Raw genomic sequence first — 71840 nt, forward strand, 5'->3', positions numbered from 1 at the left:
AAAGGTGTGAAAAATATGAAGAGTTCAAATGGTGTCAAAATATGAGGAGCATGAAACTGTCTGAAAAATAGGAGGAGGATGAAGCGATGTTGAAAAACATGAAAAGTCTAAAAACGTGTGAAATATATGAAGAGCTTCAAAAGGTGTGAGAAATATGAGGAGCATGAAACGGTCTGAAAAATAGGAGAAGCATGAAACGCTGTTGAAAAACCTGAAGAACAGGAAAAGGTGAGAAATATATGAGGAGCTTCAAAAGGTGTGAAAATTATAGGAGCATGAAGCGGGGTTCAAAAACATGAAGAGCTTGAAAAGGTGTGAAATATATGAAGATCTTCAAAAGGTGTGAAAAATAGGAGGAGCATGAAGCGGTGTTCAAAAACATGAAGAGCCTGAAAAGGTGTGAAATATATGAAGAGCTTCAAAAGGTGTCAAAAATATGAGGAGCATGAAATAGTCTGAAAAATTGGAGGAGCATGAAACGGTGTTGAAAAGCATGAAGAGCCTGAAAATGTGTGAAAAATATGGAGAGCTTCAAAAGGTGTCAAAAATATAGCAGCATGAAACAGTCTGAAAATACGAGGAGCATGAAACGGTGTTGAAATGCATGAAGAGCCTGAATAGGTGTGAAAAATATGAAGAGCTTCAAAGGGGAAAAAATATGAGGAGCATGAAACGGTCTGAACAATAGGAGGAGCATGAAACGGTGTTGAAAAACATGAAGTGCCTGAAAATTTGTGAATAATATGAAGAGCTTCTAAAGGTGTCAAATATATGAAGAGCATGAAACGTTTTGAAAAATATGAGTAGCATGAAGCGGTGTTCAAAAACGTGAAGAGCCTGAGAAGGTGTGAAAAATATGAAGAGCTTCAATGGTGTCAAAAATATGAGGAGCATGAAACGGGCTGAAAAATAGGTGGAGCATGAAACGGTGTTGAAAAACATCAAGAGCCTGACAAGGTGTGAATATTATGAAGAGCTTCAAATGGTGTGAAAAATATGAGGAGCATGAAACGGTCTGCAAAATAGGAGGAGAATGAAAAGGTGTTCACAAACATGAAGAGCCTGGAAAGGTGTGAAAAATATGAAGACCTTCAAAATGTGTGAAAAATATGAGGAGCATGAAACGGTCTGAAATATAGCAGGAGCATGCAACGGTGTAGAAAAACATGAAAAGAATGAAAAGGTGTCAAAAATATGAAGAGTTTCAAAAGGAGTAAAAAATGTGAGGAGCAAGAAAAGGTCTGACAAATAGGAGGAGCATGAAACGGTGTTGAAAACATGAAGAGCATGAAAAGGTGTGAAATATAGGAGGAGCATGAAGCGGTGTTCAGAAACATGAAGAGCCTTAAACGGTGTGAAATATATCAAGAGCTTCTAAAGGTGTCAAAAATAAGAGGAGCATGAAACAGTCTCAAAATAGGAGGAGCATGACACGGTGTTGAAAAGCATGAAGAGCCTGAAAATATGTGAAAAATATGGAGAGCTTCAAAAGGTGTCAGAAATATGAGGAGCATGAAACGGTCTGAAAAATAGGAGGAGCATGAAACGGTGCTGAAAAACATGAAGAGCCTTAAAACTTGTGAAAAATATGAAGAGCTTCAATAGGTGTGAAAAATATGAAGAGCTTCAAAAGGTGTGAAAAATATGAGGAGCAAGAAATGGTCTGAAAAATAGGAGGTGCATGAAACGTTGTTCAAAAACCTGAAGAGCCTGAAAAGGTGTGAAAAATATGAAGAGCTTCAAAAGGTGTAAAAAATATGAGGAACATGAAACTGTCTGAAAAATAGGAGGAGCATGAAGCGGTGTTGAAAAACATCAAGAGCCTGAAAATGTTTGAAAAATATGAAGAGCTTCAAAAGGTGTCAAAAATATGAGGATCATGAAATGGTCTGAAAAATAGGAGGAATATGAAACGGTCTCAAAAATAGGAGGAGCAGGAAACGGTGTTGAAAATCATGAACAGTCTGAAAAGGTGTGAAAAATAGGAGGAGCTTCAAAATGTTTCACATATATGAGGAGCATGAAACGGTCTGAAAAATAGGAGGAGAATGAAGCAGTGTTCAAAAACATGAAGAGCCTGAATATGTGTGAATAATATGAAGAGGTTCAAAAGCTGTGAAAAATATGAAGAAATTCAAAAGGTGTAAAAAATGAGAAGAGCATGAAACGGTGTGGAAAAACATAAAGAGCGTGAAAAGGTGTGAAAATAGGAAGATCTTCAAAAGGTGTGAAAAATATGAGGAGCATGAAACGGTCTTAAAATAAGAGGAGCATGAAGCGGTGTTGAAAAACATGAAGAGCCTGAAAACGTGTGAAAATTATGAAGAGCTTCAAAAGGTGTGAAAATTATGAAGAGCTTCAAAATGTGTCAAAAGTGAGATGAGCATGAAACGGTCTGAAAAAAAGGAGGAGCATGAAGTGGTGGTGAAAAACATGAAGAGCCTGAAAAGAAGTGACAAATATAAAGAGCTTCAAAAGGTGTCAGTAATATGAGGAGCATGAAACGGTCTGCAAAAATGGAGGAGCATGAAGTGGTGTTGATAAACTTGAAGAGCCTGAAAAGGTGTGAAAAATATGAAAAGGTTAAAAAGGTGTCAAAAATGAGATGAGCATGACACGATCTGAAAAATAGGAGGAGCATGAAGTGGTGTTGAAAAAAGTGAAGAGCCTGAATAGGTGTGAAATATATGAAGAGCTTCAAAAGGTGTCTAAAATATGAGGAGAACGAGACGGTCTGAAAAATAGGAGGAGCATGAAGTGGTGTTGAAAAAATGAAGAGCCTGAAAAGGTGTGAAAAATATTAAGAGCATCAATAGGTGTCAAAAACATGAGGAGCATGAAACGGTCTGAAAAATAGGAGGAGCATGAAGCGGTGTTGAAAAACATGAAGAGCCTGAAAACGTGTGAAAAATATGAAGAGCTTCAAAAGGTGTCAGAAATATGAGGAGCATGAAACGATCTGAAAAATAGGAGGAGCATGAAGCGGTGTTGAAAAACACGAAGAGCCTGAAAAGATGTTAGAAATATGAAGAGCTTCAAAAGGTGTCAAAAATGAGATGAGCATGACACGATCTGAAAAATAGGAGGAGCATGAAGTGGTGTTGAAAAAAATGAAGAGCCTGAATAGGTGTGAAATATATGAAGAGCTTCAAAAGGTGTCTAAAATATGAGGAGAACGAGACGGTCTGAAAAATAGGAGGAGCATGAAGCGGTGTTGAAAAACATGAAGAGCCTGAAAAGATGTTATAAATATGAAGAGCTTCAAAAGGTGTCAAAAATATGAGCAGCATGAAACGTTCTGAAAAATAGGAGGAGCATTAAACGGTGTTCAAAAACATGAAGAGCCTGAAAATGTGTGAAAAATATTAAGAGCTTCAAAAGGTGTGAAAAATATGAGGAGCATGAAGCGGTGTTCAAAAACATGAAGAGCTTGAAAAGGTTTGAAATTTTTGAAGATCTTCAAAAGGTTTGAAAAATAGGAGGAGCATGAATCGGTGTTCAAAAACATGAAGAGCCTGAAAAGGTGTGAAATATATGAAGAGCTTCAAAAGGTGTCAGAAATATGAGGAGCATGAAACAGACTGAAAAATGGGAGGACCTTGAAATGGTGTTGAAAAACAAGAAGAGCCTGAAGTGGTATGAAAAATATGAAGAGCTTCAACAGGTGTGTAAAATATGAGGAGCATGAAACGTTCTGAAAAATAGGAGGAGCATGAAGCTTTGTTGACAAAAATGGAGAACCTGAAAAGGTGTGAAAAATATGAAGAGCTTCAAAAGGTGTCAAAAATTTGAGAAGCATGAAACGGTCTGAAAAATACGAGGAGCATGAAGCGGTGTTGAAGAACATGAAGAGGCTGAAAAGGTGTGAAATAAATGAAGAGCTTCAAAACGTGTCAAAAATATGAGGAGCATGAAACGGTCTGAATAAAAGGAGGAGCATGAAGCGGTGTTCAAAAACGTGAAGAGCTTGAAAAGGTGTGAAAAATATGAAGAGCTTCAGAAGCTGTCAAATATATGACGAGCATGAAACGGTCTGAATGATCGGAGGAGCAGGAAACGGTGTTGAAAAACATGAAGATCCTGAAAAGGGGTGAAAAATAGGAGGAGCTTCAAAATGTTTCACATATATGAGGAGCAAGAAACGGTCTGAAAAATAGGAGGAGAATGAAGCAGTGTTCAAAAACATGAAGAGCCTGAATATGTGTGAATAATATGAAGAGCTTCAAAAGCTGTGAAAAATATGAAGAAATTCAAAAGGTGTAAAAAATGAGAAGAGCATGAAACGGTGTGAAAAATAGGAGGAGCATGAAGCGGTGTTGAAAATCATGAAGAGCCTGAAAAGTTGTGAATAATATGAAGAGCTTCAAAAGGTGTGAAAAATATGAAGAGGTTCAAAATGTGTCGAAAATGAGATGAGCATGAAACGGTCTGAAAAATAGGAGGAGCATGAAGCGGTGTTGAAAAACATGAAGAGCCTGAAAAGTTGTGAATAATATGAAGAGCTTCAAAAGGTGTGAAAATTATGAAGAGCTTCAAAATGTGTCAAAAATGAGATGAGCATGAAACGGTCTGAAAAAAAGGAGGAGCATGAAGTGGTGGTGAAAAACATGAAGAGCCTGAAAAGAAGTGACAAATATAAAGAGCTTCAAAAGGTGTCAGTAATATGAGGAGTAAGAAACGGTCTGCAAAAAAGGAGGAGCATGAAGTGGTGTTGATAAAATTGAAGAGCCTGAAAAGGTGTGAAAAATATGAAAAGCTTAAAAAGGTGTCAAATATGAGATGAGCATGAAACGGTCTGAAAAATAGGAGGAGCATGAAGTGGTGTTGAAAAAATGAAGAGCCTGAAAAGGTGTGAAAAATATTAAGAGCATCAATAGGTGTCAAAAATATGAGGAGCATGAAACGGTCTGCAAAAAAGGAGGAGCATGAAGTGGTGTTGATAAACTTGAAGAGACTGAAAAGGTGTGAAAAATATGAAAAGCTTCAAAAGGTGTCAAAAATATGAGGAGCATGAAACGGTCTGAAAAATAGGAGGAGCATGAAGCGGTGTTGAAAAACATGAAGAGCCTGAAAAGGTGTGAAAAATATGAAGAGCTTCAAAAGGTGTCAGAAATATGAGGAGCATGAAACGATCTGAAAAATAGGAGGAGCATGAAGCGGTGTTGAAAAACATGAAGAGCCTGAAAAGGTGTGAAAAATATGAAGAGCTTCAAAAAATGTGAAAAATATGAAGAGCTTCAAAAGGTGTGAAATATATGAGGAGCATGAAACGGTCTGAAAAATAGCAGGATCATGAAGCGGTGTTGAAAAACATGAAGAATCTGAAAACGTGTGAAAATATGAAAAGCTTCAAAAATATGAAAAATATGAAGAGCTTCAAAAGGTGTGAAATATATGAAGAGCTTCAAAAGGTGTCAAAAATATGAGGAGAATGAAACGGTCTGCAAAATAGGAGGAGCCTGAAATGGTGTTCAAAAACATCAAGAGCCTGAAATCGTGTGAAAAATATGAAGAGCTTCAAAAGGTGTGAAATACATGAGGAGCAAGAAACGGTCTGAAAAATAGGAAGAGGATGAAGCGGTGTTCAAAAATATGAAGAGCCTGAAAAGGTGTGAAAAATATGAAGAGCTTCAAAAGGTGTGAAAAATATGAGGAGCATGATACGGTCTGCAAAATAGGAGGAGCACGAAGCGGTGTTCAAAAACATGAAGAGCCGTAAAAGTTGTGAAAAATATGAAAAGCCTCCAAAGGTGTCAAAAATGAGATGAGCATGAAACGGTCTGAAAAAGAGGAGGAGCATGAAGCGGTGTTGAAAAAATGAAGAGCCTGAAAAGGTGTGAAAAATATGAAGAGCATCAAAAGCTGTCAAAAATATGAGGAGATTGAAACGGTCTGAAAAATAGGAGGAGCATGAAGCGGTGGTGCAAAACATGAGGAGCCTGAAAAGGTGTGAAAAATATGAAGAGCTTCAAAAGGTGTGAAATACATGAGGAGCATGAAACTCTCTGAAAAATAGTAGGAGCATGAAGTGGTGTTCAAAAATATGAACAGCCTGAAAAGGTGTGAAAAATATGAAGAGCTTCAAAAGGTGTCAAAAATTGAGGAGCATGATGCGGTCGGAAAAATAGTAGGAGCATGAAGCGTTGTCCTAAAACATGAAGAGCCTGAAAAGGTGTGAAATACATGAAGAGCTTCAATAGGTCTCAAAAAGATGAGGAGTATGAAACGATCTGAAAAATAGGAGGAGCATGAAGCGGTGTTCAAAAACATGAAGAGACTGAAAAGTTGTGAAAAATATGAAGAGCTTCAAAAATATTAAAAATATGAAAAGCTTCAAAAGGTGTGAAATATATAAAGAGTTTCAAAATATGTCAAAAATTAGATGAGCATGAAACGGTCTGAAAAATAGGAGGAGCATGAAGTGGTATTGAAAAACATGAAGAGCCTGAAAAGGTGTGAAATATATGAAGAACTTCACAAGGTGTGAAAAATACGAAGAGCTTCAAAAGGTGTCAAAAAAGATATGAGCATGAAACGGTCTGAAAAATAGAAGGAGCATGAAACGGTATTCAGAAACATGAAGAGGCTGAAATTGTGTCAAAAAAATGAAGAGTTTCAAAAGGTGTGAAATACATGAAGAACATGAAACGGTCTGAAAAATAGGAGGAGCATGAAGCGGTGTTCAAAAATCTGAGGAGCCTGAAAAGGTGTAAAAAATATGAAGAAGTTCAAAAGGTGTGAAAAATAGGAGTAGCATGAAGCGGTGTTCAAAAAAATGAAAAGCCTGAAAAGGTGTGAAAAATATGAAGAGCTTCAAAAGGTGTCAAAAATATGAGGAGCATGAAACGGTCTGAAAAATAGGAGGAGCATGAAGCGGTGTTGAAAAACATGAAGAGCCTGAAAAGGTGTGAAAAATATGAAGAGCTTTAAAAGGTGTCAAAAATATGAGGAGCATGAAAAGTTCTGAAAAATAGGACGAGCCTGAAGCGGTGTTGAAACACATGAAGAGCCTGAAAAGGTGTGAAAAATATGAAGAGCTTCAAAAGGTGTGAAATACATGAGGAGCATGAAACTCTCTGAAAAATAGTAGGAGCATGAAGTGGTGTTCAAAAATATGAACAGCCTGAAAATGTGTGAAAAATATGAAGAGCTTCAAAAGGTGTGAAAAATATGAGGAGCATGATATGGTCCAAAAAAGAGTAGGAGCATGAAGCGTTGTCCTAAAACCTGAAGAGCCTGAAAAGGTGTGAAATACATGAAGAGCTTCAAAAGGTCTCAAAAATATGAGGAGTATGAAACGATCTGAAAAATAGGAGGAGCATGAAGCGTTGTCCTAAAACCTGAAGAGCCTGAAAAGGTTTGAAATATATGAAGAGCTTCAAAAGATGTCAAAAATTAGATGAGCATGAAACGGTCTGAAAAATAGGAGGAGAATGAAACGGTGTTGAAAAACATGAAGAGCCTGAAAAGGTGTGAAAAATATGAAGAGTTTTAAAAGGTGTCAAAAATATGAGGAGCATGAAAAGTTCTGAAAAATAGGACGAGCCTGAAGCGGTGTTGAAACACATGAAGAGCCTGAAAAGGTGTGAAAAATATGAAGAGCTTCACAAGGTGTGAAATACATGAGGAGCATGAAACGGTCTGAAAAATAGGAGGAGCATGAAGCGGTGTTCAACAACATGAAGAGCCTGAAAAGGTGTGAAAAATATGCAGAGCTTCAAAATGTGTGAAATACATGAGGACCATGTAACGGTCTGAAAAATAAAAGGAGCATGAAGCGGTGTTGAAAAACATGAAGAGCCTGAAAAGGTGTGAAAAATATGAAGAGCTTCAATAGTTGTGAAAAATAGGAGGAGCATGAAGCATTGTTCAGGAACATGAAAAGCGTGAAAATGCGTGAAAAATCTGAACAGCTTCAAAAGGTGTGAAAAATATGAGGAGCATGAAATGGTCTGAAAAATAGGAGGAGCATGAATTGCTGTTGAAAAACATGAAGAGCCTGAAAAGGTGTGAAAAATACGAAGAGCTTCAAAAGTTGTCAAAAATATGAGGAGCATGAAACGGTCTGAAAAATAGGAGGAGCATGAAGCGGTGTTCAAAAACATGAAGAGCCTGAAAAGGTGTGAAAATTATGAAAAGCTTCAAAAGCTGTGAAATACATGAGGAGCATGTAAAGTTCTGAAAAATAGAAGGAGCATGAGGCGGTGTTGAAAAATATGAAGAGCCTGAAAAGGTGTGAAAAATATGAAGAGCTTCAAAAGGTGCCAAAAATATGAGGAGCATGAAACGGTCTGAAAAATAGGAGGAGCATGAAACGGTGTTAAAAAACATAAAGAGCCTGAAATTGTGTCAAAAATATGAAGAGCTTCAAAAGGTGTGAAAAATAGGAGGAGCTTGAAGCGGTGTTGAAAATCATGAAAAGCCTGAAAAGGTGTGAAAAATATGAAGAGCTTCAAAAGATGTGACAAATATGAGGAGCATGAAGTGGTGTTCAAAAACATGAAAAGCCTGAGAAGGTGTGAAAAATATGAAGAGCTTCAAAAGGTGTCAAAAAAGAGATGAGCATGAAACGGTCTGAAAAATAGGAGGAGCATGAAACGGTGTTCAGAAACATGAAGAGGCTGAAATTGTGTCAAAAAAATGAAGAGTTTCAAAAGGTGTGAAATACATGAGGAGCATGAAACGGTCTGAAAAATAGGAGGAGCATGAAGCGGTGTTCAAAAAACTGAAGAGCCTGAAAAGGTGTTTAAAATATGAAGGGCTTCAAAAGGTTTCAAATTTATGACGAGCATGAAACGGCCTGAAAAATATGAGGAGCATGAAATGGTCTGAAAAATACAAGGAACATGAAACGGTGTTGAAAAACATCAAGAGCCTGACAAGGTGTGAAAAATATGAAGAGCTACAAAAGGTGTCAAAAATATGAGAAGCATGAAACAATCTGAAATATAGGAGGAGCATGAAATGGTGTTGAAAAACATGAAGAGCATGAAAAGGTGTGAAAAATATTAAGATTTTCAAAAGGTGTCAAAAACATAAGGAGCATGAAATGGTCTGAAAAATAGGAGTAGCAGAAAACGGTCTGAAAAATAGGAGGAGCATGAAACGGTCTGAAAATTAGGAGGAGCATGAAGCGGTGTTGAAAAACATGAAGAGCCTGAAAAGGTGTGAAAAATATGAAGAGCTTCAAAATGTGTCAAAAATATGAGAGGCATGAAACGGTCTGAAAAATACGAGGAGCATGAAGTGTTGTTGAAAAACATGAAGAGCCTGAAAATTTGTGAATAATATGAAGAGCTTCAAAAGGTGTCAAATATATGAGGAGCATGAAACGGTATGAAAAATAAGAGGAGTATGAAGCGATGTTGAAAAACATGAAGAGTCTGAAAGTTGTGAAATATATGAAGAGCTTCAAAAGGTGTGAAATATAGGAGGAGCATGAAGCGGTGTTCAGAAACATGAAGAGCCTTAAAATGTGTGAAATATATGAAGAGCTTCTAAAGGTGTCAAAAATAAGAGGAGCATGAAACAGTTTGAAAATAGGAGGAGCATGAAACGGTGTTGAAAAACATGAAGAGCCTAAAAACTTGTGAAAAATATGAAGAGCTTCAAAAGGTGTGAAAAATATGAAGAGTTCAAATGGTGTCAAAATATGAGGAGCATGAAACGGTCTGAAAAATAGGAGGAGGATGAAGCGATGTTGAAAAACATGAAGAGTCTAAAAAGGTGTGAAATATATGAAGAGCTTCAAAAGGTGTGAGAAATATGAGGACCATGAAACGGTCTGCAAAATAGGAGGAGCATGAAACGGTGTTGAAAAACATCAAGAGCCTGACAAGGTGTGAATATTATGAAGAGCTTCAAATGGTGTGAAAAATATGAGGAGCATGAAACGGTCTGCAAAATAGGAGGAGAATGAAGAGGTGTTCAAAAACATGAAGAGCCTGGAAAGGTGTGAAAAATATGAAGACCTTCAAAATGTGTGAAAAATATGAGGAGCATGAAACGGTCTGAAATATAGCAGGAGCATGCAACGGTGTAGAAAAACATGAAAAGAATGAAAAGGTGTCAAAAATATGAAGAGTTTCAAAAGGAGTAAAAAATGTGAGGAGCAAGAAAAGGTCTGACAAATAGGAGGAGCATGAAACGGTGTTGAAAACATGAAGAGCATGAAAAGGTGTGAAATATAGGAGGAGCATGAAGCGGTGTTCAGAAACATGAAGAGCCTTAAACGGTGTGAAATATATGAAGAGCTTCTAAAGGTGTCAAAAATAAGAGGAGCATGAAACAGTCTCAAAATAGGAGGAGCATGAAACGGTGTTGAAAAGCATGAAGAGCCTGAAAATATGTGAAAAATATGGAGAGCTTCAAAAGGTGTCAGAAATATGAGGAGCATGAAACGGTCTGAAAAATAGGAGGAGCATGAAACGGTGCTGTAAATCATGAAGAGCCTTAAAACTTGTGAAAAATATGAAGAGCTTCAAAAGGTGTGAAAAATATGAAGAGCTTCAAAAGGTGTCAAAAATATGAGGAGCATGAAATGGTCTGAAAAATAGGAGGAATATGAAACGGTCTCAAAAATAGGAGGAGCAGGAAACGGTGTTGAAAATCATGAACAGTCTGAAAAGGTGTGAAAAATAGGAGGAGCTTCAAAATGTTTCACATATATGAGGAGCATGAAACGGTCTGAAAAATAGGAGGAGAATGAAGCAGTGTGCAAAAACATGAAGAGCCTGAATATGTGTGAATAATATGAAGAGCTTCAAAAGCTGTGAAAAATATGAAGAACTTCAAAAGGTGTAAAAAATGAGAAGAGCATGAAACGGTGTGAAAAATAGGAGGAGCATGAAGCGGTGTTGAAAATCATGAAGAGCCTGAAAAGTTGTGAATAATATGAAGAGCTTCAAAAGGTGTGAAAAATATGAAGAGGTTCAAAAGGTGTCGAAAATGAGATGAGCATGAAACGGTCTGAAAAACAGGAGGAGCATGAAGCGGTGTTGAAAAACATGAAGAGCCTGAAAAGTTGTGAATAATATGAAGAGCTTCAAAAGGTGTCAAAAATATGAGAAACATGAAACGGTCTGGAAATAGGAGGAGCATGAAACGGTGTGGAAAAAAATAAAGAGCGTGAAAAGGTGTGAAAATAGGAAGATCTTCAAAAGGTGTGAAAAATATGAGGAGCATGAAACGGTCTAAAAAATAAGAGGAGCATGAAGCAGTGTTGAAAAACATGAAGAGCCTGAAAACGTGTGAAAATTATGAAGAGCTTCAAAAGGTGTGAAAATTATGAAGAGCTTCAAAATGTGTCAAAAGTGAGATGAGCATGAAACGGTCTGAAAAAAAGGAGGAGCATGAAGTGGTGGTGAAAAACATGAAGAGCCTGAAAAGAAGTGACAAATATAAAGAGCTTCAAAAGGTGTCAGTAATATGAGGAGCATGAAACGGTCTGCAAAAAAGGAGGAGCATGAAGTGGTGTTGATAAACTTGAAGAGCCTGAAAAGGTGTGAAAAATATGAAAAGCTTAAAAAGGTGTCAAAAATGAGATGAGCATGAAACGGTCTGAAAAATAGAAGGAGCATGAAGTGGTGTTGAAAAAATGAAGAGCCTGAAAAGGTGTGAAAAATATTAAGAGCATCAATAGGTGTCAAAAATATGAGGAGCATGAAACGGTCTGCAAAAAAGGAGGAGCATGACGTGATGTTGATAAACTTGAAGAGCCTGAAAAGGTGTGAAAAATATGAAGAGCTTCAAAAGGTGTCAGAAATATGAGGAGCATGAAACGATCTGAAAAATAGGAGGAGCATGAAGCGGTGTTGAAAAACATGAAGAGCCTGAAAATGTGTGAAAAATATGAAGAGCTTAAAAAAATGTGAAAAATATGAAGAGCTTCAAAAGATGTGAAAAATATGAAGAGCTTCAAAAGGTGTGAAATATATGAGGAGCATGAAACGGTCTGAAAAATAGCAGGATCATGAAGCGGTGTTGAAAAACATGAAGAATCTGAAAACGTGTAAAATATGAAGAGCTTCAAAAATATGAAAAATATGAAGAGCTTCAAAAGGTGAGAAAAATATGAAGAGCTTCAAAAGGTGTCAAAAATATGAGGAGCATGAAACGGTCTGAAAAATAGGAGGAGGATGACGCGGTGTTGAAAAAAATGAAGAGCCTGAAAAGATGTTAGAAATATGAAGAGCTTCAAAAGGTGTCAAAAATGAGATGAGCATGACACGATCTGAAAAATAGGAGGAGCATGAAGTGGTGTTGAAAAAAATGAAGAGCCTGAATAGGTGTGAAATATATGAAGAGCTTCAAAAGGTGTCTAAAATATGAGGAGAACGAGACGGTCTGAAAAATAGGAGGAGCATGAAGCGGTGTTGAAAAACATGAAGAGCCTGAAAAGATGTTAGAAATATGAAGAGCTTCAAAAGGTGTCAAAAATATGAGGAGCATGAAACGGTCTGAAAAATAGGAGGAGCATTAAACGGTGTTCAAAAACATGAAGAGCCTGAAAATGTGTGAAAAATATTAAGAGCTTAAAAAGGTGTGAAAAATATGAGGAGCATGAAGCGGTGTTCAAAAACATGAAGAGCTTGAAAAGGTTTGAAATTTTTGAAGATCTTCAAAAGGTTTGAAAAATAGGAGGAGCATGAATCGGTGTTCAAAAACATGAAGAGCCTGAAAAGGTGTGAAATATATGAAGAGCTTCAAAAGGTGTCAGAAATATGAGGAGCATGAAACGGTCTGAAAAATAGGAGGAGTATGAAGCGATGTTGAAAAACATGAAGAGTCTGAAAGTTGTGAAATATATGAAGAGCTTCAAAAGGTGTGAAATATAGGAGGAGCATGAAGCGGTGTTCAGAAACATGAAGAGCCTTAAAATGTGTGAAATATATGAAGAGCTTCTAAAGGTGTCAAAAATAAGAGGAGCATGAAACAGTTTGAAAATAGGAGGAGCATGAAACGGTGTTGAAAAACATGAAGAGCCTAAAAACTTGTGAAAAATATGAAGAGCTTCAAAAGGTGTGAAAAATATGAAGAGTTCAAATGGTGTCAAAATATGAGGAGCATGAAACTGTCTGAAAAATAGGAGGAGGATGAAGCGATGTTGAAAAACATGAAAAGTCTAAAAACGTGTGAAATATATGAAGAGCTTCAAAAGGTGTGAGAAATATGAGGAGCATGAAACGGTCTGAAAAATAGGAGAAGCATGAAACGCTGTTGGAAAACCTGAAGAACAGGAAAAGGTGAGAAATATATGAGGAGCTTCAAAAGGTGTGAAAATTATAGGAGCATGAAGCGGGGTTCAAAAACATGAAGAGCTTGAAAAGGTGTGAAATATATGAAGATCTTCAAAAGGTGTGAAAAATAGGAGGAGCATGAAGCGGTGTTCAAAAACATGAAGAGCCTGAAAAGGTGTGAAATATATGAAGAGCTTCAAAAGGTGTCAAAAATATGAGGAGCATGAAATAGTCTGAAAAATTGGAGGAGCATGAAACGGTGTTGAAAAGCATGAAGAGCCTGAAAATGTGTGAAAAATATGGAGAGCTTCAAAAGGTGTCAAAAATATAGCAGCATGAAACAGTCTGAAAATACGAGGAGCATGAAACGGTGTTGAAATGCATGAAGAGCCTGAATAGGTGTGAAAAATATGAAGAGCTTCAAAGGGGAAAAAATATGAGGAGCATGAAACGGTCTGAACAATAGGAGGAGCATGAAACGGTGTTGAAAAACATGAAGTGCCTGAAAATTTGTGAATAATATGAAGAGCTTCTAAAGGTGTCAAATATATGAAGAGCATGAAACGTTTTGAAAAATATGAGTAGCATGAAGCGGTGTTCAAAAACGTGAAGAGCCTGAGAAGGTGTGAAAAATATGAAGAGCTTCAATGGTGTCAAAAATATGAAGAGCATGAAACGGGCTGAAAAATATGTGGAGCATGAAACGGTGTTGAAAAACATCAAGAGCCTGACAAGGTGTGAATATTATGAAGAGCTTCAAATGGTGTGAAAAATATGAGGAGCATGAAACGGTCTGCAAAATAGGAGGAGAATGAAAAGGTGTTCAAAAACATGAAGAGCCTGGAAAGGTGTGAAAAATATGAAGACCTTCAAAATGTGTGAAAAATATGAGGAGCATGAAACGGTCTGAAATATAGCAGGAGCATGCAACGGTGTAGAAAAACATGAAAAGAATGAAAAGGTGTCAAAAATATGAAGAGTTTCAAAAGGAGTAAAAAATGTGAGGAGCAAGAAAAGGTCTGACAAATAGGAGGAGCATGAAACGGTGTTGAAAACATGAAGAGCATGAAAAGGTGTGAAATATAGGAGGAGCATGAAGCAGTGTTCAGAAACATGAAGAGCCTTAAACGGTGTGAAATATATCAAGAGCTTCTAAAGGTGTCAAAAATAAGAGGAGCATGAAACAGTCTCAAAATAGGAGGAGCATGACACGGTGTTGAAAAGCATGAAGAGCCTGAAAATATGTGAAAAATATGGAGAGCTTCAAAAGGTGTCAGAAATATGAGGAGCATGAAACGGTCTGAAAAATAGGAGGAGCATGAAACGGTGCTGAAAAACATGAAGAGCCTTAAAACTTGTGAAAAATATGAAGAGCTTCAATAGGTGTGAAAAATATGAAGAGCTTCAAAAGGTGTGAAAAATATGAGGAGCAAGAAATGGTCTGAAAAATAGGAGGTGCATGAAACGTTGTTCAAAAACCTGAAGAGCCTGAAAAGGTGTGAAAAATATGAAGAGCTTCAAAAGGTGTAAAAAATATGAGGAACATGAAACTGTCTGAAAAATAGGAGGAGCATGAAGCGGTGTTGAAAAACATCAAGAGCCTGAAAATGTTTGAAAAATATGAAGAGCTTCAAAAGGTGTCAAAAATATGAGGATCATGAAATGGTCTGAAAAATAGGAGGAATATGAAACGGTCTCAAAAATAGGAGGAGCAGGAAACGGTGTTGAAAATCATGAACAGTCTGAAAAGGTGTGAAAAATAGGAGGAGCTTCAAAATGTTTCACATATATGAGGAGCATGAAACGGTCTGAAAAATAGGAGGAGAATGAAGCAGTGTTCAAAAACATGAAGAGCCTGAATATGTGTGAATAATATGAAGAGGTTCAAAAGCTGTGAAAAATATGAAGAAATTCAAAAGGTGTAAAAAATGAGAAGAGCATGAAACGGTGTGGAAAAACATAAAGAGCGTGAAAAGGTGTGAAAATAGGAAGATCTTCAAAAGGTGTGAAAAATATGAGGAGCATGAAACGGTCTTAAAATAAGAGGAGCATGAAGCGGTGTTGAAAAACATGAAGAGCCTGAAAACGTGTGAAAATTATGAAGAGCTTCAAAAGGTGTGAAAATTATGAAGAGCTTCAAAATGTGTCAAAAGTGAGATGAGCATGAAACGGTCTGAAAAAAAGGAGGAGCATGAAGTGGTGGTGAAAAACATGAAGAGCCTGAAAAGAAGTGACAAATATAAAGAGCTTCAAAAGGTGTCAGTAATATGAGGAGCATGAAACGGTCTGCAAAAATGGAGGAGCATGAAGTGGTGTTGATAAACTTGAAGAGCCTGAAAAGGTGTGAAAAATATGAAAAGGTTAAAAAGGTGTCAAAAATGAGATGAGCATGACACGATCTGAAAAATAGGAGGAGCATGAAGTGGTGTTGAAAAAAGTGAAGAGCCTGAATAGGTGTGAAATATATGAAGAGCTTCAAAAGGTGTCTAAAATATGAGGAGAACGAGACGGTCTGAAAAATAGGAGGAGCATGAAGTGGTGTTGAAAAAATGAAGAGCCTGAAAAGGTGTGAAAAATATTAAGAGCATCAATAGGTGTCAAAAACATGAGGAGCATGAAACGGTCTGAAAAATAGGAGGAGCATGAAGCGGTGTTGAAAAACATGAAGAGCCTGAAAACGTGTGAAAAATATGAAGAGCTTCAAAAGGTGTCAGAAATATGAGGAGCATGAAACGATCTGAAAAATAGGAGGAGCATGAAGCGGTGTTGAAAAACACGAAGAGCCTGAAAAGATGTTAGAAATATGAAGAGCTTCAAAAGGTGTCAAAAATGAGATGAGCATGACACGATCTGAAAAATAGGAGGAGCATGAAGTGGTGTTGAAAAAAATGAAGAGCCTGAATAGGTGTGAAATATATGAAGAGCTTCAAAAGGTGTCTAAAATATGAGGAGAACGAGACGGTCTGAAAAATAGGAGGAGCATGAAGCGGTGTTGAAAAACATGAAGAGCCTGAAAAGATGTTATAAATATGAAGAGCTTCAAAAGGTGTCAAAAATATGAGCAGCATGAAACGTTCTGAAAAATAGGAGGAGCATTAAACGGTGTTCAAAAACATGAAGAGCCTGAAAATGTGTGAAAAATATTAAGAGCTTCAAAAGGTGTGAAAAATATGAGGAGCATGAAGCGGTGTTCAAAAACATGAAGAGCTTGAAAAGGTTTGAAATTTTTGAAGATCTTCAAAAGGTTTGAAAAATAGGAGGAGCATGAATCGGTGTTCAAAAACATGAAGAGCCTGAAAAGGTGTGAAATATATGAAGAGCTTCAAAAGGTGTCAGAAATATGAGGAGCATGAAACAGACTGAAAAATGGGAGGACCTTGAAATGGTGTTGAAAAACAAGAAGAGCCTGAAGTGGTTTGAAAAATATGAAGAGCTTCAACAGGTGTGTAAAATATGAGGAGCATGAAACGTTCTGAAAAATAGGAGGAGCATGAAGCTTTGTTGACAAAAATGGAGAACCTGAAAAGGTGTGAAAAATATGAAGAGCTTCAAAAGGTGTCAAAAATTTGAGAAGCATGAAACGGTCTGAAAAATACGAGGAGCATGAAGCGGTGTTGAAGAACATGAAGAGGCTGAAAAGGTGTGAAATAAATGAAGAGCTTCAAAACGTGTCAAAAATATGAGGAGCATGAAACGGTCTGAATAAAAGGAGGAGCATGAAGCGGTGTTCAAAAACGTGAAGAGCTTGAAAAGGTGTGAAAAATATGAAGAGCTTCAGAAGCTGTCAAATATATGACGAGCATGAAACGGTCTGAATGATCGGAGGAGCATGAAACGGTGTTGAAAAACATGAAGATCCTGAAAAGGGGTGAAAAATAGGAGGAGCTTCAAAATGTTTCACATATATGAGGAGCAAGAAACGGTCTGAAAAATAGGAGGAGAATGAAGCAGTGTTCAAAAACATGAAGAGCCTGAATATGTGTGAATAATATGAAGAGCTTCAAAAGCTGTGAAAAATATGAAGAAATTCAAAAGGTGTAAAAAATGAGAAGAGCATGAAACGGTGTGAAAAATAGGAGGAGCATGAAGCGGTGTTGAAAATCATGAAGAGCCTGAAAAGTTGTGAATAATATGAAGAGCTTCAAAAGGTGTGAAAAATATGAAGAGGTTCAAAATGTGTCGAAAATGAGATGAGCATGAAACGGTCTGAAAAATAGGAGGAGCATGAAGCGGTGTTGAAAAACATGAAGAGCCTGAAAAGTTGTGAATAATATGAAGAGCTTCAAAAGGTGTGAAAATTATGAAGAGCTTCAAAATGTGTCAAAAATGAGATGAGCATGAAACGGTCTGAAAAAAAGGAGGAGCATGAAGTGGTGGTGAAAAACATGAAGAGCCTGAAAAGAAGTGACAAATATAAAGAGCTTCAAAAGGTGTCAGTAATATGAGGAGAAAGAAACGGTCTGCAAAAAAGGAGGAGCATGAAGTGGTGTTGATAAACTTGAAGAGCCTGAAAAGGTGTGAAAAATATGAAAAGCTTAAAAAGGTGTCAAATATGAGATGAGCATGAAACGGTCTGAAAAATAGGAGGAGCATGAAGTGGTGTTGAAAAAATGAAGAGCCTGAAAAGGTGTGAAAAATATTAACAGCATCAATAGGTGTCAAAAATATGAGGAGCATGAAACGGTCTGCAAAAAAGGAGGAGCATGAAGTGGTGTTGATAAACTTGAAGAGACTGAAAAGGTGTGAAAAATATGAAAAGCTTCAAAAGGTGTCAAAAATATGAGGAGCATGAAACGGTCTGAAAAATAGGAGGAGCATGAAGCGGTGTTGAAAAACATGAAGAGCCTGAAAAGGTGTGAAAAATATGAAGAGCTTCAAAAGGTGTCAGAAATATGAGGAGCATGAAACGATCTGAAAAATAGGAGGAGCATGAAGCGGTGTTGAAAAACATGAAGAGCCTGAAAAGGTGTGAAAAATATGAAGAGCTTCAAAAAATGTGAAAAATATGAAGAGCTTCAAAAGGTGTGAAATATATGAGGAGCATGAAACGGTCTGAAAAATAGCAGGATCATGAAGCGGTGTTGAAAAACATGAAGAATCTGAAAACGTGTGAAAATATGAAAAGCTTCAAAAATATGAAAAATATGAAGAGCTTCAAAAGGTGTGAAATATATGAAGAGCTTCAAAAGGTGTCAAAAATATGAGGAGAATGAAACGGTCTGCAAAATAGGAGGAGCCTGAAATGGTGTTCAAAAACATCAAGAGCCTGAAATCGTGTGAAAAATATGAAGAGCTTCAAAAGGTGTGAAATACATGAGGAGCAAGAAACGGTCTGAAAAATAGGAAGAGGATGAAGCGGTGTTCAAAAATATGAAGAGCCTGAAAAGGTGTGAAAAATATGAAGAGCTTCAAAAGGTGTGAAAAATATGAGGAGCATGATACGGTCTGCAAAATAGGAGGAGCACGAAGCGGTGTTCAAAAACATGAAGAGCCGTAAAAGTTGTGAAAAATATGAAAAGCCTCCAAAGGTGTCAAAAATGAGATGAGCATGAAACGGTCTGAAAAAGAGGAGGAGCATGAAGCGGTGTTGAAAAAATGAAGAGCCTGAAAAGGTGTGAAAAATATGAAGAGCATCAAAAGCTGTCAAAAATATGAGGAGATTGAAACGGTCTGAAAAATAGGAGGAGCATGAAGCGGTGGTGCAAAACATGAGGAGCCTGAAAAGGTGTGAAAAATATGAAGAGCTTCAAAAGGTGTGAAATACATGAGGAGCATGAAACTCTCTGAAAAATAGTAGGAGCATGAAGTGGTGTTCAAAAATATGAACAGCCTGAAAAGGTGTGAAAAATATGAAGAGCTTCAAAAGGTGTCAAAAATTGAGGAGCATGATGCGGTCGGAAAAATAGTAGGAGCATGAAGCGTTGTCCTAAAACATGAAGAGCCTGAAAAGGTGTGAAATACATGAAGAGCTTCAATAGGTCTCAAAAAGATGAGGAGTATGAAACGATCTGAAAAATAGGAGGAGCATGAAGCGGTGTTCAAAAACATGAAGAGACTGAAAAGTTGTGAAAAATATGAAGAGCTTCAAAAATATTAAAAATATGAAAAGCTTCAAAAGGTGTGAAATATATAAAGAGTTTCAAAATATGTCAAAAATTAGATGAGCATGAAACGGTCTGAAAAATAGGAGGAGCATGAAGTGGTATTGAAAAACATGAAGAGCCTGAAAAGGTGTGAAATATATGAAGAACTTCACAAGGTGTGAAAAATACGAAGAGCTTCAAAAGGTGTCAAAAAAGATATGAGCATGAAACGGTCTGAAAAATAGAAGGAGCATGAAACGGTATTCAGAAACATGAAGAGGCTGAAATTGTGTCAAAAAAATGAAGAGTTTCAAAAGGTGTGAAATACATGAGGAACATGAAACGGTCTGAAAAATAGGAGGAGCATGAAGCGGTGTTCAAAAATCTGAGGAGCCTGAAAAGGTGTAAAAAATATGAAGAAGTTCAAAAGGTGTGAAAAATAGGAGTAGCATGAAGCGGTGTTCAAAAAAATGAAAAGCCTGAAAAGGTGTGAAAAATATGAAGAGCTTCAAAAGGTGTCAAAAATATGAGGAGCATGAAACGGTCTGAAAAATAGGAGGAGCATGAAGCGGTGTTGAAAAACATGAAGAGCCTGAAAAGGTGTGAAAAATATGAAGAGCTTTAAAAGGTGTCAAAAATATGAGGAGCATGAAAAGTTCTGAAAAATAGGACGAGCCTGAAGCGGTGTTGAAACACATGAAGAGCCTGAAAAGGTGTGAAAAATATGAAGAGCTTCAAAAGGTGTGAAATACATGAGGAGCATGAAACTCTCTGAAAAATAGTAGGAGCATGAAGTGGTGTTCAAAAATATGAACAGCCTGAAAATGTGTGAAAAATATGAAGAGCTTCAAAAGGTGTGAAAAATATGAGGAGCATGATATGGTCCAAAAAAGAGTAGGAGCATGAAGCGTTGTCCTAAAACCTGAAGAGCCTGAAAAGGTGTGAAATACATGAAGAGCTTCAAAAGGTCTCAAAAATATGAGGAGTATGAAACGATCTGAAAAATAGGAGGAGCATGAAGCGTTGTCCTAAAACCTGAAGAGCCTGAAAAGGTTTGAAATATATGAAGAGCTTCAAAAGATGTCAAAAATTAGATGAGCATGAAACGGTCTGAAAAATAGGAGGAGAATGAAACGGTGTTGAAAAACATGAAGAGCCTGAAAAGGTGTGAAAAATATGAAGAGTTTTAAAAGGTGTCAAAAATATGAGGAGCATGAAAAGTTCTGAAAAATAGGACGAGCCTGAAGCGGTGTTGAAACACATGAAGAGCCTGAAAAGGTGTGAAAAATATGAAGAGCTTCACAAGGTGTGAAATACATGAGGAGCATGAAACGGTCTGAAAAATAGGAGGAGCATGAAGCGGTGTTCAACAACATGAAGAGCCTGAAAAGGTGTGAAAAATATGCAGAGCTTCAAAATGTGTGAAATACATGAGGACCATGTAACGGTCTGAAAAATAAAAGGAGCATGAAGCGGTGTTGAAAAACATGAAGAGCCTGAAAAGGTGTGAAAAATATGAAGAGCTTCAATAGTTGTGAAAAATAGGAGGAGCATGAAGCATTGTTCAGGAACATGAAAAGCGTGAAAATGCGTGAAAAATCTGAACAGCTTCAAAAGGTGTGAAAAATATGAGGAGCATGAAATGGTCTGAAAAATAGGAGGAGCATGAATTGCTGTTGAAAAACATGAAGAGCCTGAAAAGGTGTGAAAAATATGAAGAGCTTCAAAAGTTGTCAAAAATATGAGGAGCATGAAACGGTCTGAAAAATAGGAGGAGCATGAAGCGGTGTTCAAAAACATGAAGAGCCTGAAAAGGTGTGAAAATTATGAAAAGCTTCAAAAGCTGTGAAATACATGAGGAGCATGTAAAGTTCTGAAAAATAGAAGGAGCATGAGGCGGTGTTGAAAAATATGAAGAGCCTGAAAAGGTGTGAAAAATATGAAGAGCTTCAAAAGGTGCCAAAAATATGAGGAGCATGAAACGGTCTGAAAAATAGGAGGAGCATGAAACGGTGTTAAAAAACATAAAGAGCCTGAAATTGTGTCAAAAATATGAAGAGCTTCAAAAGGTGTGAAAAATAGGAGGAGCTTGAAGCGGTGTTGAAAATCATGAAAAGCCTGAAAAGGTGTGAAAAATATGAAGAGCTTCAAAAGATGTGACAAATATGAGGAGCATGAAGTGGTGTTCAAAAACATGAAAAGCCTGAGAAGGTGTGAAAAATATGAAGAGCTTCAAAAGGTGTCAAAAAAGAGATGAGCATGAAACGGTCTGAAAAATAGGAGGAGCATGAAACGGTGTTCAGAAACATGAAGAGGCTGAAATTGTGTCAAAAAAATGAAGAGTTTCAAAAGGTGTGAAATACATGAGGAGCATGAAACGGTCTGAAAAATAGGAGGAGCATGAAGCGGTGTTCAAAAAACTGAAGAGCCTGAAAAGGTGTGAAAAATATGAAGAGGTTCAAAAGGTGTGAAAAATAGGAGGAGCATGAAGCGGTGTTCAAAAACATGAAAAGCCTGAAAAGGTGTGAAAAATATGAAGAGCTTCAAAAGGTGTCAAAAATATGAGGAGCATGAAACGGTCTGAAAAATAGGAGGAGCATGAAAGGGTGTTCAAAAATATGAAGAGCCTGAAAAGGTGTGAAAAATATGAAGAGCTTCAAAACGTATCAAAAATATGAGAAGCATTAAACGGTCTGAACAATAGGAGGAGTAAGAAGCGGTGTTGAAAAACATAAAGAGCATGAAAACGTATGAAGAATATGAAGAGCTTCAAAAGGTGTGAAAAATATGAAGAGCTTCAAAAGGTGTCCAAAATGAGATGACCATGAAACGGTCTGAAAAATAGGAGGAGCAGGAAGTGGTTTGAAAAACATGAAGAGCCTGAAAAGGTGTGAAATATATGAAGAGCTTCAAAAGGTGTCAGAAATATGAGGAGCATGAAACGGTCTGAAAAAGAGGAGGAGCATAAAGTGGTGTTGAAAAACATGAAGAGCCTGAAAAGGTGTGAAGAATATGAAGAGCTTCAAAAGGTGCCAAAAATATGAGGAGCATGAAACGGTCTGAAAAATAGGAGGAGCATGAAATGGTGTTGAAAAACATGAAGAGGCTGAAAAGGTGTGAAAAATATGAAGAGCTTCAAAATGTGTCAAAAATATGAAGAGCATGAAACGGTCTGAAAAATAGGAAGAACATCAAGCGGTGTTCAAAAACATGAAGAGCCTGAAAAGGTGTGAAAAATATGAAGACCTTCAAAACGTGTCAAAAACATGAGGAGCATGAAACGGTCTGAAAAATACGAGGAGCATGAAACGGTGTTCAAAATATAAAGGCCTGAAAAGGTGTGAATTATATGAAGAGCCTCAAAACGTGTCAAAAATATGAGGAGCATGAAACTGTCTGAAAAATAGGAGGAGCATGAAGCGGTGTTGAAAAACATGAAGAGACTGAAAACGTGTGAATAATATGAAGAGCTTCTAAAGGTTTGAAAAATATGAAGAGATTCAAAAGGTGTGAAAAATATGAAGAGCTTCAGAAGGTGTCAAAAATGAGATGAGCATGAAACGGTTTGAAAAATAGGAGGAGCATGAAACGATCTGAAAAATAGGAGGAGCATGAAACGTTGTTCAAAAACATGAAGAGCCTAAAAATGTGTGAAAAATATGAGGAGCTTCAAAAGGTGTGAAATACATGAGGAACATGAAACGGTCTGAAAAATAGGAGGAGCATGAAGCGGTGTTGAAAAACATGAAGAGCCTTAAAAGGTGTGAAAAATATGAGGATCTTCACAAGTTGTCAAAAATATGAGGAGCATGAAATGGTCTGAAAAATAGGAGGAACATTAACTGGTTTTGAAAAACATGAAGAGCCTGAAAAGGTGTGAAAAATATGAAGAGCATCAACAGGTGTCAAAAATATGAGGAGCATGAAACGTTCTGAAAAAAAGGAGGAGCATGAAACGGTATTCAAAACATGAACAGCTTGAAAAGGTGTGAAAAATATGAAGAGCTTCAAAACCTGTCAAAAGTATGAGGAGCATGAAATGGTCTGAAAAGTAGGAGGAGCATGAATCAGTGTTGAAAAACATGAAGAGCCTGAAAAGTTGTGAAATATATGAAGAGCTTCAAAAGGTGTCAAAAATATCAGGAGAGAGAAACGGTGTTCAAAAACGTGAAGAGCCTGAAAAGGTGTGAAAAATATGAAGAGATTCAAAAGATGTCAAAAATAGGAGGAGCCTGAAACGGTGTTGAAAAACATGAAGAGCATGAAAAGGAGTGAAAAATATGAAGAGCTTCAAAAGGTGTCAAAAATATGAGGAGCATGAAACGGTCTGAAATATAGGAGACGCATGAAGCGGTGTTGAAAAACATGAAGAGCCTGAAAAGTTGTGAAATATATGAACAGCTTCAAAAGGTGTCAAAAATATCAGGAGAGAGAAACAGTGTTCAAAAACGTGAAGAGCCTGAAAAGGTGTGAAAAATATGAAGAGATTTAAAAGATGTCAAAAATAGGAGGAGCCTGAAACGGTGTTGAAAAACATGAAGAGCATGAAAAGGTGTGAAAAATATGAAGAGCTTCAAAAGGTGTCAAAAATATGAGGAGCATGAAACGGTCTGAAATATAGGAGACGCATGAAGCGGTGTTGAAAAACATGAAGAGCCTGAAAAGGTGTGAAAAATATGAAGAGCTTCAAAAGGTGTCAAAAATATGAGGAGTATGAAAAGGTCAGAAAAATAGGAGGAGCATGAAGCGGTGTTGAAAATCATGAAAAGCCTGAAAAGGTGTGAAAAATATGAAGAGCTTCAAAAGGTGTGAAAATTATGAAGAGCTTCAAAAGGGTGAAAAATATGAGGAGCATGAAACGGTCTGAAAAATAGGACGAGCCTGAAGCGGTGTTGAAACACATGAAGAGCCTGAAAAGGTGTGAAAAATATGAAGAGCTTCAAAAGGTGTGAAATACATGAGGAGCATGAAACTCTCTGAAAAATAGTAGGAGCATGAAGTGGTGTTCAAAAATATGAACAGCCGGAAAAGGTGTGAAAAATATGAAGAGCTTCAAAAGGTGTCAAAAATATGAGAAGTATGAAAAGGTCAGAAAAATAGGAGGAGCATGAAGCGGTGTTGAAAAACATGAAGAGACTGAAAACATGTGAATAATATGAAGAGCTTCTAAAGGTTTGAAAAATATGAAGAGATTCAAAAGGTGTGAAAAATATGAAGAGCTTCAAAAGGTGTCAAAAATGAGATGAGCATGAAACGGTTTGAAAAATAGGAGGAGCATGAAACGATCTGAAAAATAGGAGGAGCATGAAACGGTGTTGAAAACATAAAGAGTATGAAAAGGTGTGAAAAATACGAAGAGCTTCAAAAGGTGTCAAAAATATGAGGCGCATGAAACGGTCTGAAAAATAGGAGGAGCATGAAGCGGTGTTGAAAAACATGAAGAGCCTTAAAAGGTGTGAAAAATATGAAGAGCTTCAAAAGGTGTCAAAAATATGAGGAGCATGAGACGGTCTGAAAAATAGGAGGAGCATGACGGGTTTCAAAAACATGAAGAGCCTGAAAAGGTGTGAAAAATATGAGAGCTTCAAAAGGTGTGAAAATTATGAAGAGCTTCAAAAGGGTGAAAAATATGAGGAGCATGAAACGGTCTGAAAAATAGGAGAAGCATGAAGCGGTGTTGAAAAACATGAACAGGCTGAAAAGGTGTGAAAAATATGAAGAGCTTCAAAAGGTGTGAAAAATATGAGGTGCATAAAACGGTCTGAAAAATAGGAGGAGCATGATGCTTTGTTGAAAAACTTGAAGAGCCTGAAAAGGTGGGAAATATATGAAGAGCTTCAAAAGGTGTCAAAAATATGAGGAGCATGAAACGGTCTGAAAAATAGGAGGAGCATGAAGCGGTGTTGAAAAACATGAAGAGCCTGAAAACGTGTGAAAAATATGAAGAGCTTCAAAAGGTGTCAAAAATATGAGGAGTATGAAAAGGTCAGAAAAATAGGAGGAGCATGAAGCGGTGTTGAAAATCATGAAAAGCCTGAAAAGGTGTGAAAAATATGAAGAGCTTCAAAAGGTGTGAAAATTATGAAGAGCTTCAAAAGGGTGAAAAATATGAGGAGCATGAAACGGTTTGAAAAATAGGACGAGCCTGAAGCGGTGTTGAAACACATGAAGAGCCTGAAAAGGTGTGAAAAATATGAAGAGCTTCAAAAGGTGTGAAATACATGAGGAGCATGAAACTCTCTGAAAAATAGTAGGAGCATGAAGTGGTGTTCAAAAATATGAACAGCCGGAAAAGGTGTGAAAAATATGAAGAGCTTCAAAAGGTGTCAAAAATATGAGAAGTATGAACAGGTCAGAAAAATAGGAGGAGAATGAAGCAGTGTTGAAAAACATGAAGAGACTGAAAACGTGTGAATAATATGAAGAGCTTCTAAAGGTTTGAAAAATATGAAGAGATTCAAAAGGTGTGAAAAATATGAAGAGCTTCAGAAGGTGTCAAAAATGAGATGAGCATGAAACGGTTTGAAAAATAGGAGGAGCATGAAACGATCTGAAAAATAGGAGGAGCATGAAACGGTGTTGAAAACATAAAGAGTATGAAAAGGTGTGAAAAATACGAAGAGCTTCAAAAGGTGTCAAAAATATGAGGCGCATGAAACGGTCTGAAAAATAGGAGGAGCATGAAGCGGTGTTGAAAAACATGAAGAGCCTTAAAAGGTGTGAAAAATATGAAGAGCTTCAAAAGGTGTCAAAAATATGAGGAGCATGAGACGGTCTGAAAAATAGGAGGAGCATGACGGGTTTCAAAAACATGAAGAGCCTGAAAAGGTGTGAAAAATATGAGAGCTTCAAAAGGTGTGAAAATTATGAAGAGCTTCAAAAGGGTGAAAAATATGAGGAGCATTAAACGGTCTGAAAAATAGGAGAAGCATGAAGTGGTGTTGTAAACATGAACAGGCTGAAAAGGTGTGAAAAATATGAAGAGCTTCAAAAGGTGTGAAAAATATGAGGTGCATAAAACGGTCTGAAAAATAGGAGGAGCATGATTCTTTGTTGAAAAACTTGAAGAGCCTGAAAAGGTGGGAAATATATGAAGAGCTTCAAAAGGTGTCAAAAATATGAGGAGCATGAAACGGTCTGAAAAATAGGAGGAGCATGAAGCGGTGTTGAAAAACATGAAGAGCCTGAAAAGGTGTGAAAAATATGAAGAGCTTTAAAAGGTGTCAAAAATATGAGGAGCATGAAAAGTTCTGAAAAATAGGACGAGCCTGAAGTGGTGTTGAAACACATGAAGAGCCTGAAAAGGTGTGAAAAATATGAAGAGCTTCAAAAGGTGTGAAATACATGAGGAGCATGAAACTCTCTGAAAAATAGTAGGAGCATGAAGTGGTGTTTAAAATATGAACAGCTTGAAAAGTTGTGAAAAATATGAAGAGCTTCAAAAGGTTTGAAAAATATGAGGAGCATGATATGGTCGGAAAAATAGTAGGAGAATGAAGCGTTGTCCAAAAAACCTGAAGAGCCTGAAAAGGTGTGAAATACATGAAGAGCTTCAAAAGGTCTCAAAAATATGAGGAGTATGAAACGATCTGAAAAATAGGAGGAGCATGAAGCGGTGTTGAAAAACATGAAGAGCCTGAAAAGGTGTGAAAAATATGAAGAGCTTCAAAAGGTGTCAAAAATATGAGGAGTATGAAAAGGTCAGAAAAATAGGAGGAGCATAAAGCGGTGTTGAAAAACATGAAAAGCCTGAAAAGGTGTGAAAAATATGAAGAGATTCAAAAGGTGTGAAAATTATGAAGAGCTTCAAAAGGGTGAAAAGTATGAGGAGCATGAAACGGTCTGAGAAATAGGAGAAGCATGAAGCGGTGTTGAAAAACATGAACAGCCTGAAAAGGTGTGAAAAATATGAAGAGCTTCAAAAGGTGTGAAAAATATGAGGTGCATAAAACGGTCTGAAAAATAGGAGGAGCATGAACCGGTGTTGAAAAACATGAAGAGCCTGAAATCGTGTGAAAAATATGAAGAGCTTCAAAAGTTGTCAAAAATATGAGGAGCATTAAAGGTTCTGAAAAATAGGAGGAGCATGAAACAGTGTTCAAAACATGAAGAGCCTGAAAAGGTGGGAAATATATGAAGAGCTTCAAAAGGTGTCAAAAATATGAGGAGCATGAAACGGTCTGAAAAATAGGAGGAGCCTGAAGTGGTGTTGAAAAACATGAAGAGCCAGAGAGGTGTGAAATATATGAAGAGCTTCAAAAGTTGTCAAAAATATGAGGAGCATTAAAGGGTCTGAAAAATAGGAGGAGCATGAAACAGTGTTCAAAACATGAAGAGCCTGAAAAGGTGTGAAAAATATGAGGAGCTTCAAAAGGTTTAAAAAATATGAAGAGCTTCAAAAGCTGTGAAATAGATGCGGAGCATGAAACGGTCTGAAAAATAGGAGGAGCATGAAGCGGTGTTCCAAAACATGAAGAGCCTGAAAAGGTGTGAAATATATGAAGAGATTCAAAAGTTGTCAAAAATATGAGGAGCATGAAACGCTGTGAAAAATAGGAGGGTCATGAAGCAGTGTTGAAAAACATGAAAAGCCTGAAAAGGTGTGAAAAATATGAAGTGTTTCAAAAGGTGTCAAAAATATGAGGAGCATGAAACTTTCTGAAAAACAGGAAGAGCATGAAACCGTGTTCAAAAACATGAAGAGCTTGAAAAGGTGTGAAAAATATGAAGAGCTTTAAAATGTGTGAAACACATGAGGAGCATGAAACGGTCTGAAAAATAGGAGGAGCATGAAGTGGTGTTGAAAAACATGAAGAGCCTGAAAAGGTGTGAAAAATATGAAGAGCTTCAAAAGGTGTGAAAATTATGAGGAGCATGAAGCGGTCTGCAAAATAGGAGGAGCATGAAGCGGTGTTGAGAAACATGGAGAGCTTGAAAATGTGTGAAAAATATGAAGAGCTTCAAAAGGTGTGAAATACATGAGGAGCGTGAAACGGTCTGAAAAATAGCAGGAGCATGAAGCGGTGTTGAGAAACATGGAGAGCCTGAAAAGGTGTGAAAAATATGAAGAGCTTCAAAAGGTGTGAAATACATGAGGAGCATGAAACGGTCTGAAAAAGAGGAGGAGCATGAAACGGTGTTCAAAAACCTGAAGAGAATGAAAAGGTGTGAAAAATATGAAGAGCTTCAAAAGTTGTCAAAAAGATGAGGAGGATTAAACGGTCTGAAAAATAGGAGGAGCATGAAGCGGTCTTGAGAAACATGAAAAGCCTGAAAAGGTGTGAAGTACATGAAAAGCTTCAAAAGTTGTCAAAAATATGAGGAGTATGAAAATATATGAAAAATAGGAGGAGCATGAAGCGTTTTTGAAAAACATGAAGAGCCTGAAAAGGTGTGAAAAATATGAAGAGCTTCAAAAGATGTGACAAATATGAGGAGCATGAAGTGGTGTTCAAAAACATGAAAAGCCTGAAAAGGTGTGAAAAATATGAAGAGCATCAACAGGTGTCAAAAATATGAGGAGCATGAAACGGTCTGAAATATAGGAGACGCATGAAGCGGTGTTGAAAAACATGAAGAGCCTGAAAAGGTGTGAAAAATATGAAGAGCATCAACAGGTGTCAAAAATATGAGGAGCATGAAACGTTCTGAAAAAAAGGAGGAGCATGAAACGGTATTCAAAACATGAACAGCTTGAAAAGGTGTGAAAAATATGAAGAGCTTCAAAACCTGTCAAAAGTATGAGGAGCATGAAATGGTCTGAAAAGTAGGAGGAGCATGAATCAGTGTTGAAAAACATGAAGAGCCTGAAAAGTTGTGAAATATATGAAGAGCTTCAAAAGGTGTCAAAAATATCAGGAGAGAGAAACGGTGTTCAAAAACGTGAAGAGCCTGAAAAGGTGTGAAAAATATGAAGAGATTCAAAAGATGTCAAAAATAGGAGGAGCCTGAAACGGTGATGAAAAACATGAAGAGCATGAAAAGGAGTGAAAAATATGAAGAGCTTCAAAAGGTGTCAAAAATATGAGGAGCATGAAACGGTCTGAAATATAGGAGACGCATGAAGCGGTGTTGAAAAACATGAAGAGCCTGAAAAGTTGTGAAATATATGAACAGCTTCAAAAGGTGTCAAAAATATCAGGAGAGAGAAACAGTGTTCAAAAACGTGAAGAGCCTGAAAAGGTGTGAAAAATATGAAGAGATTTAAAAGATGTCAAAAATAGGAGGAGCCTGAAACGGTGTTGAAAAACATGAAGAGCATGAAAAGGTGTGAAAAATATGAAGAGCTTCAAAAGGTGTCAAAAATATGAGGAGCATGAAACGGTCTGAAATATAGGAGACGCATGAAGCGGTGTTGAAAAACATGAAGAGCCTGAAAAGGTGTGAAAAATATGAAGAGCTTCAAAAGGTGTCAAAAATATGAGGAGTATGAAAAGGTCAGAAAAATAGGAGGAGCATGAAGCGGTGTTGAAAATCATGAAAAGCCTGAAAAGGTGTGAAAAATATGAAGAGCTTCAAAAGGTGTGAAAATTATGAAGAGCTTCAAAAGGGTGAAAAATATGAGGAGCATGAAACGGTCTGAAAAATAGGACGAGCCTGAAGCGGTGTTGAAACACATGAAGAGCCTGAAAAGGTGTGAAAAATATGAAGAGCTTCAAAAGGTGTGAAATACATGAGGAGCATGAAACTCTCTGAAAAATAGTAGGAGCATGAAGTGGTGTTCAAAAATATGAACAGCCGGAAAAGGTGTGAAAAATATGAAGAGCTTCAAAAGGTGTCAAAAATATGAGAAGTATGAAAAGGTCAGAAAAATAGGAGGAGCATGAAGCGGTGTTGAAAAACATGAAGAGACTGAAAACATGTGAATAATATGAAGAGCTTCTAAAGGTTTGAAAAATATGAAGAGATTCAAAAGGTGTGAAAAATATGAAGAGCTTCAAAAGGTGTCAAAAATGAGATGAGCATGAAACGGTTTGAAAAATAGGAGGAGCATGAAACGATCTGAAAAATAGGAGGAGCATGAAACGGTGTTGAAAACATAAAGAGTATGAAAAGGTGTGAAAAATACGAAGAGCTTCAAAAGGTGTCAAAAATATGAGGCGCATGAAACGGTCTGAAAAATAGGAGGAGCATGAAGCGGTGTTGAAAAACATGAAGAGCCTTAAAAGGTGTGAAAAATATGAAGAGCTTCCAAAGGTGTCAAAAATATGAGGAGCATGAGACGGTCTGAAAAATAGGAGGAGCATGACGGGTTTCAAAAACATGAAGAGCCTGAAAAGGTGTGAAAAATATGAGAGCTTCAAAAGGTGTGAAAATTATGAAGAGCTTCAAAAGGGTGAAAAATATGAGGAGCATGAAACGGTCTGAAAAATAGGAGAAGCATGAAGCGGTGTTGAAAAACATGAACAGGCTGAAAAGGTGTGAAAAATATGAAGAGCTTCAAAAGGTGTGAAAAATATGAGGTGCATAAAACGGTCTGAAAAATAGGAGGAGCATGATGCTTTGTTGAAAAACTTGAAGAGCCTGAAAAGGTGGGAAATATATGAAGAGCTTCAAAAGGTGTCAAAAATATGAGGAGCATGAAACGGTCTGAAAAATAGGAGGAGCATGAAGCGGTGTTGAAAAACATGAAGAGCCTGAAAACGTGTGAAAAATATGAAGAGCTTCAAAAGGTGTCAAAAATATGAGGAGTATGAAAAGGTCAGAAAAATAGGAGGAGCATGAAGCGGTGTTGAAAATCATGAAAAGCCTGAAAAGGTGTGAAAAATATGAAGAGCTTCAAAAGGTGTGAAAATTATGAAGAGCTTCAAAAGGGTGAAAAATATGAGGAGCATGAAACGGTCTGAAAAATAGGACGAGCCTGAAGCGGTGTTGAAACACATGAAGAGCCTGAAAAGGTGTGAAAAATATGAAGAGCTTCAAAAGGTGTGAAATACATGAGGAGCATGAAACTCTCTGAAAAATAGTAGGAGCATGAAGTGGTGTTCAAAAATATGAACAGCCGGAAAAGGTGTGAAAAATATGAAGAGCTTCAAAAGGTGTCAAAAATATGAGAAGTATGAACAGGTCAGAAAAATAGGAGGAGAATGAAGCAGTGTTGAAAAACATGAAGAGACTGAAAACGTGTGAATAATATGAAGAGCTTCTAAAGGTTTGAAAAATATGAAGAGATTCAAAAGGTGTGAAAAATATGAAGAGCTTCAGAAGGTGTCAAAAATGAGATGAGCATGAAACGGTTTGAAAAATAGGAGGAGCATGAAACGATCTGAAAAATAGGAGGAGCATGAAACGGTGTTGAAAACATAAAGAGTATGAAAAGGTGTGAAAAATACGAAGAGCTTCAAAAGGTGTCAAAAATATGAGGCGCATGAAACGGTCTGAAAAATAGGAGGAGCATGAAGCGGTGTTGAAAAACATGAAGAGCCTTAAAAGGTGTGAAAAATATGAAGAGCTTCAAAAGGTGTCAAAAATATGAGGAGCATGAGACGGTCTGAAAAATGGGAGGAGCATGACGGGTTTCAAAAACATGAAGAGCCTGAAAAGGTGTGAAAAATATGAGAGCCTCAAAAGGTGTGAAAATTATGAAGAGCTTCAAAAGGGTGAAAAATATGAGGAGCATTAAACGGTCTGAAAAATAGGAGAAGCATGAAGGGGTGTTGTAAACATGAACAGGCTGAAAAGGTGTGAAAAATATGAAGAGCTTCAAAAGGTGTGAAAAATATGAGGTGCATAAAACGGTCTGAAAAATAGGAGGAGCATGATTCTTTGTTGAAAAACTTGAAGAGCCTGAAAAGGTGGGAAATATATGAAGAGCTTCAAAAGGTGTCAACAATATGAGGAGCATGAAACGGTCTGAAAAATAGGAGGAGCATGAAGCGGTGTTGAAAAACATGAAGAGCCTGAAAAGGTGTGAAAAATATGAAGAGCTTTAAAAGGTGTCAAAAATATGAGGAGCATGAAAAGTTCTGAAAAATAGGACGAGCCTGAAGTGGTGTTGAAACACATGAAGAGCCTGAAAAGGTGTGAAAAATATGAAGAGCTTCAAAAGGTGTGAAATACATGAGGAGCATGAAACTCTCTGAAAAATAGTAGGAGCATGAAGTGGTGTTTAAAAATATGAACAGCTTGAAAAGTTGTGAAAAATATGAAGAGCTTCAAAAGGTTTGAAAAATATGAGGAGCATGATATGGTCGGAAAAATAGTAGGAGAATGAAGCGTTGTCCAAAAAACCTGAAGAGCCTGAAAAGGTGTGAAATACATGAAGAGCTTCAAAAGGTCTCAAAAATATGAGGAGTATGAAACGATCTGAAAAATAGGAGGAGCATGAAGCGGTGTTGAAAAACATGAAGAGCCTGAAAAGGTGTGAAAAATATGAAGAGCTTCAAAAGGTGTCAAAAATATGAGGAGCATGAAACGGTCTGAAATATAGGAGACGCATGAAGCGGTGTTGAAAAACAAGAAGAGCCTGAAAAGGTGTGAAAAATATGCAGAGCTTCAAAAGGTGTCAAAAATATGAGGAGTATGAAAAGGTCAGAAAAATAGGAGGAGCATAAAGCGGTGTTGAAAAACATGAAAAGCCTGAAAAGGTGTGAAAAATATGAAGAGATTCAAAAGGTGTGAAAATTATGAAGAGCTTCAAAAGGGTGAAAAGTATGAGGAGCATGAAACGGTCTGAGAAATAGGAGAAGCATGAAGCGGTGTTGAAAAACATGAACAGCCTGAAAAGGTGTGAAAAATATGAAGAGCTTCAAAAGGTGTGAAAAATATGAGGTGCATAAAACGGTCTGAAAAATAGGAGGAGCATGAACCGGTGTTGAAAAACATGAAGAGCCTGAAATCGTGTGAAAAATATGAAGAGCTTCAAAAGTTGTCAAAAATATGAGGAGCATTAAAGGTTCTGAAAAATAGGAGGAGCATGAAACAGTGTTCAAAACATGAAGAGCCTGAAAAGGTGGGAAATATATGAAGAGCTTCAAAAGGTGTCAAAAATATGAGGAGCATGAAACGGTCTGAAAAATAGGAGGAGCCTGAAGTGGTGTTGAAAAACATGAAGAGCCAGAAAAGGTGTGAAATATATGAAGAGCTTCAAAAGTTGTCAAAAATATGAGGAGCATTAAAGGGTCTGAAAAATAGGAGGAGCATGAAACAGTGTTCAAAACATGAAGAGCCTGAAAAGGTGTGAAAAATATGAAGAGCTTCAAAAGGTTTAAAAAATATGAAGAGCTTCAAAAGCTGTGAAATAGATGCGGAGCATGAAACGGTCTGAAAAATAGGAGGAGCATGAAGCGGTGTTCCAAAACATGAAGAGCCTGAAAAGGTGTGAAATATATGAAGAGATTCAAAAGTTGTCAAAAATATGAGGAGCATGAAACGCTGTGAAAAATAGGAGGGTCATGAAGCAGTGTTGAAAAACATGAAAAGCCTGAAAAGGTGTGAAAAATATGAAGTGTTTCAAAAGGTGTCAAAAATATGAGGAGCATGAAACTTTCTGAAAAACAGGAAGAGCATGAAACCGTGTTCAAAAACATGAAGAGCTTGAAAAGGTGTGAAAAATATGAAGAGCTTTAAAATGTGTGAAACACATGAGGAGCATGAAACGGTCTGAAAAATAGGAGGAGCATGAAGTGGTGTTGAAAAACATGAAGAGCCTGAAAAGGTGTGAAAAATATGAAGAGCTTCAAAAGGTGTGAAAATTATGAGGAGCATGAAGCGGTCTGCAAAATAGGAGGAGCATGAAGCGGTGTTGAGAAACATGGAGAGCTTGAAAATGTGTGAAAAATATGAAGAGCTTCAAAAGGTGTGAAATACATGAGGAGCGTGAAACGGTCTGAAAAATAGCAGGAGCATGAAGCGGTGTTGAGAAACATGGAGAGCCTGAAAAGGTGTGAAAAATATGAAGAGCTTCAAAAGGTGTGAAATACATGAGGAGCATGAAACGGTCTGAAAAAGAGGAGGAGCATGAAACGGTGTTCAAAAACCTGAAGAGAATGAAAAGGTGTGAAAAATATGAAGAGCTTCAAAAGTTGTCAAAAAGATGAGGAGGATTAAACGGTCTGAAAAATAGGAGGAGCATGAAGCGGTCTTGAGAAACATGAAAAGCCTGAAAAGGTGTGAAGTACATGAAAAGCTTCAAAAGTTGTCAAAAATATGAGGAGTATGAAAATATATGAAAAATAGGAGGAGCATGAAGCGTTTTTGAAAAACATGAAGAGCCTGAAAAGGTGTGAAAAATATGAAGAGCTTCAAAAGATGTGACAAATATGAGGAGCATGAAGTGGTGTTCAAAAACATGAAAAGCCTGAGAAGGTGTGAAAAATATGAAGAGCTTCAAAAGGTGTCAAAAAAGAGATGAGCATGAAACGGTCTGAAAAATAGGAGGAGCATGAAACGGTGTTCAGAAACATGAAGAGGCTGAAATTGTGTCAAAAAAATGAAGAGTTTCAAAAGGTGTGAAATACATGAGGAGCATGAAACGGTCTGAAAAATAGGAGGAGCATGAAGCGGTGTTCAAAAAACTGAAGAGCCTGAAAAGGTGTGAAAAATATGAAGAGGTTCAAAAGGTGTGAAAAATAGGAGGAGCATGAAGCGGTGTTCAAAAACATGAAAAGCCTGAAAAGGTGTGAAAAATATGAAGAGCTTCAAAAGGTGTCAAAAATATGAGGAGCATGAAACGGTCTGAAAAATAGGAGGAGCATGAAAGGGTGTTCAAAAATATGAAGAGCCTGAAAAGGTGTGAAAAATATGAAGAGCTTCAAAACGTATCAAAAATATGAGAAGCATTAAACGGTCTGAACAATAGGAGGAGTAAGAAGCGGTGTTGAAAAACATAAAGAGCATGAAAACGTATGAAGAATATGAAGAGCTTCAAAAGGTGTGAAAAATATGAAGAGCTTCAAAAGGTGTCCAAAATGAGATGACCATGAAACGGTCTGAAAAATAGGAGGAGCAGGAAGTGGTTTGAAAAACATGAAGAGCCTGAAAAGGTGTGAAATATATGAAGAGCTTCAAAAGGTGTCAGAAATATGAGGAGCATGAAACGGTCTGAAAAAGAGGAGGAGCATAAAGTGGTGTTGAAAAACATGAAGAGCCTGAAAAGGTGTGAAGAATATGAAGAGCTTCAAAAGGTGCCAAAAATATGAGGAGCATGAAACGGTCTGAAAAATAGGAGGAGCATGAAATGGTGTTGAAAAACATGAAGAGGCTGAAAAGGTGTGAAAAATATGAAGAGCTTCAAAATGTGTCAAAAATATGAAGAGCATGAAACGGTCTGAAAAATAGGAAGAACATCAAGCGGTGTTCAAAAACATGAAGAGCCTGAAAAGGTGTGAAAAATATGAAGACCTTCAAAACGTGTCAAAAACATGAGGAGCATGAAACGGTCTGAAAAATACGAGGAGCATGAAACGGTGTTCAAAATATAAAGGCCTGAAAAGGTGTGAATTATATGAAGAGCCTCAAAACGTGTCAAAAATATGAGGAGCATGAAACTGTCTGAAAAATAGGAGGAGCATGAAGCGGTGTTGAAAAACATGAAGAGACTGAAAACGTGTGAATAATATGAAGAGCTTCTAAAGGTTTGAAAAATATGAAGAGATTCAAAAGGTGTGAAAAATATGAAGAGCTTCAGAAGGTGTCAAAAATGAGATGAGCATGAAACGGTTTGAAAAATAGGAGGAGCATGAAACGATCTGAAAAATAGGAGGAGCATGAAACGTTGTTCAAAAACATGAAGAGCCTAAAAATGTGTGAAAAATATGAGGAGCTTCAAAAGGTGTGAAATACATGAGGAACATGAAACGGTCTGAAAAATAGGAGGAGCATGAAACGGTATTCAAAACATGAAGAGCTTGAAAAGGTGTGAAAAATATGAAGAGCTTCAAAAGGTGTGAAAAATATGAGGATCTTCACAAGTTGTCAAAAATATGAGGAGCATGAAACGGTCTGAAAAATAAGAGGAACATTAACTGGTTTTGAAAAACATGAAGAGCCTGAAAAGGTGTGAAAAATATGAAGAGCATCAACAGGTGTCAAAAATATGAGGAGCATGAAACGTTCTGAAAAAAAGGAGGAGCATGAAACGGTATTCAAAACATGAACAGCTTGAAAAGGTGTGAAAAATATGAAGAGCTTCAAAACCTGTCAAAAGTATGAGGAGCATGAAATGGTCTGAAAAGTAGGAGGAGCATGAATCAGTGTTGAAAAACATGAAGAGCCTGAAAAGTTGTGAAATATATGAAGAGCTTCAAAAGGTGTCAAAAATATCAGGAGAGAGAAACGGTGTTCAAAAACGTGAAGAGCCTGAAAAGGTGTGAAAAATATGAAGAGATTCAAAAGATGCAAAAATAGGAGGAGCCTGAAACGGTGTTGAAAAACATGAAGAGCATGAAAAGGAGTGAAAAATATGAAGAGCTTCAAAAGGTGTCAAAAATATGAGGAGCATGAAACGGTCTGAAATATAGGAGACGCATGAAGCGGTGTTGAAAAACATGAAGAGCCTGAAAAGTTGTGAAATATATGAACAGCTTCAAAAGGTGTCAAAAATATCAGGAGAGAGAAACGGTGTTCAAAAACGTGAAGAGCCTGAAAAGGTGTGAAAAATATGAAGAGATTTAAAAGATGTCAAAAATAGGAGGAGCCTGAAACGGTGTTGAAAAACATGAAGAGCATGAAAAGGTGTGAAAAATATGAAGAGCTTCAAAAGGTGTCAAAAATATGAGGAGCATGAAACGGTCTGAAAAATAGGAGGAGCATGATGCTTTGTTGAAAAACTTGAAGAGCCTGAAAAGGTGGGAAATATATGAAGAGCTTCAAAAGGTGTCAAAAATATGAGGAGCATGAAACGGTCTGAAAAATAGGAGGAGCATGAAGCGGTGTTGAAAAACATGAAGAGCCTGAAAAGGTGTGAAAAATATGAAGAGCTTCAAAAGGTGTCAAAAATATGAGGAGTATGAAAAGGTCAGAAAAATAGGAGGAGCATGAAGCGGTGTTGAAAATCATGAAAAGCCTGAAAAGGTGTGAAAAATATGAAGAGCTTCAAAAGGTGTGAAAATTATGAAGAGCTTCAAAAGGGTGAAAAATATGAGGAGCATGAAACGGTCTGAAAAATAGGACGAGCCTGAAGCGGTGTTGAAACACATGAAGAGCCTGAAAAGGTGTGAAAAATATGAAGAGCTTCAAAAGGTGTGAAATACATGAGGAGCATGAAACTCTCTGAAAAATAGTAGGAGCATGAAGTGGTGTTCAAAAATATGAACAGCCGGAAAAGGTGTGAAAAATATGAAGAGCTTCAAAAGGTGTCAAAAATATGAGAAGTATGAACAGGTCAGAAAAATAGGAGGAGAATGAAGCAGTGTTGAAAAACATGAAGAGACTGAAAACGTGTGAATAATATGAAGAGCTTCTAAAGGTTTGAAAAATATGAAGAGATTCAAAAGGTGTGAAAAATATGAAGAGCTTCAGAAGGTGTCAAAAATGAGATGAGCATGAAACGGTTTGAAAAATAGGAGGAGCATGAAACGATCTGAAAAATAGGAGGAGCATGAAACGGTGTTGAAAACATAAAGAGTATGAAAAGGTGTGAAAAATACGAAGAGCTTCAAAAGGTGTCAAAAATATGAGGCGCATGAAACTGTCTGAAAAATAGGAGGAGCATGAAGCGGTGTTGAAAAACATGAAGAGCCTTAAAAGGTGTGAAAAATATGAAGAGCTTCAAAAGGTGTCAAAAATATGAGGAGCATGAGACGGTCTGAAAAATAGGAGGAGCATGACGGGTTTCAAAAACATGAAGAGCCTGAAAAGGTGTGAAAAATATGAGAGCTTCAAAAGGTGTGAAAATTATGAAGAGCTTCAAAAGGGTGAAAAATATGAGGAGCATTAAACGGTCTGAAAAATAGGAGAAGCATGAAATGGTGTTGTAAACATGAACAGGCTGAAAAGGTGTGAAAAATATGAAGGGCTTCAAAAGGTGTGAAAAATATGAGGTGCATAAAACGGTCTGAAAAATAGGAGGAGCATGATGCTTTGTTGAAAAACTTGAAGAGCCTGAAAAGGTGGGAAATATATGAAGAGCTTCAAAAGGTGTCAAAAATATGAGGAGCATGAAACGGTCTGAAAAATAGGAGGAGCATGAAGCGGTGTTGAAAAACATGAAGAGCCTGAAAAGGTGTGAAAAATATGAAGAGCTTTAAAAGGTGTCAAAAATATGAGGAGCATGAAAAGTTCTGAAAAATAGGACGAGCCTGAAGTGGTGTTGAAACACATGAAGAGCCTGAAAAGGTGTGAAAAATATGAAGAGCTTCAAAAGGTGTGAAATACATGAGGAGCATGAAACTCTCTGAAAAATAGTAGGAGCATGAAGTGGTGTTTAAAAATATGAACAGCTTGAAAAGTTGTGAAAAATATGAAGAGCTTCAAAAGGTTTGAAAAATATGAGGAGCATGATATGCTCGGAAAAATAGTAGGAGCATGAAGCGTTGTCCAAAAAACCTGAAGAGCCTGAAAAGGTGTGAAATACATGAAGAGCTTCAAAAGGTCTCAAAAATATGAGGAGTATGAAACGATCTGAAAAATAGGAGGAGCATCAAGCGGTGTTGAAAAACATGAAGAGCCTGAAAAGGTGTGAAAAATATGAAGAGCTTCAAAAGGTGTCAAAAATATGAGGAGCATGAAACGGTCTGAAATATAGGAGACGCATGAAGCAGTGTTGAAAAACATGAAGAGCCTGAAAAGGTGTGAAAAATATGCAGAGCTTCAAAAGGTGTCAAAAATATGAGGAGTATGAAAAGGTCAGAAAAATAGGAGGAGCATAAAGCGGTGTTGAAAAACATGAAAAGCCTGAAAAGGTGTGAAAAATATGAAGAGATTCAAAAGGTGTGAAAATTATGAAGAGCTTCAAAAGGGTGAAAAGTATGAGGAGCATGAAACGGTCTGAGAAATAGGAGAAGCATGAAGCGGTGTTGAAAAACATGAACAGCCTGAAAAGGTGTGAAAAATATGAAGAGCTTCAAAAGGTGTGAAAAATATGAGGTGCATAAAACGGTCTGAAAAATAGGAGGAGCATGAACCGGTGTTGAAAAACATGAAGAGCCTGAAATCGTGTGAAAAATATGAAGAGCTTCAAAAGTTGTCAAAAATATGAGGAGCATTAAAGGTTCTGAAAAATAGGAGGAGCATGAAACAGTGTTCAAAACATGAAGAGCCTGAAAAGGTGGGAAATATATGAAGAGCTTCAAAAGGTGTCAAAAATATGAGGAGCATGAAACGGTCTGAAAAATAGGAGGAGCCTGAAGTGGTGTTGAAAAACATGAAGAGCCAGAAAAGGTGTGAAATATATGAAGAGCTTCAAAAGTTGTCAAAAATATGAGGAGCATTAAAGGGTCTGAAAAATAGGAGGAGCATGAAACAGTGTTCAAAACATGAAGAGCCTGAAAAGGTGTGAAAAATATGAAGAGCTTCAAAAGGTTTAAAAAATATGAAGAGCTTCAAAAGCTGTGAAATAGATGCGGAGCATGAAACGGTCTGAAAAATAGGAGGAGCATGAAGCGGTGTTCCAAAACATGAAGAGCCTGAAAAGGTGTGAAATATATGAAGAGATTCAAAAGTTGTCAAAAATATGAGGAGCATGAAACGCTGTGAAAAATAGGAGGGTCATGAAGCAGTGTTGAAAAACATGAAAAGCCTGAAAAGGTGTGAAAAATATGAAGTGTTTCAAAAGGTGTCAAAAATATGAGGAGCATGAAACTTTCTGAAAAACAGGAAGAGCATGAAACCGTGTTGAAAAACATGAAGAGCCTGAAAAGGTGTGAAAAATATGAAGAGCTTTAAAATGTGTGAAACACATGAGGAGCATGAAACGGTCTGCAAAATAGGAGGAGCATGAAGCGGTGTTGAGAAACATGGAGAGCTTGAAAATGTGTGAAAAATATGAAGAGCTTCAAAAGGTGTGAAATACATGAGGAGCGTGAAACGGTCTGAAAAATAGCAGGACCATGAAGCGGTGTTGAGAAACATGGAGAGCCTGAAAAGGTGTGAAAAATATGAAGAGCTTCAAAAGGTGTGAAATACATGAGGAGCATGAAACGGTCTGAAAAATAGGAGGAGCATGAAACGGTGTTCAAAAACCTGAAGAGAATGAAAAGGTGTGAAAAATATGAAGAGCTTCAAAAGTTGTCAAAAAGATGAGGAGGATTAAACGGTCTGAAAAATAGGAGGAGCATGAAGCGGTCTTGAGAAACATGAAAAGCCTGAAAAGGTGTGAAGTACATGAAAAGCTTCAAAAGTTGTCAAAAATATGAGGAGTATGAAAATATATGAAAAATAGGAGGAGCATGAAGCGTTTTTGAAAAACATGAAGAGCCTGAAAAGGTGTGAAAAATATGAAGAGCTTCAAAAGGTGTCAAAAATATGAGGAGCATGAACTGGACTGAAAAATAGGAGGAGCATGAAGCGGTGTTGAAAAACATGAAGTGCCTGAAAAGCTGTGAAAAATATGAAGAGCTTCAAAAGGTGTGAAAAATATGAAGAGCTTCAAAAGATGTCAAAAATATGAGGAGTATGAAAAGGTCTGAAAAATAGGAGGAGCATGAAGCGGTGTTGAAAAACATGTAAAGCCTGAAAAGGTGTGAAAAAAATGAAGAGCTTCAAAAGGTGTGAAAATTATGAAGAGCTTCAAAAGGGTGAAAAATATGAGGAGCATGAAACGGTCTGAAAAATAGGAGAAGCATGAAGCGGTGTTGAAAAACATGAAGAGCCTGAAAAGGTGTGAAAAATATGAAGAGCTTCAAAAGGTGTGAAAAATATGAGGAGCATGAAACGGTCTGAAAAATAGGAGGAGCATGAAGCGGTGTTGAAAAACATGAAGGGCCTGAAAAGGTGTGAAAAATATGAAGAGCTTCAAAAGTTGTGAAAAATATGAGGAGCAAGAAACGGTCTGAAAAATAGGAGAAGCATGAAACGGTGTTCAAAAACATGAAGAGCCTTAAAAGCCATGAAAAATATGAAGAGCTTCAAATGGTGTGAAAAATATGAAGAGCTTCAAAAGCTGTGAAATACATGAGGAGCATGAAACGGACTGAAAAATAGGAGGAGCATGAAGCGGTGTTCAAAAACATGAAGAGCCTGAAAAGGTGTGAAATATATGAAGAGATTCAAAAGGTGTCAAAAATATGAGGAGCATGAAATGCTCTGAAAAATAGGAGGATCATGAAGCGGTGTTGAAAAACATGAAGAACCTGAAAAGGTGTGAAAAATATGAAGAGCTTCAAAAGGTGTCTAAATTATGAAGAGCTTCAAAGATGTCAAATATATGAGGAGCATTAAACGGTCTGAAAAATAGGAGGAGCATGAAGTGGCATTGAAAAACATGAAGAGACTGAAAACGTGTGAAATATATGAAGAGCTTCAAAAGGTGTCAAAATTTTGAAGAGCTTCAAAGGTGTCAAAAATATGAGGAGGATGAAACAGTGTTCAAAAACATGGAAAGCAAGAAAAGGTGTGAAAAATGTGAAGAGCTTCAAAAGGTGTCAAAAATATGAGGAGCATGAAACGGTCTGAAAAATAGGAGGAAAATGAAGCGGTGTTGAAAAACATGAAGGGCCTGAAAAGGTGTGAAAAATATGAAGAGCTTCAAAAGTTGTGAAAAATATGAGGAGCAAGAAACGGTCTGAAAAATAGGAGGAGCATGAACCGGTGTTGAAAAACATGAAGAGCCTGAAAAGGTGTGAAAAATATGAAGAGTTGGAAAATGTGTCAAAAATATGAGGAGCAGGAAACGGTCTGAAAAATAGGAGGAGCATGAAGTGGTGTTGAAAAACATGAAGAGCCTGAAAAGCTGTGAAAATATGAAGAACATCAAAACCTGTCAAAATATGAGGAGCATAAAACGGTGTTCAAAAGCATGAAACGCCTGAAAAGGTGTGCAATATATGAACAGCTGCAAAAGGTGTCAAAAATAGGAGGAGCATGAAGCGGTGTAGAAAAACCTGAAGACCCTGAAAAGGTGTGAAAAATATGAAGACCTTCAAATCGTGTCAAAAATATGAGGAGCATGAAACGGTCTGAAAATTGGAGGAGCATGAAGCAGTGTTGAAAAACATGAAGACCCTGAAAAGGTGTGAAAAATATGAAGAGCTTCAAATCGTGTCAAAAATATGAGGAGCATGAAACGGTCTGATTATTGGAGGAGCATGAAGCGGTGTTGAAAAACATGAAGAGCCTGAAAAGGTGTGAAAAATATGAAGAGCTTCAAAAGGTGTCAAATATATGAGGAGCATGAAACGGTCTGAAAAATAGGAAGAGCCTGAAGTGGTATTCAAAAATATGAAGAGCCTGAAAAGTTGTGAAAAACATGAAGAGCTTCAAATGGTGTGAAATATATGAGGAGCATTAAACGGTTTGAAAAATAGGAGGAGCATAAAACGGTGTTCAAAAACATGATGAGCCTGAAAACGTGTGAAAAACATGAAGAGCTTAAAAGTTGTGAGAAATATGAAGAGCTTCAAAAGGTGTCAAAAATGAGACGAGCATGAAACGGTCTGGAAAATAGGAAGAGCATGAAGCGGTGTTGAAAACATGAAGAGCCAGAAAAGGTGTGAAAAATATGAAGAGCTTCAAAAAGTGTCAAAAATATGAAGAGCATGAAAGGGTCTGAAAAATAGGAGGAGCATGAAGTGATGTTGAAAAACATGAAGAGCATAAAAGGTGTGAAAAATATGAATAGCTTCAAAACGTGTCAAAAATATGAGGAACATGAAACGGTCTGAAAAACATTAGGATCTTGAAGCCGTGTTGAAAAACATGGGGAGCCTGAAAAGGTGTGAAAAATATGAAGAGCTTCAAAAGGTGTCAAAAATATGAGGAGCATGAAACGGTCTGAAAAATATGAGGAGAATGAAACGGTGTTTAAAAACATGGGGAGCCTGAAAAGGTGTGAAAACTATGAAGAGCTTCAAACGGTTGGAAATACATGAGGAGCATGAAACGGTCTGAAAAATACGAGGAGCATGAAACCGTGTTCAAAAACATGAAGAGCCTGAAAAGTTGTGAAAAATATGAAGAGCTTCAAACGGTTGGAAATACATGAGGAGCATGAAACAGTGTTGAAAAATATGAAGAGCCTGAAAAGGTGGGGAAAATATGACGAGCTTCAAAAGGTGTCAAAAATATGAGGAGCATGAAACGGTCTGAAAAATAGGAGGAGCATTAAACGGTGTTCAAAAACATGAAGAGCCTGAAATGGTGTGAAATATGAAGAGCTTCAAAAGGTGTCAAAAATAGGAGGAGCATGAAACAGTCTAAAAAATAGGAGGAGCATGAAGCAGTGTAAAAAACATGAAGACCCTGAAAAGGTGTGAAAAATATGAAGAGCTTCAAAAGGTGTCAAAAATATGAGGAGCATGAAACGGTCTGAAAAATAGGAGGAACATGAAGCGGTGTTCAAAAACATGAAGAGCCTCAAAAGGTGTGAAAAATATGAAGAGCTTCAAAAGGTGTGGAAAATATGAAGAGCTACAAAATGTGTCAAAAGCGAGATGAGTATGAAACGGTCTGCAAAATAGGAGGAGCATGAAATGGTGTTGAAAAACATGAAGAGCCTGAAAATGTGTGAAATATATGAAGAGCTTCAAAATGTGTCAGAAATGAGAGAAGCATGAAACGGTCTGAAAAATAGGATGAGCAAGAAGGGGTGTTGAAAAACATGAAGAGCCTGAAAACGTTTGAGAAATATGAAGAGCTTCAAAAGGTGTGAAAAATATGAAGAGCTTCAAAAGTTGTTAAAAATGAGCTGAGCATGATACAGTTTGAAAAATAGGAGGAGCATGAAACCTTGTTCAAAAACATGAAGAGCCTAAAAAGGTTGAAAAATATGAAGAGCTTCAAAAGGTGTGAAAAATATGAGGAGCATGAAACGGTCTGAAAAATAGGAGAAGCATGAAGTGGTGTTGAAAAACATGAAAAACATGAAAAGGTGTGAAAAATATGAAGAGCTTCAAAAGGTGTCAAAAATATGAGCAGCATGAATCGGTGTTGAAAAACATGAAGAGCCTGAAAATGTGTGAAAAATATGAAGAGCTTAAAAAGGTGCAAAAATATGAGGAGCATGAAACGGTCTGAAAAATAGGGGAAGCATGAAGCGGTGTTGAAAAACATGAAAAACATGAAAAGGTGTGAAAAATATGAAGAGCTTCAAAAGGTGTCAAAAATATGAGGAGCATGAACCGGTCTGAAAAATAGGAGGAGCATGAAGCGGTGTTCAAAAACATGAAGAGCATGAAAAGGTGTGAAAAATATGAAGAGCTTGAAAAGGTGTGGAAAATATGAAGAGCTTCAAAAGGTGTCAAAATGACATGAGCATGAAACGGTCTGAAAAATAGGAGGAGCATGAAGTGGTGTTGAAAAACATGGGGAGCCTGAAAAGGTGTGAAATATATGAAGAGCTTCAAAAGGTGTCAAAAATATGAGGAGAATGAAACGGTCTGCAAAATAGGAGGAGCATGAAATGGTGTTAAAAAACATGAAGATCCTGAAAAGGTGTGAAAAATATGAAGAGCTTCAAAAGGTGTCAAAAATATGAGGAGCATGAATAGGTCTGAAAAATAGGAGGAGCATGAAGCGGTGTTCAAAAACATGAAGAGCCTGAAAAGGTGTGAAAAATATGAAGAGCTTCAAAAGGTGTCCAAAATAAGAGGAGCAAGAAATGGTCTGAAAAATAGAAGGAGCATGAAACGGTCTTCAAAAACATGAAGAGCCTGAAAAGGTGTGAAAAATATGAAGAGCTTCAAAAGGTGTCAAAAATGTGAGGAGCATGAAACGGTCTGAAAAATAGGAGGAGCATGAAGCGGTGTTCAAAAATATGAAGAGCCTGAAATGGTGTGAAAAATATGAAGAGATTCAAAACGTGTCAAAAATATGAGGAGCATGAAACGGTCTGAAAAAAGGAAGAGCAAGAAAGGGTGTTGAATAACATGAAGAGACTGAAAACGTGTGAAAAATATGAAGAGCTTCCAAAGATGTGAAAAATATGAAGAGCTTCAAAAGGTGTCAAAAATGAGATGAGCATGAAACGGTCTGAAAAATACGAGGAGCATGAAGTTGTGTTGAAAATCATGAAAAGCCTGAAAAGGCGTGAAAAATATGAAGAGCTTCAAAAGATGTGAAAAATATGAAGAGCATCAAAAGATGTCAAAATGAGATGAGCATGAAACGGTATGAAAAATAGGAGGAGCATGAACTGGTGTTGAAAAAATGAAAAGCCTGAAAAGGTGTGAAATATATGAAGAGCTTCAAAAGGTGTTAAAAATATGAGGAGAAAGAAACGGTCTGCAAAATAGGAGGAGCATGAAGCGGTGTTCAAAAACATGACGAGCCTGAAAAGGTGTGAAAAATAGGAAGAGCTTCAAAAGGTGTGAAATAAATGAGGAGCATGAAACGGTCTGAAATTTGGAGGAGCATGAAGCGGTGTTCAAAAACATGAAGAGCCTGAAAAGGTGTTAAAAATATGAAGAGCTTCTAAAGGTGTCAAAAATATGAGGAGCATGAAACGGTCTGAAAAACAGGAGTAACATGAAGTGGTGTTGAATAACATCAAGAGCCTGAAAAGGTGTGAAAAATATGAAGAGCTTCAAAAGGTGTTAAAAATATGAAGAGCATGAAACGGTCTGAAAATTTGGAGGATCATGAGAGGTGTTCAAAAACATGAAGAGCCTGAAAAGGTGTGAAAAATATGAAGAGCTTCAAATGGTGTCAAAATATGAGAAGAATGAAACGATCTGAAAGATAGATGCGGCATGAAATTGTGTTGAAAAACAAGAAGACCCTGAAAAGGTGTGAAAAATATGAAGAGCTTCAAAAGGTGTGAAATACATGAGGACCATGAAACGGGCTGAAAAATAGAAGCATGAAGTGGTGTGGAAAAACATGAAGAGCCTGAAAAGGTGTGAAAAATATGAAGAGCTTCAAAAGGAGTGAAATATATTAGGAGCATGAAACTTTCTGAAAAATAGGAGGAGCATGAAGCGGTGTTCAAAAACATGAAGAGCCTAAAAAGTTGTGAACAATATGAAAATCTTCAAAAGGTGTGAAAAATATGAGGAGCATGAAACGGCCTGAAAAATAGAAGCAGGATGAAGCGGTGTTGCAAAACATGAAGAGCCTGAAAAGGTGTGAAAAATATGAAGAGCTTCAAAAGGTGTGAAAAATATGAGGAGCATGAAACGGCCTGAAAAATAGAAGCAGGATGAAACGGTGTTGAAAAATATGAAGAGCCTGACAAGGTGTGAAAAATATGAGGAGCATGAAACGGCCTGAAAAATAGAAGCAGGATGAAACGGTGTTGAAAAATATGAAGAGCCTGACAAGGTGTGAAAAATATGAAGAGCTTCAAAAGGGGTCAAAAATATAAAGAGCATGAAACGGTCTGTAAAATAGGAGGTTCATGAAGCGGTGTTCAAAATCATGAAGAGCCTGAAAACGTGTGAAAAATATGAAGAGCTTCAAAAGGTGTCAAAAATATGAGGAACATGAAACGTTCTGAAAAAGAGGAGGAGCATGAAACGGTGATCAAAAACATGAGGAGCCTGAAAAGGTGTGAGAAATATGAAGAGCTTCAAAAGGTGTGAAATTCATGAGAAGCATGAAAAGTTTTGAAAAATACGAGAAGCATGAAGTGGTGTGGAAAAACATGAAGAACCTGAAAAGGTGTGAAAAATATGAAGAGTTTCAAAAGGTGTCAAAAATATGAAGAGCATGAAACGGTCTGAAAATTCGGAGGATCATGAGCAGTGTTCAAAAACATGAGGAGCATGAAAAGGTGTGAAAAATATGAAGAGCTTCAAATGGTGTCAAAAATATGAGAAGCATGAAACGGTCTGAAAGAAAGGAGGAGCATGAATCGGTGATCAGAAACATGAAGAGCCTGAAAAGTTGTGAAAAATCTGAAGAGCTTGAAAAGGTGTGAAACACATGAGGAGCATGAAACTCTCTGAAAAATAGGAGGAACATGAAGCGGTGTTGAAAAACATAAAGAGCCTGAAAAGGTGTGAAAAATATGAAGAGATTCTAAAGGTTTCAAAAATGAGATGAGCATGAAACGGTCTGAAAAATAGGAGGAGCATGAAGTGGTGGTGCAAAACATGAAGAGCCTGAAAATGCGTGAAAAATATGAAGAGGTTCAAAAGGTGTGAAATACATGAGGAGCATGAAACTCTCTGAAAAATAGGAGGAGCATGAAGCGGTGTTCAAAAACGAGAAGAGCCTGAAAAGGTGTGAAAAATATGAAGAGCTTCAAAAGGTGTCAAAAATACGAGGAGCATGAAACGGTCTGAAAAATAGGAGGAGCATGAAGCGTTGTTCAAAAACGAGAAGAGCCTGAAAAGGTGTGAAAAATATGAAGAGCTTCAAAACGTGTCAAAAATATGAGGAGCATGAAACGGTCTGAAAAATAGAAGCAGCATGAAGCGGTGTTCAAAAACATGAACAGCCTGAAAACGTGTGAAAAATATGAAGAGCTTCAGAAGGTGTGAAAAATATGAAGAGCTCAAAAGGTGTCAAAAATGAGATGAGCATGAAACGGTCTGAAAAATAGGAGAAGCGTGAAGCTGTGTTCAAAAACATGAAGAGCCTGAAAACGTGTGAAAAGTATGAAGAGCTTCAAAAATGTGAAAAATATGAAGAGCTTCAAAAGGTGTCAAAAATACGAGGAGCATGAAACGGTCTGAAAAATAGGAGGAGCATGAAGCGTTGTTCAAAAACGAGAAGAGCCTGAAAAGGTGTGAAAAATATGAAGAGCTTCAAAATGTGTGAAATACATGAGGAGTATGAAACGATCAGAAAAATAGCAGGAGCATGAAGCGGTGTTGAAAAACATGAAGAGTCTGAAAACGTGTGAAAAGTATGAAGAGCTTCAAAAATGTGAAAAATATGAAGAGCTTCAAAAGGTGTGAAAAATATGAAGAGCTTCAAAAGGTGTCAAAAAAGAGATGAGCATGAAATGGTCTGAAAAATACAAGGAACATGAAGCGGTTTTGAAAATCATGAAGAGCCTGAAAAGGTATGAAAAATATGAAGAGCTTCATAAGGTGTGAAATATATGAAGAGCTTCAAAAGGTGTCAAAATGAGATGAGCATGAAACGATTTGAAAAATAGGAGGATCATGAATTGGTGTTGAAAAAAATGAACAGCCTGAAAGGTGTGAAATATCTGAAGAGCTTCAAAATGTGTCAAATATATGAGGAGAATGAAACGGTCTGAAAAATAGGCGGAGCATGAAGCGGTGATCAAAAACATGAAGAGCCTGAAAAGGTGTGAATAATATGAAGAGCTTCTAAAGGTGTCAAAAATATGAGGAGCATGAAACGGCCTGAAAAATAGGCGGAGCATGAAGCTTTGTTGAAAAACATCAAGAGACTGAAAAGTGTGAAATATATGAAGAGCTTCAAAAGGTGTGAAAAATATGAGGAGCATGAAACGGTCTGAAAAATAGGAGGAGCATGAAGCGGTGTTGAAAAACATGAAGAGCCTGAAAAGGTGTGAAAAATATGAAGAGCTTCAAAAGGTGTGAAATACATGAGGAGCATGAAACGGTCTGAAAAATAGGAGGAGCATGAAGCGGTGTTGAAAAATATGAAGAGCCCGAAAAGGTGTGAAAATTATGAAGAGCTTCAAAAGGTGTCAAAAATATGAGTAGCATGAAACGGTCTTAAAAATAGGAGGAGGATGAAGTGGTGTTCAAAAACTTGAAGAGGATGAAAAGGTGTGAAAAATATGAAGAGCTTCAAAAGCTGTGAAAAATAAGAGGAGCATGATACGGTCTGAAAAATAGGATGAGCATGAAGCGGTGTTCAATAATATGAACAGCCTGAAAAGGTGTGGAAAATATGTGTAGCTTCAAAAGGTGTTAAATACATGAGGAGCATGAAACCGTCTGAAAATTAAGATTAGCATGAAGCAGTGTTCAAAAACATAAAGAGCCTGAAAAGGTGTGAAAAATATGAAGAGCTTTAAAAGGTGTCAAAAATATGAGGAGCATGAAAGCGCCTGAAAAATAGGAGGAGTATGAAGCGGTGTTCAAAAACATGAAGAACCTGAAAAGGTGTGAAAAATATGAAGAGCTTCAAAATGTGTCAAAAATATGAGGAGCATGAAACCGTCTGAAAAATAGGAGTTGCGTGAAATTGTGTTCAAAAACATGAAGAGCCTGAAAAGGTGTGAAAAATATGAAGAGCTTCAAAAGGTGTCAAAAATATGAGGAGCATGAAATGATCTGAAAAATAGGAGGAACATGAAACGGTCTGAAAGATAGGAGTTGCATGAAGTTGTGTTCAAAAACATGAAGAGCGTGAAAAGGTGTGAAAAATATGAAGAGCTTCAAAAGGTGGGAAATACATGAGGAGCAAGAAACGGACCTAAAAATAGGAGGAGCATGAAGCGGTGTTCAAAAGCATGAAGAGCCTGAAAAGGTGTGAAAAATATGAAGAGCTTCAAAATGTGTTAAAAATATGAGGAGCATGAAACCGTCTGAAAAATAGGAGTTGCATGAAGTTGTGTTCAAAAACATGAAGAGCTTGAAAAGGTGTGAAAAATATGAAGAGCTTCAAAAGGTGGGAAATACATGAGGAGCAAGAAACGGACTGAAAAATAGGAGGAGCATGAAGCGGTGTTCAAAACCATGAAGAGCCTGAAAAGGTGTGAAAAATAAGAAGAGCTTCAAAAGGTGTCAAAAATATGAGGAGCATGAAATGATCTGAAAAATAGGAGGAACATGAAACGGACTGAAAAATAGGAGGAGCATGAAGCGGTGTTCAAAAACATGAATAGCCTGAAAAGGTGTGAAAAATTTGAAGAGCTTCAAAAGGTGTGAAATCCATGAGGAGCATGAAACGGACTGAAAAATAGGAGGAGCAGGAAGCTGTTTTCAAGAACATGAGAGCCTGAAAAGGTGTGAAAAATATGAAGAGGTTCAAAAGGTGTGAAATACATGAGGAGCATGAAACGGTCTGAAAAATAGGAGGAGCATGAAACGGTGTTCAAAAACATGAAGAGCCGGAAAAGGTGTGAAACATATGAAGAGCTTCAAAAGGTGTGAAATACATGAGGAGCATGAAACGGCCTGAAAAATAGGAGGAGCAGGAAGCTGTGTTCAAAAATATGAAGAGCCTGAAAAGGTGTGAAAAATATGAAGAGCTTCAAAAGGTTTGAAAAATATGAGGAGCAGGAAACGGTCTGAAAAATAGGAGGAGTATGAAGCGGTGTTCAAAAACATGAAGAACCTTAAATGGTGTGAAAAATATGAAGAGCTTCAAAAGGTGTCAAAAATATGAGGAGGATGAAACGGTCTGAAAAATAGGAGGAGCATGAAGCGGTGTTCAAAAACATGAGGAGCCTGAAAAGGTGTGAAAAATATGAAGAGCTACAAAAGGTGTCAAAAATGTGAGGAGCATGAAACGGGGTTCAAAAACATGAAGAGACTGAAAATGTCTGAAAAATATGAAGAGCCTCAAAACGTGTCAAAAATATGAAGAGCTTCAGAAGGTGTGAAAAATATGAGGAGCATGATACGGTGTGAAAAATTAGAGAGGCATGAAACGGTGTTCAAAAACATGAAGAGCCTGAAAACGTGTTAAAAATATGAAGAGCTTGAAAAGGTGTCAAAAATATGAACAGCTTCAAAAGGTGTCAAAAATGAGATGACCATGAAGCGATCAGAAAAATAGGAGGAGCATGAAGCGGTGTTCAAAAACATGAAGAGTCTGAAAACGTGTGAAAAATATGAAGAGCTTCAAAATGTGTGAAATACATGAGGAGCATGAAACGGTCTGAAAAATACGAGGAGCATGAAGCGGTTTTCAAAAATATGAAGAGTCTGAAAAATTGTGAAAAATATGAAGAGCATAAAAAGGTGTCAAAATATGAGGAGCATGAAACGGTCTGAAAAATAGGAGGAGCATCAGGCGGTGTTGAAAAACATGAAGAGCCTGAAAAGGTGTAAAAATATGAAGAGCTTCAAAAGGTGTGAAAAATATGAGGAGCTTCAAATGGTGTCAAAAGTATGCGGGGCATGAAACTGTCTGAAAAATAGGAGGAACATGAAGCAGCTTTCAAAAACATGTAGAGCCTGAAAAGGTGTGAAAAATATGAAGAGCTTCAAAAGGTGTCAAAAATATGAGGAGCATGAAACGGTCTGAAAAATAGGAGGAGCATGAAACGGTGTTGAAATACATGAAGTGCCTGAAATGGTGTGAAAAATATGAAGAGCTTTAAAAAGTGTCAAAAGTATGAGGAGCATGAAATGGTCTGAAAAATACGAGTAGCATGAAACTGTGTTCAAAAACATGAAGAGACTGAAAAGGTGTGAAAAATAGCAAGAGATTCAAAAGTGTGAAATATAAGAGGAGCATGAAACGGTCTGAAATGTAGGAGGAGCAAGAACCTGTGTTCAAAAACATGAGAGCCTGAAAAGGTGTGAAAAATATGAAGAGCTTCAAAAAGTGTGAAATACATGAGGAGCATGAATCGGTCTGAAAAATAGGACGAGTATGAAGTGGTGTTCAAAAACATGAAGAGCCTGAAAAGGTGTGAAAAATATGAAGAGCTTCAAATGGTGTCAAAAATATGAGGAGCCTGAAACGGTCTGAAAAATAGGAGGAGCATGAAGCGGTGTTCAAAAACATGAAGAGCCTGAAAACTTGTGAAAAATATGAAGAGCTTCAAAAGGTGTGAAAAATATGAACAGCTTCAAAAGGTGTCAAAAAGGAGATGAGCATGAAGCGATCTGAAAAATAGGAGGAGCATGAAGTGGTGTTGAAAAACATGAAGAGCCTGAAAAGGTGTGAAATATATGAAGAGCTTCAAAATGTGTCAAAAATATGAGGAGTATGAAACGGTCTGAAAAGTAGGAGCAGCATGAAACTGTGTTTAATAACATCAAGAGCCTGAAAAGGTGTGAAAAATATGAAGAGCTTCAAAAGGTGTGAAATACATGAGGAGCTTGAAACGGTCTGAAAATAGTAGGAGCATGAACCGGTGTTCAAAATGATGAAGAGCCTGTAAAGTTGTGAAAAATAGGAAGAGCTTCAAAAGTTGTCAAAAATATGAGGAGCATGAAACGATCTGAAAAATAGGAGGAGCGTGAAGCGGTGTTCAAAAACTTTAAGAGCCTGAAAAGGTGTGAAATATATGAGGACTTTCAAAAGGTGTCTACAATAAGAAGAGCATGAAACGGTCTGAAAAATAGAGGAGCATGAAGCGATGTTCAAAACATGAAGAGCCTGAAAATGTGTGAAACATATGAAGTGCTTCAAAAGGTGTGAAATATATGAGGAGCAAAAACGGTCTGAAAAATAGTAGGAGCATGAAGCGGTGTTCAAAAACATGAATAGCCTGAAAAGTTGTGAAAAATATGAAACCTTCAAAAGGTGGGAAATACAAGAGGAGCATGAAACGGTATGAAAAATAGGAGGATCATAAAACGGTGTTGAAAAACATGAAGAGCCTGAAAAGGTATGAAATATATGAAGAGCTTCAAAGGGTGTGAAATACATGAGGAGCATGAAACGGTCTGAAAAATAGGAGGAGCATGAAGCGGTCTTCAAAAACATGAAGAGCCTGAAAAAGTGTGAAAAATATGAAGAGCTTCAAAAGGTGTCAAAAATATGAGGAGCATGAAATGGTCTGAAATATAGGAGGAGCATGAAAAGGTGTTCAAAAACATGAAGAGCCTGAAATGTTGTGAAAAATATGAAGAGCTTCAAAAGGTGTGAAAAATATGAAGAGCTTCAAAAGGTGTCAAAAATATGAGGAGCATGAAACGGTCTGAAATATAGGAGGAGCATGAAACGCTGTTCAAAAACATGAAGAGCCTGCAATGGTGTGAAAAATATGAAGAGCCCCAAAACGTGTCGAAAACATGAGAAGCATGAAACGATCTGAAAAATAGGAGCAGCATGAAATGGTGTTCAAAAACATGAAGAGACTGAAAAGGTGTGAAAAATATGAAGAGCTTCAAAAGGTGTCAATAATATGAGGAGCATGAAACGGTCTGAAAAATAGGAGGAGCATGAAGCTGTGCTCAAATACATGAAGAGCCTGGGAAGGTGGGGAAAATATGAAGAGCTTCTAAATGTGTGAAACATATGAGGAGCATGAACCGGTCTCAAAAAGAGGAGGAGCATGAAGTGGTGTTGAAAAACATGAAGAGCCTGAAAAGGTGTGAAAAATATGAAGAGCTTCAAAAGGTGTCAATAATAAGAGGTGCATGAAACAGTTTGAAATATAGGAGGAGAAAGAAACGATCTGAAAAATAGGAGGAGCATGAAGCGGTGTTGAAAAACATGAAGAGCCTGAAAAGGTGTGACAAATATAAAGAGATTCAAAAGGTGTCAAAAATATGAGGAACATGAAACGTTTTGAAAAATAGAAGGAGCATGAAGCGGTGTGGAGAAACATGATGAGCCTGAAAAGGTGTGAAAAATACGAAGAGCTTCAAAAGGTGTGAAAAATGTGAAGAGCATGAAACGGTCTGAAAAATAGGAGGAGCATGAAGCGGTGTTCAAAACCATGAAGAGCCTGAAAAGGTGTGAATAATATGAAGAGCTTCAAAATGTGTCATAAATATGAGGAGCATGAAACCGTCTCAAAATTAGGAGGAGCACGAAGCGGTGTTCAAAAATATGGAGAGCCTGAAAAGGTATGAGAAATATGAAGAGCCTCAAAAGGTGTCTAAAATATGAAGAGCATGAAACGGTCTGAAAAATAGGAGGAGCATGAAACGGTGTTCAAAAACATGAAGTGCCTGAAAAGGAGTGAAAAATATGAACAGCTTCAAAAGATGTCAAAAATATGAGGAGCATGAAACGGTCTGAAAATAGGAGGAGCATGAAGCGGTGTTGAAAAACATGAAGAGCCTGAAAAGGTGTGAAAAATATGAAGAGCTTCAAAAGTTGTCAAAAATATGAAGAGCATGAAACGTTCTGAAAATAGGAGGAGCATGAAGCGGTGTTGAAAAACATGAAGAGCCTGAAAAGGTGTGAAAAATATGAAGAGCTTCAAAAGGTGTCAAAAATATGAGGAACATGAAACGGTCTGAAAAATAGAAGGCGCATGAAGCGGTGTTTAAAAACATGAAGAGCCTGTAAAGGTGTGAAAAATTTGAAGAGCTTCAAAAGGTGTCAAAAATATGAGGAACATGAAACGGTCTGAAAAATAGGAGGAGCATGAAACGGTGTTCAAAAACATGAAGAGCCTGAAAAGGTATGGAAAATATGAAGAGCTTCAAAAGGTGTTAAAAATATGAGGAACCTGAAACGGTCTCAAAAATAGGAGGAGCCTGAAACGGTCTGAAAAAAAGGAGGAGCATGAAGCGGTGTTGAAAACACGAAGAGCCTGAAAAGGTGTGAAAAACATGAAGAGCTTCAAAAGGTGTGAAAAGTATGAGGAGCATGAAACGGTCGGAAAAATAGAAGGAGCATGAAGCGGTGTTCAAAAATATGAAGAGCCTGAAAAGGTGTGAAAAATATGAAGAGCTTCAAAATGTGTGAAAAATATGAACAGGTTCAAAAGGTGTAAAAAATGAGTTGAGCATGAAACGGTCTGAAAAATGGGAGGAGCATGAAGTGGTGTTGAAAAACATGAATAGACTGAAAAGGTGTGAAAAATATGAAGAGATTCAAAAGGTGTCAAAAATATGAGGAGCATAAAACGGTCTGAAAAATAGGAGGAGCATGAAACGGTGTTGAAAAACATGAAGAGCCTGAAAAGGTGTGAAAAATATGAAGAGCTTCAAAATATTTTAAAAATATGAGGGGCATGAACGGTCTGAAAAATAGGAGGAGCATGAAGCTGTGTTTAAAAACATGAAGAGCCTGAAAAGGTGTGAAAAATATGAAGAGCTTCAAAAGGTGTGAAAAATATAAAGAGGTTCAAAAGCTGTCAAAACTGAGATGAGCATGAAACGGTCTGAATAATAGGAGGAACATGAAGTGGTGTTGAAAAACATTAAGAGCCTGAAAAGGTGTGAAAACTATGAAGAGCTTAAAAAGGTGTGAAATACATGAGGAGCATGAAACAGTCTGAAATTTAGTAGGAGCATATAGCGGTGTTGAAAAACATGAAGAGCCTGAAAACGTGTGAAAAATATGAAGAGCTTCCAAAATTGTCAAAAATATGAGGAGCATGAAACGGTCTGAAAAATAGGAGGAGCATGAAACGGTAGGAAAAATAGGAGGAGCATGAAACGGTGTTGAAAAACATGAAGAGCCTGAAAAGGTGTGACAAATATAAAGAGATTCAAAAGGTGTCAAAAATATGAGGAACATGAAACGTTTTGAAAAATAGAAGGAGCATGAAGCGGTGTGGAGAAACATGATGAGCCTGAAAAGGTGTGAAAAATATGAAGAGCTTCAAAAGGTGTGAAAAATGTGAAGAGCATGAAACGGTCTGAAAAATAGGAGGAGCATGAAGCGGTGTTCAAAACCATGAAGAGCCTGAAAAGGTGTGAATAATATGAAGAGCTTCAAAATGTGTCATAAATATGAGGAGCATGAAACCGTCTCAAAATTAGGAGGAGCACGAAGCGGTGTTCAAAAATATGGAGAGCCTGAAAAGGTATGAGAAATATGAAGAGCCTCAAAAGGTGTCTAAAATATGAAGAGCATGAAACGGTCTGAAAAATAGGAGGAGCATGAAACGGTGTTCAAAAACATGAAGTGCCTGAAAAGGAGTGAAAAATATGAACAGCTTCAAAAGATGTCAAAAATATGAGGAGCATGAAACGGTCTGAAAATAGGAGGAGCATGAAGCGGTGTTGAAAAACATGAAGAGCCTGAAAAGGTGTGAAAAATATGAAGAGCTTCAAAAGTTGTCAAAAATATGAAGAGCATGAAACGTTCTGAAAATAGGAGGAGCATGAAGCGGTGTTGAAAAACATGAAGAGCCTGAAAAGGTGTGAAAAATATGAAGAGCTTCAAAAGGTGTCAAAAATATGAGGAACATGAAACGGTCTGAAAAATAGAAGGCGCATGAAGCGGTGTTTAAAAACATGAAGAGCCTGTAAAGGTGTGAAAAATTTGAAGAGCTTCAAAAGGTGTCAAAAATATGAGGAACATGAAACGGTCTGAAAAATAGGAGGAGCATGAAACGGTGTTCAAAAACATGAAGAGCCTGAAAAGGTATGGAAAATATGAAGAGCTTCAAAAGGTGTTAAAAATATGAGGAACCTGAAACGGTCTCAAAAATAGGAGGAGCCTGAAACGGTCTGAAAAAAAGGAGGAGCATGAAGCGGTGTTGAAAACACGAAGAGCCTGAAAAGGTGTGAAAAACATGAAGAGCTTCAAAAGGTGTGAAAAGTATGAGGAGCATGAAACGGTCGGAAAAATAGAAGGAGCATGAAGCGGTGTTCAAAAATATGAAGAGCCTGAAAAGGTGTGAAAAATATGAAGAGCTTCAAAATGTGTGAAAAATATGAACAGGTTCAAAAGGTGTAAAAAATGAGTTGAGCATGAAACGGTCTGAAAAATGGGAGGAGCATGAAGTGGTGTTGAAAAACATGAATAGACTGAAAAGGTGTGAAAAATATGAAGAGATTCAAAAGGTGTCAAAAATATGAGGAGCATAAAACGGTCTGAAAAATAGGAGGAGCATGAAACGCTGTTGAAAAACATGAAGAGCCTGAAAAGGTGTGAAAAATATGAAGAGCTTCAAAATATTTTAAAAATATGAGGGGCATGAACGGTCTGAAAAATAGGAGGAGCATGAAGCTGTGTTTAAAAACATGAAGAGCCTGAAAAGGTGTGAAAAATATGAAGAGCTTCAAAAGGTGTGAAAAATATAAAGAGGTTCAAAAGCTGTCAAAACTGAGATGAGCATGAAACGGTCTGAATAATAGGAGGAACATGAAGTGGTGTTGAAAAACATTAAGAGCCTGAAAAGGTGTGAAAACTATGAAGAGCTTAAAAAGGTGTGAAATACATGAGGAGCATGAAACAGTCTGAAATTTAGTAGGAGCATATAGCGGTGTTGAAAAACATGAAGAGCCTGAAAACGTGTGAAAAATATGAAGAGCTTCCAAAATTGTCAAAAATATGAGGAGCATGAAACGGTCTGAAAAATAGGAGGAGCATGAAACGGTAGGAAAAATAGGAGGAGCATGAAACGGTATTGAAAAACATGAAGAGCCTGAAAAGGTGTGAAAAATATGAAGAGCTTCCAAAATTGGCAAAAATATGAGAAGCATGAAACGGTCTGAAAAATAGGAGGAGCATGAAACGGTAGGAAAAATAGGAGGAGCATGAAACGGTGTTGAAAAACATGAAGAGCCTGAAAACGTGTGAAAAATAGGAGGAGCTTCAAAAGGTGTCAAAAATAGGAGGAGCATGAAAAGGTCAGAAAAATAGGAGGAGCATGAAGCGGTGTTCAAAAACATGAAGAGCCTGAAAATGTGTGAAAAACATGAAGAGCATGAAAAGGTGTGACAAATATAAAGAGATTCAAAAGGTGTGAAAAATATGAGGAGCATTAAGTGGTCTGAAAAATAGGAGAAGCATGAAACGGTGTTAGAAACATGAAGAGCATGAAAAGGTGTGAATAATATGAAGAGCTCAAAATGTGTCATAAATATGAGGAGCATGAAACCGTCTCAAAATTAGGAGGAGCACGAAGCGGTGTTCAAAAATATGGAGAGCCTGAAAAGGTATGAAAAATATGAAGAGCCTCAAAAGGTGTCTAAAATATGAAGAGCATGAAACGGTCTGAAAAATAGGAGGAGCATGAAACGGTGTTCAAAAACATGAAGTGCCTGAAAAGGTGTGAAAAATAGGAAGAGATTCAAACGGTGTGAAATACATGAGGAGAATGAAACGGTCTGTAAAATAGGAGTAGCATGAAGCGGTGTTCAAAAACATGGAGAGCCTGGAAAGGTGCGAAAAAAATGAAGAGCTTCAAAAGATTTGAAAAATATGAGGAGCATGAACAGGTCTGAAAAATAGGGGGAGCATGAAGTGGTGTTTAAAAACATGAAGATCCTGAAAAGGTGTGAAAAATATGAAGAGCTTCAAAAGGTGTGAAAAATATCAAGAGCTTCAAAAGGTGTCAAAAATGAGATGAGCATGAAACGGTATGAAAAATAGAAGGAGCATGAAGCGGTGTTCTAAAACATGAAGAGGCTGAAAAGGTGTGGAAAATAGGAAGAGCTTCAAAACGTATCAAAAATATGAGGAGCATGAAACGGTCTGAAAAATAGGAGGACCATGAAGTGGTGTTGAATAAAATGAAGAGCCTGAAAAGTTGTGAAATATATGAAGAGCTTCAAAAGGTGTCAAACATATAAGGAGAATGAAACGGTCTGAAACATAGGAGGAGCATGAATCGGTGTTGAAAAACATGAAGAGCCTGAAAAGGTGTGAAAATATGAAGAGCTTCAAAAGATGTGAAAAATATGAAGAGCTTCAAAAGGTGTCAAAAATGAGATGAGCATGAAACGGTCTGAAAATGTGTAGGAGCATGAAGCGGTGTGGAAAAACATGAAGAACCTGAAAAGGTGTGAAAAATACGAAGAGCTTCAAAAGGTGTCAAAAATATGAGGAAAATGAAACGGTCTGAAAAAGAGGAGGAGCATGAAGTGATGTTGAAAAACATGAAGAGCCTGAAAAGGTGTGAAAAATATGAAGAGCTTCTAAAGGTGTCAAAAATATGAGGAGCATGAAACGGTCTTAAAAATACGAGGACCATGAAGTGGTGTTGAAAAACATGAAGAGCCTGAGAAGGTGTGAAAAATATGAAGAGCTTCAAAAGGTGTCAAAAATATGAGGAGCATCAAACGGTCTGAAAAATAGGAGGAGCCTGAAGTGGTGTTGACAACCATGAAGAGCCTGAAAACGTGTGAAAAATATGAAGAGATTCAAAAGGTGTCAAAAATATGAAGAGCTTCAAAAGGTGTCAAAAATGAGATGAGCATGAAACGGTCTGAAAAATAGGAGCAATATGAAGTGGTGTTGAAAAAAATGAAGAGCCTGAACAGTTGTGAAATATATGAAGAGCTTCAAAAGGTGTCAAAAATATGAGGAGAATGAAACGGTCTGAAAAATAGAAGGAGCATGAATCGGTGTTGAAAAACATGAAGAGCCTGAAAAGGTGTGAAAAATATGAAGAGTTTCTAAAGGTGTCAAAAATATGAGGAGCATGAAGCGGTCTGAAAAATAGGAGGAGCATGAAGCGGTGTTCAAAAACATGAAGAGCCTGAAAAGTTGTGAAAAATATGAAGAGCTTCAAAAGGTGTGAAAAACATGAGGAGCTTGAAAATCTCTGAAAAATAGGAGGAGTATGAAGTGGTCTTCAAAAACATGAAGAGCCTGAAAAGATGTGGAAAATACAAAGAGCTTCAAAAGGTGTGAAAAATATGAGGAGCATGATACTATCTGAAAAATAGGAGGAGCATGAAGCGGTGTTCAAAAACATGAAGAGCCTGAAAAGTTGTGAAAAATATGAAGAGTTTCTAAAGGTGTCAAAAATATGAGGAGCATGAAACGGTCTGAAAAATAGGAAGACCATGAAACGGTGTTCAAAAACATGAAGAGCCTGAAAGGTGGGAAAATTATGAAGAGATTCAAAAGGTGTGAAATACATGAGGAGCATGAAACGGTCTGAAAAGTAGTAGGAGCATGAAGAAGTGTTCAGTAACATGAAGAGCCTGAAAAGGTATGAAAAATATGGAGAGCTTCAAAAGGTGTCAAAAATATGAGGAGTATGAAACGGTTTGAAAAATAGGAGGAGCTTGAAACGGTGTTCAAAAACATGAAGAGCATGAAAAGGTGTGAAAAATATGAAGAGATTCAAAAGCTGTGAAATACATGTGGAGCATAAAACGGTCTCAAAATAGGAGGAGCATGAAGCGGTGTTTGAAAACATGAAGAGCCTGAAAAGGTGTGAAAAATATGAAGAGCCTCAAAACGTGTCAAAAAGAGGAAGAGCATTAAACGGTCTGAAAAAATAGGAGGAGCTTGAAGCGGTTGTGAAAAACATGAAGAGCCTGAAAACGTGTGAAAAATATGAAGAGCTTCAAAAGGTGTGAAAACTATGAAGAGCTTCAAAATGTGTCAAAAATGAGATGAGAATGAAACGGTCAGAAAAATAGGAGGATCATGTAGTGGTGTTGAAATACATGAAGAGCCTGAAAACGTGTGAAAAATATGAAGAGCTTCAAAGGTGTGAAAACTATGAAGAGCTTCAAAATGTGTCAAAAATGAGATGAGCATGAAACGGTCTGAAAAATAGGAGGATCATGCAGTGGTGTTGAAATACATGAAGAGCCTGAAAACGTGTGAAAAATATGAAGAGCTTCAAAAGGTGTGAAAACTATGAAGAGCTTCAAAATGTGTCAAAAATGAGATGAGCATGAAACGGTCTGAAAAATAGGAGGATCATGCAGTGGTGTTGAAAAACATGAAGAGCCTGAAAACGTGTGGAAAATATGAAGAGCTTCAAAAGGTGTGAAAACTATGAAGAGCATAAAAATGTGTCAAAAATGAGATGATAATGAAACGGTCTGAAAAATAGGAGGATCATGCAGTGGTGTTGAAAAACATGAAGAGCCTGAAAACGTGTGAAAAATATGAAGAGCTTCAAAAGGTGTGAAAACTATGAAGAGCTTCAAAATGTGTCAAAAATGAGATGAGCATGAAACGGTCTGATAAATAGGAGGATCATGCAGTGGTGTTGAAAAACATGAAGAGCCTGAAAATGTGTGAATAATATGTAGAGCTTCAAAAGTTGTGAAAATACGAAGAGCTTCAAAAACTGTCAAAATAAGATAATCATGAAACGGTCTGAAAATTAGGAGGAGCATGTAGTGGTTTTGAAATATATGAAGAGCCTGAAAAGGTGTGAAATATATGAAGAGCTTCAAAAGGAGTGAAAATATGAAGAGCCTCAAAAGCTGTCAAAATGAGATGAGAATGAAACGGTCTGAAAATTAGGAGGAGCATGAAACGGTGTTCAAACAAATGAAGAGCCTGAAAAGGTGTGCAAAATAAGAAGAGCTTCAAAAGTTGTGAAATACATGAGGAGCATGAAACTGTGTGTAAAATAGGAGGAGCATGAAGTGGTGCTCAAAACATGAAGAGCCTGAAAAGGTGTGAAAAATATGAAAAGCTTCAAAATGTGTCAAAAATGAGATGAGCATGAAACTGTACGAAAAACAGGAGGACCATGAAACGGTGTTGAAAAACATGAAGAGCCTGAAAACGTGTGAAAAATATGAAGAGCTTCAAAAGGTGTGAAAAATATGAGGAGCATTAAACGGTCTGAAAAATAGGCGGAGCATGAAATGGTGTTCAAATACATGAAGAGACTGAAAAGGTGTGAAAAACATGAAGAGCTACAAATGCTGTGAAATATATGAGGAGCATGAAACGGCCTGAAAATAGGAGGAGCATGAAACGGTCTGAAAAATAGGAGGAGCATGAAGCGGTGTTGAAAAACATGAAGAGCCTGAAAATGTGTGAAAAATATGAAGAGCTTCAAAAGGTTTCAAATATATGAGTAGCATCACACGGTCTGAAAAATAGGAGGAGCATGAAGCAGTGCCCAAAAACATGAAGAGCCTGAAAAGGTGTGAAAAATATGAAGAACTACAAAAGGTGTCAAAAACATGAGGAGAATGAAATGGTCTCAAAAAAAGGAGGAACATGAAACGGTCTGAAAAATCGGAGGAGCATGAAATGGTGTTGAAAAACATGAGGAGCGTGAAAAGGTGTGAAAAATATGAGGAGCATGAAACGGTCTGAAAAATAGGAGGAGCATGAAGCTCTGTTTAAAAACATGAAGAGCCTGAAAAGGTGTGAAAAATATGAAGAGCTTCCAAAAGTGTCAAAAATATGAGGAGCATGAAACGGTCTGAAAAATATGAATAGCATGAAACGGTCTGAAATATAGGAGGAGCATGGAATGGTGTTGAAAAACATGAAGAGCCTGAAAATGTGTGAAAAATAGGAGGAACTTCAAACGGTGTGAAATACATTAGGAGCATGAAACGGTCTGAAAAATAGGAGGAGCATGAAGCTCTGTTTAAAAACATGAAGAGCCTGAAAAGGAGTGAAAAATATGAAGAGCTTCAAAATGTGTGAAAAATATGAGGAGCATGAAACGGTCTGAAAAATAGGAGGAGCATGAAGCGGTGCCCAAAAACATGAAGAGCCGGAAAAGGTGAGAAAAATATGAAGAGCTTCAAAATGTGTGAAAAATATGAGGAGCATGAAACGGTCTGAAAAATAGGAGGAGCATGAAGCGGTGTTGAAAATCATGAAGAGCCTGAAAACGTGTGAAAAATATGAAGAGTTTCAAAAGGTGTGAAAACTATGAAGAGCTTCAAAATGTGTCAAAAATGAGATGAGCATGAAACGGTCTGATAAATAGGAGGATCATGCAGTGGTGTTGAAAAACATGAAGACCCTGAAAAGGTGTGAATAATATGTAGAGCTTCGAAAGGTGTGAAAATACGAAGAGCTTCAAAAGCTGTCAAAATAAGATGATCATGAAACGGTCTGAAAGTTAGCAGGAGCATGTAGTGGTTTTGAAATATATGAAGAGCCTGAAAAGGTGTGAAATATATGAAGAGCTTCAAAAGGAGTGAAAATATGAAGAGCTTCAAAAGCTGTCAAAATGAGATGAGAATGAAACGGTCTGAAAATTAGGAGGAGCATGAAACGGTGTTAAACAAATGAAGAGCCTGAAAAGGTGTGAAAAATAAGAAGAGCTTCAAAAGTTGTGAAATACATGAGGAGCATGAAACTGTGTGTAAATAGGAGGAGCATGAAGTGGTGCTCAAAAACATGAAGAGCCTGAAAAGGTGTGAAAAATATGAAGAGCTTCAAAAGGTGTGAAATACATGAGAGGAATGAAACTGTCTGAAAAATAGGAGGAGCATGAAGCGGTTGTGAAAAACATGAAGAGCCTGAAAACGTGTGAAAAATATGAAGAGCTTCAAAAGGTGTGAAAACTATGAAGAGCTTCAAAATGTGTCAAAAATGAGATGAGCATGAAACGGTCTGAAAAATAGGAGGATCATGCAGTGGTGTTGAAAAACATGAAGAGCCTGAAAACGTGTGAAAAATATGAAGAGCTTCAAAAGGTGTGAAAACTATGAAGAGCTTCAAAATGTGTCAAAAATGAGATGAGCATGAAACGGTCTGAAAAATAGGAGGATCATGCAGTGGTGTTGAAAAACATGAAGAGCCTGAAAACGTGTGGAAAATATGAAGAGCTTCAAAAGGTGTGAAAACTATGAAGAGCTTCAAAATGTGTGAAATACATGAGGAGCATGAAACGGTCTGAAAAATAGGAGGACCATGAAGCCATGTTGAAAAACATGAAGAGCCTGAAAAGGTGTGAAAAATATGAAGAACTTCAAAAGGTGTGAAAAATATGAGGAGAATGAAACGGTCTGAAAAATAGGAGGAGCATGAACCGGTGTTCAAAAACATGAAGAGCCTGAAAACGTGTGAAAAATATGAAGAGCTTCAATAGGTGTCAAAATATGAGGACCATGAAAAGATCTGAAAAATAGGAGGAGCATGAAGCGCTGTGGAAAAACATGAAGAGCCTGAAAATGTGTGAAAAATATGAAGAGCTTCAAAAGGTGTCAAAAAAGTGATGAGCATGAAACGGGCTGAAAAATAGGACGAGCATGAAGTGCTGTTCAAAAACATGAAGAGCCTGAAAAGGTGTGAAAAATATGAAGAACTTCAAAATGTGTGAAAAATATGAGAAGCATGAAACGGTCTGAACGATAGGAGGAGCATGAAGTGGTGTTGAGAAACCTGAAGTGCCTGAAAAGGAGTGAAATATATGAAGAGCTTCAAAAGGTGTGAAAAATATGAGTAGCTTCAAAAGGTGTCAAAATATGAGGAGCCTGAAACGGTCTGAAAAATAGGAGGAGCATGAAGTGGTGTTGAAAAATATGAAGAGACTGAAAAGGTGTGAAATATATGAGGAGCTTCAAAAGGTGTCAAAAATAAGAAGAGCATGATACCGTCTGAAAAATAGAGAAGCATGAAGTGGTGTTGAAAATCATGAAGAGCCTATAAAGATGTGAAAAATATGAAGAGCTTCAAAAGGTGTCAAAAATATGAGGAACATGAAAAGGTCTGAAAAATAGAGGAGCATGAAGTCGTGTTGAAAATCATGAAGAGCCTATAAAGATGTGAAAAATATGAAGAGCTTCAAAAGGTGTCAAAAATATGAGGAACATGAAAAGGTCTGAAATAGAGCAGGAGCCTGAAACGGTGTTCAAAAACATGAGGAGCCTGAAAAGGTGTGAAAAATGTGAAGAGCTTCAAAAGGTGTGAAATACATGAGGAGCATGAAACGGTCTGACGAATAGGAGGAGCATGAAACGGTGTTCAAAAACATGAAGAGCCTGAAAAGGGGAGAAAAATATGAAGAGCTTCAAAAGGTGTCAAAAATAGGAGGAGCATGAAACGTTCTGAAAAATAGGAGGAGCATGAAACGGTGTTCAAAAACATGAAGAGCCTGAAAAGGGGTGAAATATGAAGAGCTTCAAAAGGTGTCAAAAATATGAGGAGCATGAAACGGTCTGAAAAATAGAAGGAGCATGATGCGGTGTTCAAAAACATGAAGCCTGAAAAGGTGTGAAAAATATGAAGAGTTTCAAAAGGTGTCAAAAATATGAAGAGCATGAAACGGTCTGAAAAATAGGAGGAACAAGAAGCGGTGTTGAAAAACATGAAGAGCCTGAAAACGTTTCAAAAACATGAAGAGCTTCAAAACATGTGAAAAATATGAAGAGCTTCAAAAGGTGTCAAAAATGAGATGAGCATGAAACGGTCTGAAAAATTGGAGTAGGATGAAGTGGTTTTGAAAAACATGAAGAGCCTGAAAATGTGTAAAATATATGAAGAGCTTCAAAAGGTGTCAAAAATATGAGGAGCATGAAACGGTCTGAAATAGAGGAGGAGCCTGAAACGGTGTTCAAAAACATGAGGAGCCTGAAAAGGTCTGAAAAATATGAACAGCTTTAAAAGGTGTGAAAAATATGAGGAACTTCAAAAGTTGTGAAAAATAAGAGGAGAATGAAAGGGTCTGAAAAATAGGAGAAGCATGAAGTGGTGTGGAAAAACATGAAGAACCTGAAAAGGTGTGAACAATATGAAGAGCTTCAAAAGTTGTGAAATACATAAGGAGCATGAGACGATCTGAAAAATTGAATGAGCGTGAAGCTGTGTTGAAAAACATGAAGAGCCTGAAAAGGTGTAAAAAATACGAAGAGCTTCAAAAGATGTCAAAAATATGAGGAGCATGAAACGGTCTGAAAAATAGGAGGAGCATTAATCGTTGTTGAAAAACATGAAGAGCCTGAAATAGTGTGAGAAATATGAAGAGCTTCAAAAGGTGTCAGAAATGAGAGGACCATGAAACGGTCTGAAAAATAGGAGGAGCATGAAGCGGTGTTCAAAACATGAAGAGCCTGAAACACTGTGAAAAATATGAAGAGCTTCAAAAGGTGTGAAAAATATGAAGAGCTTCAAAAGGTGTCAAAAATAGGAGGAGCATGAAACGGTCTAAAAATTAGGAGGAGCATGAAGCGGTGTTCAAAAACATGAAGATCCTGAAAAGGTGTGAAAAATATGAAGAGCTTCGAAAGAGGTGAAAAATATGAGGATCATGAAACGGTCTGAAAAATAAGAGGACCATGAAGCGGTGTTGAAAAATATGAAGAGCCTGAAAAAGTGTGAAAAATATGAAGAGCTTCAAAACGTGTCAACAATATGAGGAGCATGAAGCGGTTTTCAAGAATATGAAGAGCATTGAAAAATGCAAAAAATGTGAAGAGCTTGAAAAGGTGTGAAATACATGAGGAGCATGAAACGGTCTGAAAAATAGGAGGACCATGAAGCCATGTTGAAAAACATGAAGAGCCTGAAAAGGTGTGAAAAATATGAAGAACTTCAAAAGTGTGAAAAATATGAGGAGCATGAAACGGTCTGAAAAATAGGCGGAGCATGAACCGGTGTTCAAAAACATGAAGAGCCTGAAAACGTGTGAAAAATATGAAGAGCTTCAATAGGTGTCAAAATATGAGGAGCATGAAACAATCTGAAAAATAGGAGGAGCATGAAGCGCTGTGGAAAAACATGAAGAGCCTGAAAATGTGTGAAAAATATGAAGAGCTTCAAAAGGTGTCAAAAAAGTGATGAGCATGAAACGGGCTGAAAAATAGGACGAGCATGAAGTGGTGTTCAAAAACATGAAGAGCCTGAAAAGGTGTGAAAAATATGAAGAACTTCAAAATGTGTGAAAAATATGAGAAGCATGAAACGGTCTGAACGATAGGAGGAGCATGAAGTGGTGTTGAAAAACCTGAAGTGCCTGAAAAGGTGTGAAATATATGAAGAGCTTCAAAAGGTGTGAAAAATATGACTAGCTTCAAAAGGTGTCAAAATATGAGGAGCCTGAAACGGTCTGAAGAATAGGAGGAGTATGAAGTGGTGTTGAAAAATATGAAGAGACTGAAAAGGTGTGAAATATATGAGGAGCTTCAAAAGGTGTCAAAAATAAGAAGAGCCTGATACCGTCTGAAAAAATAGAGAAGCATGAAGTGGTGTTGAAAATCATGAAGAGCCTATAAAGATGTGAAAAATATGAAGAGCTTCAAAAGGTGTCAAAAATATGAGGAACATGAAAAGGTCTGAAAAATAGAGGAGCATGAAGTCGTGTTGAAAATCATGAAGAGCCTATAAAGATGTGAAAAATATGAAGAGCTTCAAAAGGCGTCAAAAATATGAGGAACAAGAAAAGGTCTGAAAAGTAGGAGGAGCATGAAGCTGTGTTAAAAAATATGAGAGCCTGAAAAGGTGTGAAAAATATGAAGAGCTTCAAAAGGTGTGAAATACATGAGGAGCATGAAACGGTCTGACAAATAGGAGGAGCATGACGCGGTGTTCAAAAACATGAAGAGCCTGAAAAGGTGTGAAAAATATGAAGAACCTCAAAGGTGTGAAATACATGATGAGCATGAAACGGTGTGACAAATAGGAGGATCATGAAGCGGTGTTGAAAAACATGAAGAACCTGAAAAGGTGTGAAAAATATGAAGAGCTTCAAAAGGTGTCAAAAATAGGAGGAGCATGAAACGTTCTGAAAAATAGGAGGAGCATGAAACGGTGTTCAAAAACATGAAGAGCCTGAAAAGGGGTGAAAAATATGAAGAGTTTCAAACGGTGTCAAAAATATGAGCAGCATGAATCGGTGTTCAAAAACATGAAGAGCCTGAAACAGTGTGAAATATGAAGAGCTTCAAAAGGTGTCAACAATATGAGGAGCATGAAACGGTCTGAAAAATAGAAGGAGCATGATGCGGTGTTCAAAAACATGAAGCCTGAAAAGGTGTGAAAAATATGAAGAGTTTCAAAAGGTGTCAAAAATATGAAGAGCATGAAACGGTCTGAAAAATAGGAGGAACAAGAAGCGGTGTTGAAAAACATGAAGAGCCTGAAAAGGTGTGAAAAATATGAAGAGCTTCAAAAGGTGTGAAAATATGAAGAGCTTCAAAAGGTGTGAAAATATTAGGAGCATGATACGGTCTGAAAAATTGGAGGAGCATGAAGCGGTGTTGAAAAACATGAAGAGCCTGAAAAGGTGTGAAAAATATGAAGAGCTTCAGAAGGTGTCAAAATATGAGGAGCATGAAACAGTCTGAAAAATAGGAGGAGCAGGAAGCGGTGTTCAAAACCATGAAGAGCCTGAAAAGGTGTGAAAAATATGAAGAGCTTCAAAAGGTGTGAAAAATATGAGGAGCATGAAAAGGTCTGAAAAAAAAAAGAGGAGCATGAAGTGATATTGAAAAACATGAGGAGCCTGAAAAGGTGTGAAAAATATGAAGAGCTTCAAAATGTGTGAAATACATGAGGAGGATGAAACGGTCTGATAAATAGGAGGACCATGAAGCCATGTTGAAAAACATGAAGAGCCTGAAAAGGTGTGAAAAATATGAAGAACTTCAAAAGTGTGAAAAATATGAGGAGCATGAAACGGTCTGAAAAATAGGAGGAGCATGAACCGGTGTTCAAAAACATGAAGAGCCTGAAAATGTGTGAAAAATATGAAGAGCTTCAAAACGTGTCAAAAAAGTGATGAGCATGAAACGTGCTGAAAAATAGGACGAGCATGAAGTGGTGTTCAAAAACATGAAGAGCCTGAAAAGGAGTGAAAAATATGAAGAACTTCAAAATGTGTGAAAAATATGAGAAGCATGAAACGGTCTGAACGATAGGAGGAGCATGAAGTGGTGTTGAAAAACCTGAAGTGCCTGAAAAGGTGTGAAATATATGAAGAGCTTCAAAAGGTGTGAAAAATATGAGTAGCTTCAAAAGGTGTCAAAATATGAGGAGCCTGAAACGGTCTGAAAAATAGGAGGAGCATGAAGTGGTGTTGAAAAATATGAAGAGCCTGAAAAGGTGTGAAAAATATGAAGAGCTTCAAAAGGTGTGAAATATATGAGGAGCTTCAAAAGGTGTCAAAAATAAGAAGAGCCTGATACCGTCTGAAAAATAGAGAAGCATGAAGTGGTGTTGAAAATCATGAAGAGCCTATAAAGATGTGAAAAATATGAAGAGCTTCAAAAGGTGTCAAAAATATGAGGAACATGAAAAGGTCTGAAAAATAGAGGAGCATGAAGTCGTGTTGAAAATCATGAAGAGCCTATAAAGATGTGAAAAATATGAAGAGCTTCAAAAGGTGTCAAAAATATGAGGAACAAGAAAAGGTCTGAAAAGTAGGAGGAGCATGAAGCTGTGTTAAAAAATATGAGAGCCTGAAAAGGTGTGAAAAATATGAAGAGCTTCAAAAGGTGTGAAATACATGAGGAGCATGAAACGGTCTGACAAATAGGAGGACCATGAAGCCATGTTCAAAAACATGAAGAGCCTGAAAAGATGTGAAAAATATGAAGAGCTTCAAAAGGTGTGAAATACATGAGGAGCATGAAACGGTCTGACAAATAGGAGGAACATGAAGCGGTGTTGAAAAAACACGAAGAACCTGAAAATGTGTGAAGAATATGAAGAGCTTCAAAAGGTGTCAAAAATAGGAGGAGCATGAAACGTTCTGAAAAATATGAGGAGCATGAAACGGTGTTCAAAAACATGAAGAGCCTGAAAAGGGGTGAAAAATATGAAGAGTTTCAAAAGGTGTCAAAAATATGAGCAGCATGAATCGGTGTTCAAAAACATGAAGAGCCTGAAAAAGTGTGAAATATGAAGAGCTTCAAAAGGTGTCAACAATATGAGGAGCATGAAACGGTCTGAAAAATAGAAGGAGCATGATGCGGTGTTCAAAAACATGAAGCCTGAAAAGGTGTGAAAAATATGAAGAGTTTCAAAAGGTGTCAAAAATATGAAGAGCATGAAACGGTCTGAAAAATAGGAGGAACAAGAAGCGGTGTTGAAAAACATGAAGAGCCTGAAAACGTTTCAAAAACATGAAGAGCTTCAAAACATGTGAAAAATATGAAGAGCTTCAAAAGGTTTCAAAAATGAGATGAGCATGAAACGGTCTGAAAAATTGGAGGAGGATGAAGTGGTTTTGAAAAACATGAAGAGCCTGAAAATGTGTAAAATATATGAAGAGCTTCAAAAGGTGTCAAAAATATGAGGAGCATGAAACGGTCTGAAATAGAGGAGGAGCCTGAAACGGTGTTGAAAAACATGAGGAGCCTGAACAGGTCTGAAAAATATGAACAGCTTTAAAAGGTGTGAAAAATATGAGGAGCTTCAAAAGGTGTGAAAAATAAGAGGAGAATGAAAGGTCTGAAAAATAGGAGAAGCATGAAGTGGTGTGGAAAAACATGAAGAACCTGAAAAGGTGTGAACAATATGAAGAGCTTCAAAAGATGTGAAATACATAAGGAGCATGAAACGATCTGAAAAATTGAATGAGCGTGAAGCTGTGTTGAAAAACATGAAGAGCCTGAAAAGGTGTGAAAAATATGAAGAGCTTCAAAAGGTGTGAAAATATGAAGAGTTTCAAAAGGTGTGAAAATATTAGGAGCATGATACGGTCTGAAAAATTGGAGGAGCATGAAGCGGTGTTGAAAAACATGAAGAGCCTGAAAAGGTGTGAAAAATATGAAGAGCTTCAGAAGGTGTCAAAATATGAGGAGCATGAAACAGTCTGAAAAATAGGAGGAGCAGGAAGCAGTGTTCAAAACCATGAAGAGCCTGAAAAGGGGTGAAAAATATGAAGAACTTCAAAAGGTGTGAAAAATATGAGGAACCTGAAAAGGTCTGAAAAAAAAAGAGGAGCATGAAGTGATATTGAAAAACATGAGGAGCCTGAAAAGGTGTGAAAAATATGAAGAGCTTCAAAATGTGTGAAATACATGAGGAGCATGAAACGGTCTGAAAAATAGGAGGACCATGAAGCCATGTTGAAAAACATGAAGAGCCTGAAAAGGTGTGAAAAATATGAAGAACTTCAAAAGTGTGAAAAATATGAGGAGCATGAAACGGTCTGAAAAATAGGAGGAGCATGAACCGGTGTTCAAAAGCATAAAGAGCCTGAAAACGTGTGAAAAATATGAAGAGCTTCAATAGGTGTCAAAATATGAGGACCATGAAAAGATCTGAAAATAGGAGTAGCATGAAGCGCTGTGGAAAAACATGAAGAGCCTGAAAATGTGTGAAAAATATGAAGAGCTTCAAAGGGTGTCAAAAAAGTGATGAGCATGAAACGGGCTGAAAAATAGGACGAGCATGAAGTGGTGTTCAAAAACATGAAGAGCCTGAAAAGGTGTGAAAAATATGAAGAACTTCAAAATGTGTGAAAAATATGAGAAGCATGAAACGGTCTGAACGATAGGAGGAGCATGAAGTGGTGTTGAAAAACCTGAAGTGCATGAAAAGCTGAGAAATATATGAAGAGCTTCAAAAGGTGTGAAAAATATGAGTAGCTTCAAAAGGTGTCAAAATATGAGGAGCCTGAAACGGTCTGAAAAATAGGAGGAGCATGAAGTGGTGTTGAAAAATATGAAGAGCCTGAAAAGGTGTGAAAAATATGAAGAGCTTCAAAAGGTGTGAAATATATGAGGAGCTTCAAAAGGTGTCAAAAAGAAGAAGAGCCTGATACCGTCTGAAAAATAGAGAAGCATGAAGTGGTGTTGAAAATCATGAAGAGCCTATAAAGATGTGAAAAATATGAAGAGCTTCAAAAGGTGTCAAAAATATGAGGAACATGAAAAGGTCTGAAAAATAGAGGAGCATGAAGTCGTGTTGAAAATCATGAAGAGCCTATAAAGATGTGAAAAATATGAAGAGCTTTAAAAGGTGTCAAAAATATGAGGAACAAGAAAAGGTCTGAAAAGTAGGAGGAGCATGAAGCTGTGTTAAAAAATATGAGAGCCTGAAAAGGTGTGAAAAATATGAAGAGCTTCAAAAGGTGTGAAATACATGAGGAGCATGAAACGGTCTGACAAATAGGAGGACCATGAAGCCATGTTGAAAAACATGAAGAGCCTGAAAAGGT

Source organism: Dama dama, chromosome 3 (assembly GCF_033118175.1).
Source record: "Dama dama isolate Ldn47 chromosome 3, ASM3311817v1, whole genome shotgun sequence".
Classification (NCBI taxonomy): Eukaryota; Metazoa; Chordata; class Mammalia; order Artiodactyla; family Cervidae; genus Dama; species Dama dama.